Source organism: Patella vulgata, chromosome 3, assembly GCF_932274485.2.
Source record: "Patella vulgata chromosome 3, xgPatVulg1.2, whole genome shotgun sequence".
NCBI lineage: Eukaryota > Metazoa > Mollusca > Gastropoda > Patellidae > Patella > Patella vulgata.
In genome coordinates, this window is record NC_065881.2 from 83,226,299 (window position 1) to 83,287,246 (window position 60,948).

A 60,948-nucleotide genomic window follows, 5' to 3' on the forward strand; every position below is an offset into this window, starting at 1 on the left:
CAGCAATTCGCTTTAATATCAGCGAAAGTTCCCGTTTTTCTCCTTTTTACCTATTATACAATCGCGATGTTGTTTTGGTGATGATTTCCATAAAATTGCTCTAGAAAACCAACATAAGTCATTCATGCTAGTGCACAAACACAAGAAGCAAACCAAACGTCGTCAAGCGCATTATGCGAACAGAAATTCGAAAGTAGTTAATTTTCAAGTAGGTGATCCGATCTATGTAAAAAATCATATTCGCTCTAGTAAACTTCAAGGAAAATGGAAGCCTTATTTTAGAATTATTGAACAAACCTCCCCACTAACTTTTGTTTTGAAAAATCAACTCGACGGCTCCACGTTGAAATCTCATGCGGAGCACATGCGTCTAGCCAAAATCGATTCCTGGAAAATACCCAGACCCGATGAGCAACACCCGCTTAGAGCTGCTAACTATGTCATACCACCAGACTCCGACGACTCGTCCGGAGACGAGAGTGGCGTGAAATCCAATTTTGATATTGTCGAAAATACTCGCCAAGCACGTGCCGATTCATCTTCAGAAGAGGATATCCCGTTAATGGAATTGGCTACTAGATTACGCGCCAAACAAAACCAGCTCCCCGACATGGAACGCCCCATGGATGTTGACGCTGTAAAGCGAGAACCTGTCCACACGACAGACGAGTATGCACAAACAGAGCCCGAACCCGACACAATTGCGCATTGTCAACAAATTGATTCCATGTCCACCTCTAATCCCGATGACCCACTCCTTAAAACACAAACTGACAAGAACTCGGATTTAAAGAATCTTTTATCGGGCATACTAGGAATGCTTGGAAATTAAGTCTCCCCTCCTCATAATAGTTGTACATAGGTTATTAATCGATGTTTAATGTTGTTTAATTATTTCTTTTGTTTATCTTCATAATAGATGCGTAGTCTTCATTTTCTCCTTGTATTACTGTTTGGCCTTACGGTTGGATATCACGTGTATGAAAATGTCATTTTTAGACCCGTTAGTGATTTTTCAATTTCCCGCTCTCGTTGGTTAGTTACGTTTATGGTAGATTTAAAACCGTCCCAAATTTTCATTACTTCTCTTAAAAAGGATGCAAAAAGAGTGTTTACTACTTTATATGATACTATAAATAATTATTCCCGCGCTTCCGCCGATATATTTTTCACTAAACTGTTGTCAAATGATTTACAAAAGGTGCGCATTGTGGAACAGCAATACTATAAATTGATCTCGGAATCTTCTCAATTTCCCTTATTAAAAAGTACACGTCCAAAACGCGCATTACTTCCGATAATTGGCAAAGCCTTAAGTTTCCTTTTTGGTACCGTCTCCCAATCAGATTTCAATGCAATCAAATCTAATATAAATAAACTTGCCTCAAATCAGAATAATGTCATCCATATTGTTTCTAAAACTAAAAGTTTGTCTATTTTAAATACTTCCCGTATCGCGATTGCTAAAATCAGAGCGACAATCAATACTTTGATCTACAGTTTCCAATCGTTCGAGACACAGGTTAAACAAATGCTCCAAAATGTCACGAATGAGGTTATTAGAATCAAAAATTTTCTCAAAGTTTCATATAAGATACAATATCTATTAGCAGAACTACAACATGTTATCACTCAAGGCTCTAACTATTTTGACCATCTTAGCTTACAGCTCAATATGCTATCGCTGGGACATATTTCTCCCAGTACCATATCCCCATCGGACCTTAAATCATTAATATTAACCATTCGATCCCATCTACCGCGTAGTGTAATCTTCCCGCTGTCATTTCGAACCTTTGGCAATATTATAAACTCTTAACTTGTTCCGCTTTAATTTCGAATTCCAAAATTCTTATTATATTAAATATCCCACTTCTTGATTCCAACAGAAAAATTCAAATTTTCGAGGCTCATAATTTGCCCGTTCCATTCATCTCTAATCAGTCAATTACGGATGATCATAATCTCAATCAAATGGTGGCAAACTACAAATTAGAAAGCCAATATTTAGCAATTAATGCCGAGCGAACTCAATTCGCTCTTCTTTCACAAAGTGAAGTCCATCGATGTTCCAATAAGGTGATCCACATTTGTTCCATTAGGAGCTCCCTCTATCCAATTAATCTTAGCAAACTTTGTATCACATCCCTCTTTATGAAAAATCATAAATTAATAAAACGTGTTTGTGTAGTAAATGTTCAGCCAAAAACCATTCTTCCAATAGCAAACTATTTGATGGACGGTGTCTGGGCCATTACATCTCGCGAAACGCTCCATTTTTCTTTGGTCTGTTACAACAAAAAGCATTCTACCTCTGATTTTCACGTCACTGCAAACCCTCCTATTGATCTTCTCAAGCTAAACATGACCTGTTCAGCATCAAACACTTTCATCACTTTATTGCCTTATTTTCAAAAAGAAAGTCGATTTCATTCGACCCAATCCTTTAGGAATTTGAAATACCGTTTCAATATAACTAATCTTCATTTATGGCGTCCTCCTCTAACGGTGGCTTTTCCAAATCATTCATTCCCCTCACGGCCGCATCACCTTCATGATCTTAAGTCTGTCCCACTTGTTAGTTTGATAAACCAACTGAGTTCACTCCATAATGTAGAAGTGGGTGATAAAACCTGGGGACATTGGTCTATATTATCAACGGGGATAGGGATCACTATCGGGATAGGGGTTATTATATTTTTCATAGCACGACATGTCATAAAACACCGTTTGGCCAGACGGTATGGAAAACGAAAAGACTACCGATCAACAGCAATGGTGGCAAATAATGCCAATAGTGGAGCTACACTACGCAGAGAAATACTGACCCCTCGCCATTACTGGAACCTCGAACGGAGGAAGTGGACACAAAAGAAGAAGACGGGAATCATATGTACCCTTCCCTACAGTTGGCCACGAAAATTCCATAGTGGTTAAAAGGAGGAAATACTCTGTGTACCTCCCTACAGTGAGCCACACGAATGAAATAGAGGATAAAGAAGAGGGCAACAATTAGTACCTCTCCCTTCAGTTGTCTTCAAGGATTCTATTTCGCGCTTCTCGGGTGTGTGCGAACATTATAATAGTTTTACAGTGTTTGTTTTTTATAATTATTAGTGATTCAAATCACTCGCGTGTGTGGACGTTAAAATAGTCGTCTGTGACATATATGTATATATGTAATTTCATCGACTCACGTGTGTGACCGATTGTGTTCATATTGTTGTTGTTGTTGTTGTGTGGACGTTAAAATAGTCGTCTGTGACATATATGTATATATGTAATTTCATTGACTCGCGTGTGTGACCGATTGTGTTCATATTGTGTTGAGGAAAACAACAACAACAAAAACTGTGTATATATAACTTTTAAATTCGTGTTTTCGAATTCAAATTCTCTTTGGGGGTTTTTGTACAGAGATTTGTACATATTATGACATTTTAGAAGTGTTTAATTTTTCATTTATATTGTATAATTATAGTAATTTATATGCTAACTTTTTTTGTTGAGAACAGGAATGTTACACAATTGAGGAAATATCAATTTACACCTTCCTTACATTAGCAATCTTATCAGATTAACAGATTAATGACCAGCTGTAATCTCCGGCCATAATTGAATCTGAAATATAATACCTGGCCATAGCGGATTGGTCAACACTATCTGTCCGTTCGAGGCACCCACCCACCCCAGACTGATACTGACCAATCAGGTCACGGTACATGGGTGTGGTTTCTAAATTCAAGACTGGACCTCGATCCGGCCCCGTAATATATAAATTCAAACTAAATGTTTTATCAAAAAATCCAGCCCAGAGAGCTGGGCTGGGAACAAGACTGCTACTAGATGAAACACCTGTAACTTAAGTATTGTAGTACGAGTATTGTAAATATGTTTATAGTAGAATAAAAAGTATTGTATGAACCTGAAACTAGTCTTGTCATCCGAACCTGATTTAAGAACCAATACTGTCACATATATATGTACATATCAACAGTTATATATATATGTATACATATATAAGTGACCCATTTTAATTCTTAGCCGACTATGATATGATCTCTAACTGAGCTTGCAGTGTGTAAAATGTACATCCGGGTCTGGTATTAAACAGAAAGTGGGGCTTTTTGATTATAGGGAAGTATTTCATTTACGTCACTATTACCTAGAGCTCCGCCATTTGTAGACGTTTCTTCTCTATTTTATTTGTGTTTTTATTCATGGTAAGTAAAATATATCTTACTTCTTCGACATATTGATGACGTAAAGACTGTAAGACAATGGGGTATATCTCTAACCTGTATTTATAGTGTAGTATACAGCATACAGCATGAAGGACATTAACGGATTGGCGTATTGCATACTGTGACAACCTTTTTGTATCATAAAACTACCTGTGAATTGTGTGTCTTAATCAGGGTAATTACGTGTTTATTACGTCTCAGGAACCAGCTCCCGGACCCCATTTTATCTCGCTACGTTGACAATCGGCCCTCCATCATCCCCATATCAATTTCGTTCCGACGGGAGTGGTGTTATTGTCCCCCGCCTTTCGAAGAAAGCAGGGGACTATTAAAATGGGTTCGTCCGTCTGTCTGTCTGTCTGTCTGTCTGTCCGTCTGTCTGTCCTTCTGTCTGTCCGTCTGTCTGTCCGTCACACTTTTTGGGACACAATAACTCTCTTCCTAATTGAGCTAGAATGTTCAAACTTGGTGTATGTGTTTATTAGGTCAATGCCTTGATGGAGTTCGAAGATGAGCATTTTCCGCTTAGGGTAAGCAGAGATAAGCAATTTGATTGGTTGATGCTTTGGGACACGATAACTCTCTTCCTAATTGGGCTAGAATGTTTAAACTTGGTGTATGTGTTGATTAGGTCAATGCCTTGATGGAGTTCGAAGATGAGCATTTTCCGCTTAGGGTAAGCAGAGATAAGCAATTTGATTGGTTGATGCTTTGGGACACGATAACTTTTGATTGAGCTAGAATGTTCAAACTTGGTGTATGTGTTTATTAGGTCAATGCCTTGATGGAGTTCGAAGATGAGCATTTTCCGCTTAGGGTAAGCAGAGATAAGCAATTTGATTGGTTGATACTTCGGGGCACGATAACTCTCTTCCTAATTGAGCTAGAATGTTCAAACTTGGTGTATGTGTTGATTAGGTCAATGCCTTGATGGAGTTCGAAGATGAGCATTTTCCGCTTAGGGTAAGCAGAGATAAGCAATTTGATTGGTTGATGCTTTGGGACACGATAACTTTAGTTCTAATTAAGTGAGATTGATGAAACTTGGTGTATAGTTTCATTACAGTAATACCTTGACTAAGTTTGATAATGAGCATTTTCTGCTCAGGGTAAGCAGAGCGATACGCAATTTGATTGGTCGAGACTTTGGAAAACAATAACTCTCCTACTTTGATTGTCCCCCGCCTTTCGAAGAAAGCAGGGAACTATTAAAATGGGTTCGTCCGTCTGTCTGTTTGTCTGTCTGTCCGTTCCGCTTATGGTAAGCAGAAAAAACAAATTGAAAAAGAAACTATTATAAATTAATTAAATATGTAGTATGCAATAATGAATTGACATTTAATGACAGAAAGAAAACAGTGAACTTTGCACAACTTGCAGCAAGATGGAAAATAGACCCGTTGATACAACCAAACTCGAGATCTGTAGGCATAGAGCATGTTTTCCCCTTAATATGCTATAATTATTCCATCAAAAACATTGTATGCTTAGACTATAAGTAAAGATATACTGTTTGATTGTTCAATACTTTGTAAAAGATAATTTGTGATAAATTTATATGTGTCCTCTAATTATTTTCCTATTTCGGCGGGGGACATCAGCCTCACTGTTGGCTTGTTTCAAATTGTTTCTACTATTCCTATTAATACAAACTTTCGATATAAAAATAGCAGACACGTCATATTGGGAATACCCCTTTTTTGTTCGCTATTTTGACAACCCCAATATCAATTGTGTGACTAGACTGAAAGAGTATAAGCTAGTTAGTTGTTCGTTTTTCACCCGATGTGGAATCAATAATTTAATAAAGGCACTTTTATGGGAAATACGCTAGGACTGGAGTTTTTTATGAGCCTAATTGTTTTATAACACTTCAATGTCATGGGAAATAGATTCTAACGAACTGTCTTTCTACCCGAATAACGAGCTGTTTAATATGGCAGAGGGTATTCGCCATTCGAATGGCAAAGGGTTATTCACCATTCATTTACGTTATTTGCCATTCGTTTTCGTTATTTGCCATTCTTTTTTTTAAATCGATATTCTCTGTCCTATCACGATGTCTGGTCGAGGGGTAATGCTACCAACCACTTAAACTAGTTTAACTTCGTCCTACAAAATGCACAAACATAATTTTCGTTGCAGTAAAAATGCGAAAATAACTACTACAACAAACGTTGTTTGACACAGTGCCATTGGAGGTCTATTCATAGCCTAGCGGTGAATACCCGAAAAAGTACCACACTTTATGACCTGTCTTTGAAAGGTTTAGATAAGACAAAATAGTTTTATTCAAATATATGGATTGGAAATAAACAGTGGTTGAAAATGAAAGGTTCGGGTAGATAAAAAAAATGAAATAAATATGAAAAATAAAAACGAATGGCACAAAAAAGACGAGAGATATATACAATAAGATAATAATAAAATACTTCATATTTTAACCTGTTTCGGCGTGGTTTCGATCCACCTGTTGTACGTGACAAGGAGTAAGGTCGCCTGTCCGACTCCATGGGTTTTCTCCGGGTTCTACCACTGCTAAAGTCTAAAGACCCCTACGCGCAAGGGAACCATATGTGTTAGTTCCGAAATGCCCCCCCCCCTCTCTCATTCCAGTTTCATATGAGGGAAATTCTGCCCGGATACACCAATGTATACACGGGTCCTCGTTTCGTTCGTCCCATCGGAGCGGCTACACAGTTGTCCTTATCGGGCCCTCCGTCCTGCACCACTGACAAGGGAAAATAGCCGAAACAAATTATGATCATGCCTAAAAAATATATCGTTTAGAGTACACAGAGACGCGCTTAAGCCGGTCGCTTAAACAAACATTCATGATTCCCGAAAAAATGTCACTGTGTATTAAACTGACTTTAAATCTTCTAAATTTTATGCAGAATTTTAATCCCGTAGTCAAAACTTAAGAAATTACGATCTCATCCCTGGCTTGACGTACGCCTATGTGAGTAGATGTAAATGAATTATATGTTTGACAATAAAACATACGGTTGAGAAAGAAATGTAGGCTATGAGTAGCAAATGAATACGGGATGCCAATAAAGAAATGGCGTGGGGGGGGGGGGGCGATGGTTAGCACGTGTGCGCTGTATCATAAGGTCTGCCATTGAGGTCTCTCTCTAGTTTGAAATGGAAGGTATTATTATTATTATTATTATTATTATTACAGCATATTTATAGTGCACCCTTTCATATAACATGTTCAGGGGCACTTTACAAAGTGACAATGTAAATCACACATAAACAACAAGATTATGGGCATGTTAACGATTTTATACAGAGTCAGTTAAAAGCCTGATTAAATAAATGTGTTTTAAGTTGTTTTTTAAAAGAATATAGAGATGTACAACATCTTAAACTAAATGGTAGATTATTCCATAAAACAGGTGCTTGATAACTAAAAGAGCGCTGACCATAAGAGACTAGTTGAACAGTTTTGGGCTTTAAAAGTAGTTTATCTGATGTACGTAATGTTCGGCCAGGTGTATAAAGTTCTGAAAGATCTGAGAGGTAAACAGGAGCTAAATTATTTAAACATTTAAAAGTAAGTAATAAAATCTTAAAATCAATTCGATATTTAACAGGTAACCAGTGTAAATTATATAAAACAGGAGTTATGTGGTCACATTTCTTAGTTAAAGTAACAAGTCTAGCCGCAGTATTCTGTACTTTTTGTAATTTATCTATAAGCTTTAAAGGTAAACCAACTAAACGTGAATTAAAGTTATCTAATCGAGAAGTGACCAGAGAATTAACAAGTGACTTAGTGGCCTCTACAGTTACACATTTACGTATTTTACCTATATTTCTAATATTAAAATAGCACAATTTACAAATATTTTTTACTTGAGCTCCCATAAGCATAAAACTATCAAAGATAGCGCCAATATTACGAGCAGAATAAGATGAAAATATATCACAATTTCCAATTACAACAGGGGGGTTATCTTGTGCAGATTTACTTAATTGATGCCTTGAGCCTAATAACAAATATTCGGTTTTATCATCATTCAATTTTAGAAAGTTCTTTGACATCCATTTTCTAATTTCACTAATACAGTTCTCAAGTTGCAATTTTGATAAATTGAAAGAAGATGGACAATTAGGTGTAAATGAAATATATAATTGAGTATCATCGGCATAGAAACATACGGGTAGCAAATATAACACGCAGTTGGAAATGAAATGAAACGGGGTTTAACGTCACACAGTTCTTTTCCTAACCTGGGCTAATGAAGACGGGCACACGCCATACAGTGTGCTATGAGGGAAATTTTGCCCAGGCAGCGGCGCTACGGCCTACTCTTATATCGAATTCCAACTGCTAGAACAATTTCAATAAGCCTCTGCTGCTTTCGCAGGAATGAAATTAGATTAAGTTTGTAATATATCTTCTTTGTGATAACAAAGGTACAAAGAAATGCCTTTTCGATGTTTCTGGATTAGTGAAGATACAAAATTTCGCAGAATACGGAACTTTTCACATGTGTGCTACTTCCATCTACACACGATGTCGGTTTCGGTGTCTACGCTTCGCTGTGAACGAAAGTGTTCATAAGCACTATGAAGCTTCAAATAACAAATGACAATTAAAAAGGGATTCTGGGTCTGCATTTTGAATATAACACTATAAACCTCAGAATGCCTCGTTCGGCATTTCTGTCCAAACGAGGCAAAAACGTGTCAAAATTTTTGCCCCGATTTTGCCTCGTTGTAACGAGGTAAAAAAAATACCTCGTTTCTCTGGAGTTCCAAAACGTGGTTTTTTAAATTGCCCTGTTTTTGGAACGAGGTATTTTGTTCAGAACGAGGCTGGGTAAAATTGCCTCATTTACTAAACGAGGTATTTTATCCAAGATAATTATTAGCGGTATTTGCTGTCAACAAATAGAGCCATACAAATAATGTTCGGACCATCATGTGACCAATTGCAGATCTACAAATTAGATTATTTATTTGGGACATGATATTGTTCATAGTTATGGCTTACTACACTGGAGTTCTATTGTGTATAATAAACGCTTCCCAAGCGAAACAAAACATAACAATGTCACGTGACAATATTACATACGGCGGATACAAGCGCTCTTTGATTACATGCTGTTTGGTTTGATTATTAAATAATACGGTAATCTGTATTTATGGGAAAAGGAGAATGAATTTCCCCAAATCCAAAACTAGATGACTGGAATATTTATTGAATGGAAAGTGAATATTTTATTTTATAAACAAAAATATTCGGATTTGCAGTTTTCTAGCTTAGGTGGATTTGTGATTTGAATCTAGAACTCAGTGTTTTATACATTTTATTATAAAATTGTAATAAATGTTTTACATGAATGAATTAAATCTACAATTTAAAAAAATACAATAACATTGTGATTTGACGCTCTACAAATCACTAAAAGTATAACAATTGCTTGTTGAAAAGGCGTTACTAATATGTTTTTTTTTCCAATGAAGCAAAACCTACTTTGAAATATATTCAAAAAGAATGCGTCCTTTACAGATTTCAATATAACCACAAATGGTTGATTGTTTTAATGCTTAGATAAGTATTAATGGTTTGTATTTGAACATCAAATTATATAAGCGAAAAATAGTAAGATACATTATGTACATCTTAAAACACGCCCTTCTCAGTTACTACTTCGGCGAATATCATTTGATAATTTAGATGATCAGAATTAAACACCGTTTTGCTATGTTATTATTTTTTTATGATTGGGTGGGGGTATACTAAATTAGGGGATTGGATTGAAAGATTATAGCTACCATCTTATGGAGATATAATGTGTGGTGCATTTACGGTCTTATAAAGCTCTATTCTTACATAAAGAATGCTTGATTCGCAACGAATTGTTTTAGCCGTGATCATTTTAAATCATGCTTATGCCAAGATCTGGGTAAGTGTTAATTTAACTAGATATCAGAAAAGTACCATGTTTTCATGAATTTTCTGACGACTAACGTACTGTTTAGATAAATTGTACAATATTTATCAGTTCACTAGTTACAATAAAATCATGCATTATAGCTATTTTTATTTATTTATCCCCGGTGCTTCAAATTCAATTTAGGGTGCCTCAACATATTTAAAAATATGTTTTAAAGCTTTAGGTCATTTTATTATATCTTTCTACCATAAATAATAGCCCGATTTAAGTATACCAAAAGTTAAAGAAGAAATATAACCAGTTTTTTAGTCATTCAGATATGACTGCCAAAATTGTCATAAGCACGCATGTTTTTAGGCTAAAGTCTAACCAGAAAACTTAGTGTCAATACATTATTAAATTTTATATTCCATTAATCAATTCCATTCCGCCATTGGTTTGTCTTAAACTCGCCATTTGTGTTCATGGGCATCAGGGTCGAGATGGCAACGTTATATGTTTCATTCCTCTAATTTACTATAAAACACCATTCGGTTCGCGTCACGGGTTAACGGCATATTAATAGCTTTATTCACTGAGATGGTTCCTTTACTTGTGGTGTATTTTTCGAATTGCTTTTTGTATTTATTTACAGAGGTTAAAAGTTTAAATGGAAATATTTAAGCACCTTCTTGTTAAACCGTTGAAAGATTTAATGTTTGGATTAAGGTTAAGTGAATGTAGGTCAAACATGCCGTTTGACAGAGTGTGTATTAGGGTGTTAAAGATTAAAAGTTATTCCCTACAAGGTGGTTCTACGGTTCTTATCATACAATTCAGCTGTGAAATAACACAATTTCTTTCATTGTGTGTACAACAATAAAACTATTTCAATTTCAAGTTGTCTAAACCAGGGTGTTGTGAGGTATGCATCTAAGTGTTTTGACGACCTGACAAATATACTTAATTTTATTTAAACTTATTAGAATCTTAGGATGATTTAAACAAAGGCACAAGACCGGTTCCAGATTCAATAATACATATAGCAAGTATAACAAACCTTTAAACCTTGATACGTTCACTATTTCGGGCATTAAACTAATGGCTGATATTGTTTGTAGATAATACTAAGCCTAAGTTAACATTTTCAAAACATATTATCAATTTAATTCAAGCCTACTGTCCTAAACGCAGATATAGCACAATTATTAGATAATATGAATTAATTAAGTTAAGCATTCCCCAATCATGGGTGAGAGAAAATCAAACCAACATGAATATAACAACAATGTCTTCCACCAACACGAGCCACATGTTAGATGATGAATGAATTTGTGACACCGAATCAATTAAAATCTAAGTGTTGTTATGAAAAATGTCTCGGCTCTAAATTTGTAAAACTTATTTGTTTAAATTATAGGGAAAAGAATGGTTTCTTGTGTAATTTTCCTATCATATGGAAAACCATTTTTTGTATTTTTAAAAACCCTAAATGTATTGACTTAGATTATAAAATTTTACATAATATATTATGGTCAACGGAAAAGCTATTTAAGATAGGTAAAGTAAGTGACGAATATTGCCCGGTTTGTATACCAATGCACGAAGATATTCAATATTTACCAGATGTCATTATTAAACAGGTTTTTAAACTTCTAATTAAGAATATAATGAAAATAAATATAAGTAGTAATGAATTAGGCACTGTAATTTTATTTGGTCTCCAGCGGTCAAGTAAAACTCCACCAATAGAGTTATGTAATATTATTATGTGTACAATACGATTAGCTATATATAATAGATAATATATCCTGCGTACACATCTACGAAAAGAATGAGAGTGCTAAAGATTTTATTTTAAAATTTATTTAGCCTCCCGGGTTAAATGATGAGCTAAGCATCGATTTTAACTTTAAATAAAAGAAACAAAAAGTCTAATTTACTATAAAACACCATTCGGTTCGCGTCACGGGTAAACGGCATATTAATAACTTTATTCACTGGGATGGTTTCTTTACTTGTGGTATATTTTTCGAATTGCTTTTTGTATTAATTTACAACGGTTATTGGGAATAAATGCGACGGTGGATTGAGCTCTCCTGATCTTAACCTCAAGAGTAAAGCCTTAAGTCTAAAATGGTTAATTAAATTTAGTGACGAACAGTATGCTCATATATGGAAAAACACAATGATGTATTTTATTAACACGCACGGTAATTTTAATCTTGGTAAAGATATCGTAAAAGTTTTATATACCAAAAGATTATTGAAGAATTTACCAGATTTTTATAAAAAACTTACTAGAATCCTGGGATGATTTAAACCAAGGCACAAGACCCTTCCCAGATACAATTGTGGATATAGCTATACAACCATTGTTTAACAATAAATATATTAAGAACTAGAACTGCGAAGCAGTAATGACGGGTTTCACCGGTGCCACGTTACCCTAAACATATGTCACTTCCGGTACCAATGAAACCATTAAACAGGTTTCCACATAAGCATTGCACACATCAAATAAAATGGACGGCAAATCAACCAAATCCAGCAATATCAATTCATTTTATACATTTCTTACATGTAAGTGTACAGTACTTCCGGTGATAATGAAAATGTTCAATTAGTTTTATGAAATCAGAAATCGAATAATAATTGCCACTTTTACAGACCAAAAACCTTGAAAAGTGACTTGTAGAAAACCATCTATTTCTCTGCAACCGTACAAGTTAGAAACCATTTTCTGGTATCTGTATGATCGTATGGGTTCAATCTATTTGTTGATGGAATCAAATATCATAATTTTAAGAACATTACAAATCAGACTCATTTGAATGAAATATCTGTTTTGAAGGCTAAAAATACAGTTTTTGCCAAAATGACATTACTTCCGGTGATAATGAAAATCTTAAATTACTTGTATGAAATCGTAAATGGCATTAGGTAACACACAGTGAAAATTTTATGAAAATCGAATAATAATTGACACTTTTATGGACCAAAATTCTTGAAAAGTGACCTTTTGAAAATCGCCTATTTCTCCGCAACTGAACAAGTTAGAAACAATTTTATGATATCTGTATGATCCCATGGGTTCATTCTATTAGTTGATTGGAATCAAATATCCAAATTTTAAATAAATAACAAATACGACTCACCTGAATAAATTATTTGTTTCGAAAGCTATAGATATAGTTTTTGGCCAAATTACGTCATTTCCGATGATGTTGAAAATGTTAAATTGGTTTGACCTAGTCACAATTGACATTACGCATCACATGGTATCACTTTTATGATAATCCAATAATAATTGACTCCTTTACAGGCAAAATAGCGTTAAAAGTGACACTTGCAAAATTGACCATTTCTCTGCAACTGCTCATATTACAAACTAATTTTGAGATAGATTCTCTTCGTATGAATTAATGCTAAAGTTTATGAAAGTCACAAAGAAATATCTTAAAATATGAAACGCCTGAATGGGTTGTAAATAGCTCAATTTTACACTGTTTTTCACCTTTAAATCGAAATGGCGCAAAAATGAAATTGAAATTAAAAAAATGCTTCCGTCTTTTTTGGCGCAACTTCTTACTTTTTACTTATTTTAAAAAAATAATATTTGCTTTCGAAAAGACGTTCCTAACCGCCAAAATTGTAGTTTTGGTCAAAATGTTCAGGTCCTTATGCGCACGCATCTCGCTATCCATCCAGCGCAGGTGTGATCTGCAAGGGAAGACAACTCTGCTTGGGAGAACAATACGCACGACCAAAGCGCACTGTATCAATAATATTATGGAATTGGCATCAACAAATTACATGTACGCTCCCCGTGTGAATAAAGACAAACGCGTTAATCTGCCCTTTAAAAATTCCGCATTGATTAATACATAAAACCAATATAATACCACTTTCTTTCATTCTTTCCCCTATTTTGGCCAAATGTGAAAAACGTACTAAACTAAGGCATACATGTACATAATGACTGACGGGTATCAACACCATCAGATAATAACTTTAAGATACCAGACCATAGCCTACAAATGGTTCTGAAGGTTTTTATAAATCTTTCCAACAAATATGGTAAATATCAGCCATTTAAATTGGAGGAAAGAAAAACAAACACAATTTGCAAGAGATGGATAGAGAAGAAAGTTAAACAAGAAAGTTTTTTCATACAATAATATAATTCAGGAAGTAACAATCTGATATGAGCTAATTACCACAGGAACCAACATCTTTTGGTAATCAATTCATTTTATACATTTAGTGATCCTGACAAAATTACATTATATGCAGTGATAATGATAAAGATAAATTAGTTTTTTAAAATCAGAAATGGCAAAGACCCAAAACCTTGAAAAGTGACTTGTAGAAAATCGTCTATTTCTCTACAACCGTACAAGTTAGAAACCATTTTGCGGTATCTGTATGATCATATGTGTTCAATATATTTGTTGAGCGGAATCAAATATCATAATTGTAAAAACATTACAAATCAGACTCATTTGACCAAAATATCTGTTTTGAAGGCTACAAATACAGTTTTTGCCAAATTGACGTTACTTCCGGTGATAATGAAAATCTGAAATTACTTGTATGAAATCATAATTGGTAAAAGGTATCAAACAGTGAAAATTTTATAAAATAGAATAATAATTGACAGTTGTATGGTCCAAAAACCTTGAAAAGTGACCTGTTCAAAATCGTCTATTTCTCCGCAACTGACCAAGTTAGAAAGGAATTTGTGATATCTATATGATCGTATGGGTTCATTCTATTAGTTGATTGGAATCAAATATCAAAATTTTAAACGAATAACAAATACAACTCATTTGAATAAATTATTTGTTTCGAAGGCTATAAATACGGTTTTTGCCCAAATTACGTAATTTCCGGTGATATTGGTAATGTTGAATTGGTTTGACCTAGTTAAAATTGACATTACGCACCAAATGGTGTAACTTTTATGAAAATCCAGTAATGATTGACTCTTTTACAGGCAAACTAGCGTAAAAAGTGACTCATGCAAAATTGCCCATTTCTCGGCAACTGCTCATATTACAAACTATTTTTCACATACATTCTCTTCGTATGGGTTATTTCTACAAGTTTATGAACGTATCAAAGAAATATTTTAATATATGAAGGCGCTGGATGGGTTGTAAATAGCTTATTTTTACCCCTTTTTTTACCTTTTAATCGAAATGGCCCGAAAACGAAATCGAAATTAAAAAAACTGAGTCCGAGATTTTGTGCACCTTAACAGTGCGCATCTTTTGGATAATATCACATTTGTAAAAAATAATATTTGCTTTCAAAAAGTGGTACCGAACTGTCAATATTGTAGTTTTTGCTAAATTTACGCGTCTTCCGGTTCCGACAGGAAACTTTACCGGTAACAAAAAAAATGACGTTTTGAACCACGGAACAAATGAACTAGGTTTTATACAAATCGAACAATAAATAATTAATGTAGGACTGAAAAACTGAATTAGCCAATGGCGGCCAAGGAAAATTACGGAAACAAAAAATGTTGACATTTTTGTTCAAATCAGATGACTCTTTAACCTTAAAAATATTAATAAATACAAAAGTTTTTTGTAAAAATTTAAATTTTCAAAATTTGGCGCCTAATATCTTCCAAGATTTGTCGAAAATCAAAAATCAAAAGTAACATAGCTATGTCCCCTGTTTCTGGCTATGTCAAAATGCATCATATGCTAAAATCCAATGATTATTGTTAATATTACGGCAATATTTCAAAAAACGACATTTTCGGTGATTTCGGACATTTCGCAATGTCGCAGAATGCCGGGAATAGCTTTAATCTCTAAGTCACACCCACTTTCCCAGTAAAACTGAAGACATTGTATCGATCCGACAAGAAGTTGCTGAGATATAAGCAAATTGGAAAAAAAAAATAATAATAAGAAGAAGAATAATAATAAGAATAATTTTAACAAAAACAATAATGTTTCACACAAGCTACGCAGTGTGAAACCCTAATAAGAATAATTTTAACAAAAACAATAGTGTTTCACACAAGCTACGCAGTGTGAAACCCTAATAATAATAAACCCCTAAATAATGATACTTTCACTATTTCGGGCATTAGACAAATAGCTGATATTTTAGATAATACTAAACCTGGGTTTATATCTACAAAACATATTATTAGTTTAATTCACGCTTATAACCCTAAAGGGGGGTTGGATGGCTGAATGGTTAGCGTGCGCGCGCTGTATCATAAAGTCTGTCATTGAGTCGACTGGCGTGGTTTCGAATCCCCGGTTGTACGTGGCAAGGAGTAGGGTCGCCTGTCCAACCTCGTGGGTTTTCTCCGGGACCTCCGGTTTCCTCCCACTGCTAAAGACCCCTACGCGCAAGCGAATTATGTAAATAAAATTAAACCATATGTTAGTCCCGAAATGACCTTGTTTGTGTCGAGTGGACGTTAAACCCCATTTCTCTCTCTCTCTCTCTCTCTTATAACCCTAAACGTAGATATAACACAATTGTTGGAAATTACGAATTAATTAAGACAAGTATCCCCCAATCATGGTTGAGAGTAATTCACACTAACACGTATGTAACAACAATGTCGTCTTCCAACAGAGTCATATGATAGACGATGAATTGATAACACCAAATAAATTAACTTCTAAATTTTGCTATCAGAAGCTACTCAACTATAAATTTGTTTAACCAACTTGTTTAAATTATTGGGAGAAAAAGGGTTTCGTGTGTAATTTTCCTATCATATGGAAAAACGTGTTTTGTACTTACAAAAATCCTAAATGTGTTGACTTAGATTTTAAAGTTGTACATAATATACTATTCAAAAAAAGTAGGGGATATTTGATTTTTAAGTGTTATTAAAGTCACCTAATGAAACTGACGAAGAAACAAATAGGGGATATTTGATTTTTAAGTGTTATTAAAGTCACCTAATGAAACTGACGAAGAAACAAATGACAAAATGAAATGAAGTTCACATTCATCGATTTATTCCAAATGATCGTTAGACTAAGTAAGGCACAGACTGACCATTATAAGGGTAAAATGATACCCGGGGTCAAACAGCAAAGTTACCACAGCATTACAACCACGTCAGTAACGGGTAAATCCTCCTCTGTTTGCCAAACAAGCATTGATCCGACGTGGCATACTCCTAATGAGACGTCTAAGGTCATTTTGGTCCAGATTGTCCCATTCCTGTTGCAACGCAGCAGCACGTTCTTGGACATTGGCAGGACGTTGTTGACGTTGACGTAACCTCTGTCCAAGCATGTCCCAGACATGCTCGATGGGGGAGAGGTCGGGACTCAGTGCTGGCCAAGGTAATGTGGTGATGTTCTGTTGTTGGAGGTAACCTGTAACGATCCCGGCCCTGTGACATCTTGCGTTGTCATCCTGGAAGATGAAACGGCGGCCATGACGTCGTGCGAACGGCACAACATGGACTGCCAAGATGTTGTCCCGGTAGTACTGGCCTGTAACACGCCCTGCAACAACATGTAAAGCCGTTCTTCCAGCAACAGTGATGCCTCCCCACACCATAACAGAACCACCCCCAAATCGATCATGTCTGATGACGTTAACGTCTTTGAAGCGCTCGTTTCGACGACGCCACACCCTCCTACGTCTGTCCAAAAAATCAACAGTGAACCTTGACTCATCTGAAAACATCACATTGCTCCAGCGTCGATTATCCCAGTGTTGACGATCCCTACACCAACGACGTCTTGCCTGAATGTGATGATCTCTCAAACAAGGGATCACGCGAGGACGTCGGGCGCGAAGGTGACCCCTATGCAGTCGATTCCGAATCGTCTGGCCACTCACTCTCACACCAGTGTCTGTTTGAAGACGAGCGCTGATCTGATTTGCTGTGATGACACGATTTCTCAAGGCCAAGGTACGGATAAATCGATCCTGGGCTGGAGTTGTCGCCCTTGGTCTGTCCTGTACAGATTGTGTATCACGGTATCTGGACCATAGCCTGCTTATGACAGACTGAGAAACATTCATCGTCCGCGCCACAACCGCCTGTGTTGTGCCGATCTGTAGCATGCCAAGGGCACGTAACCTTTCATTTTGGGTAATCCGACGCATATCAAAATTTGTTTTCTGGTCACTAAAACAATTAAACTGATGTTTCCACCCGGGAATTCAATGCCACAATGACTGTAACATTCAAAGTCAGAGTCGTGCAAATCTTGGGTTGGACCCCCATGATGATCCCAAGCATCACCAGCATTCCATGCGGTAGCTATTGGTGCGTTTGGGCGTCACATGTAACTGGAAATGTTTCTTCTGTTAGGTTCTATAGTGACTTTTTTCGTAGTCATTTGCATATTTTAGTATTATGCCCCCAAAATCAAATATCCCCTACTTTTTTTGAATAGTATATATTATGGTCAAAAGAAAAGCTATTTAAGATAGGTAAAGTAAGCGACGAATATTGTCCTGTTTGTAAATTAATGCTCGAAGATATTGAACATTTATTCATTAGATGCCAAAATTTGACAGATTTTAAACTTTTGATTAAAGATATACTAGTGGATATATTGAAAATAAATATAAGTATTAATGAACTAGGCACTGTTATTTTATAGCTATATAGTAAGAATAGCTATATACAAAAGAAGAATGTTAGCCTTTATTTCAATCCTTTTTAACAATTTCATAATGTTGTATATTAATGTATATATGAATACATTCTAAAGCATATATGTATTGTATATGATATTGTATTTAAAATTTGTGAATAAACATTTTTCAAGAAAAAAAAAAAAAAACGGTTAAAAGTTTAATTGAAAATATTCTAAATATTTTTCTTTATAACTGATTTGCTCAGTCATAACATGTCTTAGAGGCCTACACAACAATGCAATTTGTGGTTGTAATCATTTATTTAGCACCTTCTTGTTAAACCGTTGAAAGATTTAAAGTGTGGATTAAGGTTAATTGAGTGTAGGTCAAATATGCCCCTGGCGAAGTGTGTATTAGGGTGTTAAAGGAGCTAAGTCTCTCACTCGATATTTTCCATAATAATCGAATTAAAAACACAAATTAAAATTCAATATTGGTTCATTTCAATCCAACATGATGTTGTTATATACATGTAGTCGTGAAAATGTGGGATCCTAATATCCAATATTTAAGACACAATGAACGTGTACCATATCGTTCCGGGCGAAAAATCAAGGAAAATTTACAATCCAACATGATGATAATGTCTCGCACACAAAAATATGACAGAGACTACTCAAACATGGCGTAACAGGGAAACTTCTCATATTGTTAAAATCTATGTAGTCCCAAATACAATCTTGTGTCAAATTTAAAGGCGAATTTTCAGATTACTTTACATGTACCTCTGGCTTATTACAAGGCGAGTCTCTCTCACCATTTTTGTTTTCATTCTATGTCACTGATTTGGAAACTAAACTGCTTAGCTGTAATAGTGAACCTATAAGTATTGGTGACATCAATTTGTGTCTACTAATGTATGCAGACGATACCGTATTACTTAGCTACTCACCTGATAATTTACAGAATATGTTGAATGGTATAGATGAATATTGTTCGGTCAATTGCCTCGATTTAAATGCAAATAAAACGAAAATCGTTGTTTTTAGAAACGGTGGTAAGATCATGTGTAATGCAATGTGGTATTATAGAAATATTTTAGTTGAAGTAGTCAGTAGCTTTAATTACCTTGGTATAGTTTTCAACTATAACGGTAAATTATCTGTTACCCGGAAAACTATAGCTTTACAGGGACAGAAATCTTGCTTTAGTTTAATGCAAACCATCAAAGAAAACCATTTAATATACAAACCGGTTTAGCATTATTTGACACATACGTGGTCCCCGTTCTAAATTATGCATCAGAAGTCTTGGGATGTCATGCAGGAAGCCGATAATATAGAAAAGGTCAATAGGTCATTTTGTAAGAAAATGTTGGGTGTTAGAACATCAACAAGTAACGTATTAGTAGCCTTTGAACTTGGTAGACTTAGCTCCTTTAACACCCTAATACACACTCTGACCTACACTCAAACTTTAAATCTTTCAACGGTTTGACAAGAAGGTGCTAAATAAATGATTACAACCACAAATTGCGTTGTTGTGTAGGCCTCTAAGACATGTTTTGACTGAGCAAATCAGTTATAAAGAAAAATATTTAGAATATTTTCAATTAAACTTTTAACCGTTGTAAATTAATACAAAAAGCAATTCGAAAAATATACCATAAGTAAAGAAACCATCGCAGTGAATAAAGTTATTAATATGCCGTTAACCCGTGACGCAAACCGAATGGTGTTTTATAGTAAATTAGACTTTTTGTTTCTTTTATTTAAAGTTAAAAATCGATGCTTATCTCATCACTTAACCCGGGAGGCTTAATAAATTTTAAAATAAAATCTTTAGCACTCTCATTCTTTTCGTAGATGTGTACGCAGTATATATTATCTATTATGTATAGCTAATCGTATTGTACACATAATAATATTACACAATTCTATTAGTGGAGTTTTAATTGACCGCTGGAGACCAAATAAAATTACAGTGCCTAATTCATTACTACTTATTTTTTTTCATTATATTCTTAATTAGAAGTTTAAAAACTGTTTAATAATGACATCTAGTAAATGTTGAATATCTTCGTGCCTTGATTTACAAACCGGGCAATATTCGTCACTTACTTTACCTATCTTAAATAGCTTTTCCGTTGACCATAATATATTATGTAAAATTTTATAATCTAAGTCAATACATTTAGGGTTTTTAAAAATACAAAAAATGGTTTTCCATATGATAGGAAAATTACACAAGAAACCATTCTTTTCCCAATAATTTAAACAAATAAGTTTTACAAATTTGGAGCTGAGACATTTTTCATAACAACACTTAGATGTTAATTGATTCGGTGTCACAAATTCATTCATCCTCTATCACGTGGTTCGTGTTGGTGGAAGACATTGTTGTTATATTCAAGTTGGTTTGATTTTCTCTCACCCATGATTGGAGATTGATTAACTTAATTAATTCGTATTATCTAATAATTGTGCTATATCTGCGTTTAGGCCAGTAGTCTTGAATTAAATTGATACTATGTTTTGAAGATGTTAACCTAGGCTTAGTGTTATCTACAATATCAGCCATTAGTTTAATGCCCGAAATAGTGAACGTATCAATGTTTAAAGGTTTGTTATACTTGCTATATGTATTATTGAATCTGGAACCGGTCTTGTGCCTTTGTTTAAATCATCCTAAGATTCTAATAAGTTTTTATAAAATTAAGTATATTTTTCAAGTCGTCAAAACACTTAGATGCATACCTCACAACACCCTGGATTAGACAACTTGAAATTGAAATAGTTTTATTGTTGTACACATAATGAAAGAAATTGTGTTATTTCACAGCTGAATTGATTGGTAAGAACCGTAGAACCACCTTGTAGGGAATAACTTTTAATCTTTAACGCCCTAATACACACTCTGTCAAACGGCATGTTTGACCTACATTCACTTAACCTTAATCCAAACTTTAAATCTTTCAACGGTTTACAAGAAGGTGCTAAATATGTCCATTTAAACTTTTAACCTCTGTAAATAAATACACAATACAAAAAGCAATTCGAAAAATAAACCACAAGTAAAGGAACCATCTCAGTGAATAAAGCTATTAATATGCCGTTAACCCGTGTCGCTAACCGAATATTGTGTTTTATAGTAAATTAGACGAATAAAACATTTAACGTTGCCATCTCGACCCTGATGCTCATGAACACAAATGACGAGTTTAAGACAAACCAATGCAGTCTTAAGACCAACTAGAAATCAGCCGGATTTCTTCAAGTTTGGGAATGTGACCTCAAAGATTTGTTGAAGAGAATCCTGTCATCAACCTCTCAAAGACAATAAATAGTAGCCCAATTATTATCTATTCAGATGGTGTATTGTATAAGTGTCATATTACACTGCTCTATATTTAGAATGTAACACTAAAGCTAGATGGGTTTGGAATCAGATTCTATGAAATTTGAATAAGAGAATAAGAAAAACTAATCAAATTAAACACAGAATTAAACAAATTTAATAACAATTTAATAAAATTTAAAAAAATTGATTCAAATATTACATAATGTAATAATAAGCTTATTAATTTGATGTAATATCTACAGCAGCTTGTCTAAGCCAGGGTATAAAATATCTTACATTATTTTACTCATATACTTTGATATTGACCAATTTGATGTTAACCAATTAAATGATTTTGGAACTTTTTCTTGGGGAGATAAATATTCACAAGTAAAACAAGGGTTGTTGAGCACATTACGATTGTATAACTCTTGCCAATTATATATTGATTTCTATAGAAAGGGGCCAATATCGAAATATTAATGGCCTATTGATCCATCGTACAATACTATTTACGAACTTATCAATTATCAGTAAAAGAAAATTTGATCCAAAATTATCTATTTTGGTGCAAAAATATGAACATTTACTGATTATTTACATACAGGGAAAAGGTCACCCCAAAACAATCTACATGTATTTGTTATTTAAAAGAGCTAACTCGCTAATATTTAGGACCTAGAAATTGACACAAATGGTTCGCAACACAAATAATAATGTAATATGAATGTACATAAACTGATTTAGTATTTATTGCGCATGCTCTCCAGATAGGAATATGACGTAACCGTTTGAGTTACTTGTGGAATATATCTAGCCCCGTCCTTCTAGTCCCTTGTTATAAATGGCACTTAAAGGCATTCGTGAACCGATGGTAAAATGTTTATTTTGTCTTACAATCTTATGGAAGCCTATAACTACCATTTATAATTTCTACTTTTCGCCCCTTCAAAACACGAAAGTCGAAAAGTGACCTTGAAAGTAGAGACTACATCAACTTCTGAGGCGAAAAGACAACAGTATGACAGCAAGCCAAAATCAAAGGTCGCTAATATCGCCATCAATACTAGACTTTATAAACTATTTTGTTAACGCGAATTTATTGTCAATGTCAACAAAACAGTACACCTTTAATAATGTATTATAACAATATTACTTATATTCTCTGTCACCACAGGGGGATCACGTGGCTAAGTGGGTAAGACGTAAGCTCGCTAGCCTGGAGGTCGGGTGTTCGATCCCTGCATTGGCCGAGAAAGTGCATCCAGATTTTCCGGCGTGGTTCTCCCTTGTCAGTGATGCAGGACGGAGGGGCTGACAAGGAAAGCTGTCTAGTCGTTCGGATGGGACGAAAAACCGAGGTCCCGTGTACACATTGGCGTGCACGTAAAAGATCCCTTGGCAGTTGGAATTCGATATAAGAGTAGGCCGTAGTGCCGCTGTCCGGGCAAAATTTCCATTATAGCACACTGTATGGCGTATGCCCGTCTTCATTAGCCCAGGTTAGGAGCAGAACAGTAGGACGTTAAAACTCCATTTCATTTCATTTCATTTCTGTCACCACAGAGTTCTTGATGTGGAAATTTACACGGAAATATTTATTTATGGCTAGGGATATGATATCATATCAGTCTTATCTAAATTAGATCCTGCTTCTTATCTAAATTATACTATTCAAAAAAAGTAGGGGATATTTGATTTTTAAGTGTTATTAAAGTCACCTAATGAAACTGACGAAGAAACAAATGACAAAATGAAATGAAGTTCACATTCATCGATTTATTCCAAATGATCGTTAGACTAAGTAAGGCACAGACTGACCATTATAAGGGTAAAATGATACCCGGGGTCAAACAGCAAAGTTACCACAGCATCACAACCAAGCCAGTAACGGGTAAATCCTCCTCTGTTTGCCAAACAAGCATTGATCCGACGTGGCATACTCCTAATGAGACGTCTAAGGTCATTTTGGTCCAGATTGTCCCATTCTTGTTGCAACGCAGCAGCAAGTTCTTGGACATTGGCAGGACGTTGTTGACGTTGACGTAACCTCTGTCCAAGCATGTCCCAGACATGCTCGATGGGGGAGAGGTCGGGACTCAGTGCTGGCCAAGGTAATGTGGTGATGTTCTGTTGTTGGAGGTAACCTGTAACGATCCTGACCCTGTGACATCTTGCGTTGTCATCCTGGAAGATGAAACGGCGGCCATGACGTCGTGCGAACGGCACAACATGGACTGCCAAGATGTTGTCCCGGTAGTACTGGCCTGTAACACGCCCTGCAACAACATGTAAAGCCGTTCTTCCAGCAACAGTGATGCCTCCCCACACCATAACAGAACCACCCCCAAATCGATCATGTCTGATGACGTTAACGTCTTGGAAGCGCTCGTTTCGACGACGCCACACCCTCCTACGTCTGTCCAAAAAATCAACAGTGAACCTTGACTCATCTGAAAACATCACATTGCTTCAGCGTCGATTATCCCAGTGTTGACGATCCCTACACCAACGACGTCTTGCCTGAATGTGATGATCTCTCAAACAAGGGATCACGCGAGGACGTCGGGCGCGAAGGTGACCCCTATGCAGTCGATTCCGAATCGTCTGGCCACTCAGTCTCACACCAGTGTCTGTTTGAAGACGAGCGCTGATCTGATTTGCTGTGATGACACGATTTCTCAAGGCCAAGGTACGGATAAATCGATCCTGGGCTTGAGTTGTCGCCCTTGGTCGACCTGAGCGTGGTCTGTCCTGTACAGATTGTGTATCACGGTATCTGGACCATAGCCTGCTTATGACAGACTGAGAAACATTCATCGTCCGCGCCACAACCGCCTGTGTTGTGCCGATCTGTAGCATGCCAAGGGCACGTAACCTTTCATTTTGGGTAAGCCGACGCATATCAAAATTTGTTTTCTGGTCACTAAAACAATTAAACTGATGTTTCCACACTGGAATTCAATGCCACAATGACTGTAACATTCAAAGTCAGAGTCGTGCAAATCTTGGGTTGGACCCCCATGATGATCCCAAGCATCACCTGCATTCCATGCGGTAGCTATTGGTGCGTTTGGGCGTCACATGTAACTGGAAATGTTTCTTCTGTTAGGTTCTATAGTGACTTTTTTCGTAGTCATTTGCATATTTTAGTATTATGCCCCCAAAATCAAATATCCCCTACTTTTTTTGAATAGTATATATCCTGGTTATATATATTATATCCAGGATATATATAATATATATAACCAGGATATAATTTAGATAAGAAAGATATGATATCATATCCCTAGCCATAAATAAATATTTCCGTGTAAATTTCAACATCAAGAACTCGTAGTATTATTCTTACAATTTCTCGTACAATAGGGGCCACAAGGCCAGAAGTTAGGCCCGATATACGCGAACATCAAACCGAGATCTTTGATACATAAACATATAATATTAAGTTTTTTTCAAAACCGGATACAAATTGTTAGAGGGACCACAGCCTTCGATCCGATTATCACAAAATTCAAACCCAGGGTGTAACGGTGTATATTTAAACGGTTTTTAAAATCGGGTATAAACTGTAATTTTTGGTACACCCGGGGTCCATAATCTAGGAGGTTACAGACCGATATGTGCGAATATGGAAAGAAACAAAAATCCGTGGAATATAGACATATATTTTAAGTTTGATCAAAATAGGATAAAAAAAATTGTGACTTCTACAGTGTCCACAACCTTGGTATTATATACTTTTATACTATTTGCGAACGAGGAGCGGGCAGTTTCAATCCGATTTTCATGAAATTCGAACTCAACCATCATAAGGGTGGAATGGTGATATGTTAGAACAGCTTTTAATATTGGATAAAATGCCAATATCAAAAGGAACCGCGTGTCCACAAATAAATTGTGGACTGACAGGGGCGACTCAATACACGTCCACTTGAAAATATGGGCGTACAAAAATAGCTCAGCATGATAAAACTTGGTTTTTGGAAGACTAAACAACTGATTTCAAAGACTTTATATGAAATGAGATTTTTATTTTAGAAATTAAAATGTTAAGTTATTTGATACTCCCACTGGCAGGTTAATAGTTGTCAACGCTTATGTAATTTATATTAGGGCAATACTACTCAAGACGGACATGTTGTTTAGATCAGCATACCAAGCAATTAAAATCAGTGAACCGGACCAAACCCAAACATCCAAAATTTAGCACTTTTTTCTAGATAGTCCTAGCACTGAATGGCGGAATGGAATTGATTAATGGAATATAAATTTTATTATGTATTGACAATACTTTTCTGGTTAGATTTCAGCCTAAACACGACATGTGTTTTGGTGACAATTTTGGCAGTCATATCTCAATGACTCAAAAACACTTTATATTTCTTTAACTTTTGGTATACCTAAATTCGGGCTATTATTTATGGTAGAAAGATATAATAAAATGACCTAAAGCTTTAAAACATATTTTTAAATATGTTGAGGCACCCTAAATTGAATTTGAAGCACCAGGGATAAATAAATAAAAATAGCTATAATGCATGATTTTATTGTAACTAGTGAACTGATAAATATTGTACAATTTATCTAAAGAGTACATTTATGAAAACGTGGTACTTCTCTGGTATCTAGTTAAATTAACACTTACCCAGATCTTGGCATAAGCATGACTTAAAATGATCACGGCTAAAACAATTCCGTGCGAATCAAGCATTCTTTATGTAAGAATAGAGCTTTATAAGACCGTAAATGCACCACACATTATGTCTCCATAAGATGGTAGCTATAATCTTTCAATCCAATCCCCTTATTGCTCCTGCAATGACGGTTCGTTAAAAATAAAAAAAAGAAGTAGAAAAATCAATCCTTATTCGTTTACTCCTGTACCCATGTTTGATAAACTCGTTCATTATGATGACAATGAAAGTAGGTATATACACGTTACTGAATACATGAACGTTGGATGATTGTGTGATGAAAGAGAGAACGAAGAACGGTTTCACTGAAAAGATAAAAATACACATGCATGTATTTACAATAAACTCTATAACATATACGTTCTACATAACTAATAAATAATAAGTATTGATGAGTGATGCTGGCACTAAAACGACTCATAATATGGAATGCATCACCTATCAAGGAATACAAACTTACATGTAGCAGACGAGGAAATTGCACTCACGTGACACAAGCAATATCGGTTTTGCGTGGGGAAAAAACACCCGAAAGTAAATCGTTAAATTTGACAGAATTATGACTTGACAGTGAATAAAAATAATATGAAAATGATCTGCGATATCTGTTTACACTTTTACATAATTCTCAAGTAAACTTACAACTTGTGAGAGGGTAACAGGCGTTAGAAATGCATGGTCTCTAAAACACATGCCGTTTTTCTGCACATCAATGGCGTTCGCTAATACCGGTTGAGTATGAAATTCGGATTTGGATTACGTTACGTTCAAATTACAGACTTGGACTAAATAAGAAAGGAAACGGCATTCTGCCGTAACATACCGGCCCCTTAAACAATCATATTGTTTAACAAAAAAGATACGGAAGAATGAAAAACAAATAAATTACACAGAAACATGCACAATAAAACTGTGTACGCATATTAAAACACTTAAGGTATCAATAATACTAATTTCGTTATAGGTCTACGCATTACTGAATTTTGAGTCTTAACTGTGGCACTTCGAACAAAACCGTTAGCATCATTAACAGTCTCAGTGATACGTCCCATGGACCACTGGTTTCTAGGGGCATTTTCATCTACAACTAACACAATATCATTTACTGATAAATTACATTGAGGTTTTGACCACTTAACACGTTCCTGAAGCGTCAACAAATATTCTTTTTGCCACCTTGTCCAAAAACAGTCTGCAAGATATTGAACTTGTTTCCAATACTTGCGAGCAAAAGCCATTTAGAACGCATTGTCAATAACTGATTAGGGGTTAATGGGGTCAAGTCACTAGGATCGTCTGAGGTGAAAGTTAAAGGGCGACTGTTCACTATCGCTTCCACCTCGCACATAAAGGTACGAAAAGATTCATCGGTTAACGTTGGATTACTGTTCGTTAATAACAGAGAGTTCAATACTTTACGAATTGTCCGTATCTGGCGTTCCCAGACACCTCCTTGGTGACTCGCAGCTGGCGGATTAAAGGTCCACTTGATGTTTCGTTGTAGAAGTTCATCGTTTATTTGGCGTTGATTCCATTTATTGATTTCTAGCCGTTATCACTCCTTATTTCTTCACATTGGCCTCTCCTTGCAATAAATCTACGTAGAGCTTGAATGAAAGAACTAGTATCGAGGGACGAGGCTATTTCAATGTGTATTGCACGAATACTCAAACACGTAAAAACTACGCCGTAACGTTTAAGCTCTTTGCGACCTTCTTTCACAGTAAATGGTCCAAAGTAATCCACGCCCACTCGTGTAAAAGGAGGAGACTCTGTGACACGGTCTTTTGGAAGATCTGACATCTTTTGATTCATTGTGGGTGCACGAAGCTTACGACATGTAATACACTTGGACAAGATATTACGAACAGCTGAGTTTGCATTTATGATCCAATACCTGTCACGTAATATAGCTATAGTGTAACCTCTACCAGCATGAGCTACAGACCGATGAATATCATTCACAATTAAGTTGGTTAAATGTCCATTCCGAGGTAAAATAATTGGATGTTTAACATTATCCGACAGGTCTGCGTTGCGTAAACGACCACCTACCCGAAGTAGGCCTTCGCTAATAATTGGATCAAGTCGGTATAATGAACTGGTTCTTGGCACAATTTTGTGGCGATTATTATTTTGAACGTTTTGTTTGAGTATTTGTATCTCGTTAGGAAACGAATTAAACTGAACAAATTTCACAATAGCGTTTTCTGATGCGTTAAGTTCCTCCACGTTAAGTTCCTTGAAGGGTGTGTGAGAATTCCTAATCGCTAATGTTTTATCCCTTACATAGCGTTCGCGTTGTGCACCAGCTAATTCAGCGGGAATATCTTGATCTACAGCATTAATATCCTTTACACGTTTACGTAATAAATCCTTTAAACGAAGCATATAGGCAACTGAACGTTTAAGGCGGAACCAATCAGAATAGTCCTCGATTAACTTATTGACCGGATTAATATCAGTGTTGATAGTAGCTAGTGTTGCGATTTCACGTTTGACCTCTGGGTTATCAGAACTGAGTTCAGAAAGTTTTGGTTGTTCTGGCCAAGTATCTTCAGTTGTCCACAAAAACCCCGGCCCCATGAGCCAACGTGGGTCTTTTACGAAATTATCTGCGGTGGTTGTCCTGGATGCTAAATCAGCAGGATTAGTATTTGTGTTTACATATTTCCACTGTTCTAATTGAGTTGAACTGCTGATGAAACTAATGCGATTTGCCACAAAAACATGAAAACGTTTTGATTCATTACGTATATACTGTAAGACTGTGGTACTATCAGTCCAAAATGTTACTGTGTGTGGCGCTAAATCTAATTCGTTTAACAACATGATGCTGAGTTTCACCGAAATCGTTGCTGCTGACAGCTCCAATCTAGGAATTGTTTTTTGTTTTAAAGGAGCTAGTCTAGATTTACCAATAAGGATAAGGAAGCCGCAGTGAATCTGGCCCTGATCATTAACAATCCGTTGATAACAAACGGATCCATATCCAGTGGAAGATGCATCAGAGAAAATATGGATGTCGCGCTTTACTACTAATCCAAAATCCGGAGGGCGTAAGCATCTTTCAATTTTCAGCTGATCTAATTTGAAAATTTGGTTTCTCCATTTAATCCACGTTTGTTGAGAGTTTTCCGGAATTGCATCATCCCAACCAATCTTCAATGAACAGAGTTCCTGTAAAATTCGTTTGGCCTCCAAGGTCACAGGAGATAAAAATCCCAATGGATCATATATCGATCCAACCACAGAGAGAATTCCTCTCCTAGTAAATGGTTTGTCCTCGAGTAGAATATTAAAGGTAAACATGTCACTTTCAACACACCATCGAACACCAAGACAATGTTCGACTGGCAAATCATCGTAATTAATATCTAAATGTTTAATATTCTTAGCACGTTTTTCTTCTGTAATACTGTTTATAAACGTTCTATTACTACTGGTAAACTTGGTCAAATTGAAACCACCAAGAGCACAAACATGCACTAAGTCATTAGCAAGATAAATGGCTTCTTGCTGGGTTTCACACGATTTTAGCAAATCGTCAACATAAAAATCACGTTTAATTGATTCGATCACTTTTGAACCAAAAAGAAAATTATCATCTGCTGTTTTCTGGAGCGCATAATTGGCCACACTTGGAGACGAGACCGCTCCAAAAATATGAACTGTCATTTGATATTCTTCTGGACTTTGAGTTGTATTACCGTTAGGCCACCAGAGAAAACGTAAATAATTCCAATCCTTAGGCAGTACACTGACTTGATAAAAAAATATTTTTTCGACATCTGCCATGAAAGCGACAGGATGTTCACGTAGTCTAATTAAAACACCAATCAAAGAATTAGCAAAGTCTGGTCCTTGAAGAAGACAGTCATTTAATGAAAGGCCATTCCATTTGGCGCTACAGTCATACACTACCCTAAGTTTGTCCGGTTTCCTTGGGTGGTACACCCCATGATGTGGAACATACCAAATCTGTCCGTCAGGCACATATAATTGTTCGCTTGGGACCTTCACAGCATATCGTTGGTTTAGCAAATCAGAAATAAAGTCACAATAATCATGCTTATATTCTGGGTAGCGTTTATAAGCTAATTCCTTATTATTTGGAATATTCAAGTTTGTGTCCTTAAAGGGCAATGGTATTTCATAGTGTCCATTTACAAGTTTAGTTTCGGTGTTCACGATATGAAGAAATTGTTTATCTTCCTGAGAATAAGCTGGATCCTTACAATTATAATCTGTAAAGTCATTTTCAACAATATGTTCAAACATTTTGCAAGTGTCAATATCATGTATCTGGTTATCAATGCTCACTTGACGACCATTGATATTACTGTTTAGATCTTTAATGAAGACACGATTACATTCTAACATTTTTGTTGACGTTTCTGCATTAATAGGTCCCACAATGGTCCATCCAAGTCGAGTAAGTACGGCATAAGGTCCATTGTTCTGGCTCGGTATCACCTTTAATGGCTCTTGGGCTTTAGGGCAATTTGTCCCAATTAACAATCCAACCTTGATGTCAGGGAAATATTCTGGAATTAAGATATTTTGAAGATAATCCCAGCGCTTTACAATTTCCGGTCTTGGTATTTTAGAGGAACTTACAGGAATTTCAGACGTGGTATAAACTGGCGGTAAATCTATAATATTCGTTCCAGTTAAATCAGTGACCTGTAGATTTTTAACAAGACTACTGTCAATTTCACTATGTCCATGCATTGTTCCTAAATTAACTCTCGTTGGGATACTTTCAACGTTGAGGTCTGATTTTACGTCATCATCCAATATACAACCACTGGAACCGTTGTCAATAAAAATATAAGTCATTTTACTTGCGTTACTGTCTTTACTAATTACTTTACCCGGTACAATAGACATCATTACGTCAAAATCATTATCAGTGCAATGACTGATTATTCGATCAGTATTCGGTGCAATTCTAGTGTCAATACAACCATTACTCAAATTAGGCACATTACTACTCAGCTGATTTGGGCGAGAAATATTCTGTTGTGATGCGTTGTGTTGTGTTGATAGATTTCTATTTCCATAATTGACGTTAGGTTGATACATGGTATTAGGTGGACGTTGATAAGGATAATGTGATGGTTGTCGAAGTGGCTGCATTTGCTGATGTGCGTTTGATGTTTGAGCGTCAAAAGGTGTTGATGGCAGTTGATAACTAACACCACTGGCTTGCAATGATGCTGGTGGAGCGTTAAGCCATGGATTAGTAAAATAATCTGCATGAAGAACAGTAGGATGATTTTTACCACATTTACGACAGGTTCGTTTAAATCTACAGTTTTTACTTTCGTGAAATCTTCCTAAACAACCGAAAGCCATGTTGTTTACTATAGCGAACTTACGACGATCACTATATGAGAGTTTCATAAAATCTTGACAAGGGTCAAGGTTATGTCCCTTTAAACAGTAATCGCATTTCTCTGTATTGTATGGATTAACCGATTTGACAGGCACAGAAGTTTGCTGTGGCCTGTTAGTGCCTGTACCAAAGTACTGTTTTAGTTTATAGTCTGTTGGTCTGGACACCCTTTCAGGAGTTTTGTCTAGAGTTCTGCCAAACACTGGATCAGTCATGACGTCCACTTCGTAGTTAACAAATTCAACAAAGTCTTTATATCTTGCTTCTCGATTTTCATTAATTTGGCAATTATGTGCTTTTCTACGCCATCTGTCTCTCATAGAAAAGGGTAACTTTTCCATAAGACACCTCAGATTTTGGGGATTGTTCAAATCATTTAGATAGCTTATATCGGTACTAGCATTCAAGCATGTAAGGACTTGTTGTGAAAACTTCCACAATAATCGTAGATTTTCTGGTTTCATTTGTGGCCACTTCAACAGCTCGTTAATATAGGCTTGTGTAATTTTAAAATCATTACCAAAGGTTTTCTTGATCAGATTTTTAGCAGTTTGAAAGCCTTCAGTAGGTTCCATGTGAAGACAACTATTTACAAAATCATTAGGATCATTAGATGTGAATTGAGCTAAGTAGTACAGTTTATCGGTGTCATCCATAGCATATTTTTCTATTCGATTTTCAAAGGCCTTTTCAAATGTTCGATATTTTAAAGGATCACCATCAAATTTTGTAATTTCAGGTTTGGGTAATAAGCTACAACGTTGCTGATTCAAAATTAATTCAATTTGCGTTTTCACAATATCTTTCACATCACTGTATCTGATTGTGACTTAGGAAGATTAGGCAGACTAGGCGGCGGAGGATTTGGAAGTGGAATATGATATGGCGTTGACGAAATATGAACATCGGGTGGCAAAACAGGAGTTGGCCGCAAGGGCTCATCCATATCGATCTCTTCTAAAAGCACACGTTCCCTAGCTTTAGATATGTTAAGTTCGGTTTGGAGCTATAAACGATCTCGTTGAGCTTTTAATTCAAGTTCTTGCTGTTGTAATTGCTGTTCTGCTACTAACATTGCAGCTCGCGCCTCAAGTCCCGCTTGTCGAGCCCTTTCTTTAGCAACATCCCCTTTAATACTTCTTGAGGAAGGCTTTCAAGACGTCACCGATACTTGATCATCCTGAATTATCAATCCTTTATTTATCTTTGAATTACTGTCTATCGTTCTTCCTGATTCTAACCAACTAGGGCTATCATCAAGCCAGTCAAACACTGCTTTAGACATTGTTTATATAACGACGGTAAACCACAAATTATCAAACATTTGTTCAAGAAAGTTTGAAACTAAATATTGCTCCTGCAATGACGGTTCGTTAAAAATAAAAAAAAGAAGTAGAAAAATCAATCCTTATTCGTTTATTCCTGTACCCATGTTTGATAAACTCGTTCATTATGATGACAATGAAGGTAGGTATATATACGTTACTGAATACATGAACGTTGGATGATTGTGTGATGAAAGAGAGAACGAAGAACGGTTTCACTGAAAAGATAAAAATACACATGCATGTATTTACAATAAACTCTATAACATATACGTTCTACATAACTAATAAATAATAAGTATTGATGAGTGATGCTGGCACTAAAACGACTCATAATATGGAATGCATCACCTATCAAGGAATACAAACTAACATGTAGCAGACGAGGAAATTGCACTCACGTGACACAAGCAATATCGGTTTTGCGTGGGGAAAAAACACCCGAAAGTAAATCGTTAAATTTGACAGAATTATGACTTGACAGTGAATAAAAATAATATGAAAATGATCTGCGATATCTGTTTACACTTTTACATAATTCTCAAGTAAACTTACAACTTGTGAGAGGGTAACAGGCGTTAGAATTGCATGGTCTCTAAAACACATGCCGTTTTTCTGCACATCAATGGCGTTCGCTAATACTGGTTGAGTATGAAACTCGGATTTGGATTACGTTACGTTCAAATTACAGACTTGGACTAAATAAGAAAGGAAACGGCATTCTGCCGTAACACCCCTAATTTAGTATACCCCCACCAAATCATAAAAAAATAATAACATAGCAAAACGGTGTTTAATTCTGATCATCTAAATTATCAAATGATATTCGCCGAAGTAGTAAATGAGAAGGGCGTGTTTTAAGATATACATAATGTATCTTACTATTTTTCGCTTATATAATTTGATTTTCAAATACAAACCATTAATACTTATCTTAGCATTAAAACAATCAACCATTTGTGATTATATTGAAATCTGTAAAAGACGCATTCTTTTTGAATATATTTTTAAAAAATAATAAGTTAAGTACAACAGTCCAGTAGGTTTTGCTGCATTGGAAAAAAACATATTAGTAACGCTTTTTCAACAAGCAATTGTTATACTCTTAGTGATTTGTAGAGCGTCAAATCACAATGTTATTGTACTGTTTTAAATTGTAGCTTTTATTCATTCATGTAAAACATTTATTACAATTTTATAATAAAATGTATAAAACACTGATTTCGAGATTCAAATCACAAATCCATCCAAGCTAGAAAACTGCAAATCCGAATATTTTTGTTTATATAATATTTACTTTCCATTCAATAAATATATCAGTCATCTAGTTTTGGATTTGGGGAAATTCATTCTCCTTTTCCCATAAATACAGATTGCCGTATTATTTAATAATCAAACCAAACAGCATGTAATCAAAGAACGCTTGTATCCGCCATATTTAATATTGTCACGTGACATTGTTATGTTTTGTTTCGCTCGGGAAGCGTTTATTATACATAATAGAACTCCAGTGTAGTAAGCCATAACTATGAACAATATCATGTCCCAAATAAATAATCTAATATGTAGATCTGCAATTGGTCACATGATGGTCCGAACATTATTTGTATGGCTCTATTTGTTGACAGCAAATACCGCTAATAATTATCTTGGATAAAATACCTCGTTTAGTAAACGAGGCAATTTTACCCAGCCTCGTTCTGAACAAAATACCTCGTTCCAAAAACAGGGCAGTTTAAAAAACCACGTTTTGGAACTCCAGAGAAACGAGGTATTTTTTTTACCTCGTTACAACGAGGCAAAATCGGGCAAAACTTTTGACACGTTTTTGCCTCGTTTGGACAGAAATGCCGAACGGGGCATTTTGAGGTTTATAGTGTAAGCACAAACAATCTGCAAGAATGTTAGGTTTATTATATAAAACGAATGGCGAATAACCATCCTTATGGCTCGAGGCAATGGCGAATATCCACTCCGGTTTAATATTGGCGAATAACGAGTTATAGGGCTGCAGCCAAAAGTTCCGCTACAAGGTCCTCCCTACTGAACAAACTATACCAGGAGCACAAATCCACAGAAATACATCTAGCTGACTATGATGACAAGTCGAGCGTGCAGTATATGTAAAATGTATATCCAGGGGTGTGGTATTAAACCGAAACTAGGGCTTTTTGTTTATAGGGAAACATTTCATTACGTCACTATTACCTAGATCTCCGCCATTTGTTGACGCATCTTCTCTATTTTATTTCTAGTTTACTTGTGTTAATTATTCATATCTTACTTCTGCGACGTCATATTGATGACATAAAGACTGTAAGACAGTGACCTATGTCTCTAGTAGTGTATTGGGCATATTCGTTTTTATACAACCACATTGAAATGTGGTCGTATATTGTCGTCGCCCCCGTCCCTCGGTCCGTCCGTCGGTCCGGTGTCCACAATTGCTTGTGGACGCCCTAGAGGCTAAAGTTAATATCCGATTAATTTGAAATTTATACGCAGTGTTTGGGGTTTTGAGACGAAGAACCCTAATGATTGTGACCCAGTAGAGGCTAAACTTATCATCCGATTGACTTTAGATTGAATTTAGAGTTTAAGGTCTTAAGATTTTCAATGAATTTTGATAACTTGGGCAGCTAAATCCATAATATTAAATGTTTCGTATACTAAACGTTAGCATGGGGCAGAACTTTATAAAAGCCAAACAAATTCTAATGATTTTCTGATAATTACTTGATGGGTTGTTACTATTAATCAGATTTTAGTGTATTATAAATGTTTTGTTAACGAAAAATGTAAAAATATGCGACAACTCTTGTTGACTGCCCGAACGATTTAGCTGCTGTGAGCGTATGTTTCGTTGCCTAGCAACCTATCTTTCGTTATTCCTTGATAACGAAAAATAATCTACTCGTTTTTAGATATTGACGTAAAATAATTATTTCAATTTTCGATATTGGCGAAAAACGAAAACAAGCTACTCGTTTTTCATATGCTAGATCTTATAGTAAGGATGATTTTAGAGCTGGATCTAATAGTAAGGTGTGATTTTAGGGCTCTAAATTATAGAGAAATTAGATCTAATAGAAAAAAAAATATAGTAGTTGGGCCATATTAGAGCTAGATGCGATAGAGAAATAATATAATCTATTGTAGTTAGATGGGGAGGGGTGGGTTTGGCGTATTAGGTCTGGTGATATTTTGTGCAGATCTAATAGTAAGGGGTGATATTTGGGCTAGATAGAATTAATAGTAAGGGGTGATATTAGGGCTAGATAGAACTAATAGTAAGGGGTGATATTAGGATGATATTAGGACTAGATAGAACTAATAGTAAGGTGTGATATTAGGGCTAGATAGAATTAATTTGAATGTGTGATATTAGGGCTAGATAGAATTAATAGTAAGGGGTGATATTATTAGTGCTAGATAGAATTAATAGTAAGGGGTGATATTAGGGCTAGATAGAATTAATAGTAGGGGGTGATATTAGGGTTAGATAGAATAATAGTAAGGGGTGATATTAGTGCTAGATAGAATTAATAGTAAGGGGTGATATTTGGGCTAGATAGAATTGACAGTAAGGGATGATATTTGGGCTAGATAGATCTAATAGTAAGGAGTGGTATTAGGGTTAGATAGATCTAATAGTAAAGGGTGATATTAGGGCTAGATAGATCTAATAGTAAGGGGTGATATAGGTCTAGTAGTAAGGGGTGATATTAGGGCTAGAACTAAGGGGTGATATTAGTTGTTCTAAAGATCGTTCTATTCAAATTGTGTTTTGTTTGAACCATGTCAGTTGTCTAAACACCCTATTCTTGTTTATTCAATAATCATCTTTTGTTTTATTCCAGGTCGACTATATTATCTAAATGATCTCTGTAAAACATCCCCAAAATATGTCAATAACAGATAAATGTAGGAAACGGAAATCAACTGAGATAAGCAAAACTAAAGACGATGAACTAAACAGGACACCCGAGAGGACGTTGGGATTCAAAAGTCTAAAGAGAACGGGGTGTGTAACACAAGAAACAGATGCTGGCCAAGCCCCGGAATCGTCACAAATGGCGATCGAACAACAAACTGGCGAGCTTGTCCCAGAAGAACATGCAGCGGCATTGGAAACAATAAAACGCCAAAAAGAACTAATTGAAAAACTCTATAAAGAAATACAGGAGTCCCGTGTGAACAATCAACAGTCTGTAGAGGCGGTTTCAGAGTCTAGTCAGACATCTCTGAAAAAAGTTTCCGTAAAAGGTGAGATTTGTCATGGTCTGCTTTCCCGTACCGAAATGAAGTGTACACTTCCTCTAAAGTGTTCATTTCTAACACTTTCCTTGAAGTGTTTAAAAAAACTTCGCCGAAATGTTCATTTCTAGCACAATTCAAGTGTTATAAAAAAAACTCCACCGAAATGCTAATTTCATCGACATTTCGAAAAAATTGGCCTGTTTTCACAACATTTCATCGTCACCTCTAAAGGATGGTCTGTTTTCACAGCATGTCATTAACACTTCTGAAAGATAGTCTATATACAACTACATGCCATACACTTCTGGGAGATAGATCATATAGATGACCATTTCATCGTCACACCAAATGAAGAAATATGATTTAAGGACTGTGAATTAAGTACTAAGAAATAAGATTGGTTAGTGATTTTTAGAAAATCTTTTAAAATGGTGATACAAAGCTTATCGATAATTTTAAGAAAAGCCCCGGCCACTAGAACAACCAAACATGTTAATTTCTTAAACGGTTTTACATTCCACCAGATCAATTAATTGTATGATATATTCCTTTAATCGTATTCCATTTCCCATTAATCAGGCGACATTTTCCTTTAATCATGTAACATTTACCTTTAATCATCATCTGACATTTTCCTTTAATCATGTGACATTTTCCTTTAATAATATGACACTTTCATTTAATCTTGTGACATTTTCCTTTAATAAAGTGACATTTTCCTTTAATCATGGGACATTTTCCTTTAATTATATAACATGTCTTTGAATAGTGAGCAATTATCCCTTAATCATGTAACATTTTCCTTTAATCATGTGGAATTCCCTTTAATCGTCATGAGCCATTTCCCTTTAATAATGTGACATTTACCATTAGCGATGTGGCATTGGGAAGTTGGTTCCAAACTTTATACTCACACTGGTGGTCGTATTTGACATTCTTCTCATCAAAATGTGCTTGGGTGGCCGTTTAAATTCTTTGCTAGGGGAATTTGGTTATGACTTAGGTTCAAGTGTCACTTCCATTTCAATGATTGCGCTACACAACGACACTATACACCCTCATATCCATCCTAATGTAACCGATAACTGTAACAGGGCCGGAAGAAGCTCAGAGCAAGGAGGGGGCGGGAAGTGTTCTCAGGGGTGCTGTAAAATTGACGGACAATGTATATCTATTGTTTTTATGGTAGACAATTTCTTCACGGGGGGGGGGGCGAAACTTTTTGCTAAGCCCCCTCCCCCTCCGGGCCTGAACTGTAATGATCTTTCATATATGGAAAGAAGCATTGAAATTTGCTAAGGTATTCGTTTAGGGTCATTTATTACGAAACTCACGTTAACCACTTACATTTTAAAAATGGTCGACATTTTCTAATATGTTTGACTTTTCAGCTTTTCTTTCATAAAATTGACCAACTGGAACGAATGGGGGGATTTTAATATGCCCATATTTTCATGTAGATGTATTATGTTGTTGCCTATGTCGGTCCGTTCGTTTGTTTGTGGACGGTCAACAGGTCGCAACTTTATCCGATTCTGATGAAATTTTCAGTTCATGTATAGGTGTATTTCTGACAGATCACAACTGGGTTTGATTTAACTCTTTTTGCTGTTAAAAAATTAAATAAAGCTAGTAATTGCTTCCCCTGTTCTTATGGCTGGTTGCTTAAGGCTTCCAACTTGATACAGTGTCTCTATTTAAAGCAAATCTCCCCTCTCCCCTTCCATACCCATTTGAAGAAGAGTGTTTGAAATAATGCGACTATCATGGCGGTGGTCTTATCCTTCTTGCTGTAAAAAATATTTGTTAAAACTTCTTATAAAGAAATCGATGACTTGGAAAAGGGTTATTGAACCTGTAAAATAAATTCGTAACCATGAGGTTTCAAATAAATGAGTTTCAAATAGAAAGTCGCATCCGTGCATGCTCATGAAATGACGAAATACAAAAAACATGAAGGCAAATAATATACAAACTTCATTATATGTGGTTTAACGTTCACTCGACACAAACTAGGTCATTACATCACTAACATATTGTTCAATTGTATTGCAATAATTCGCTTACGCGTGTGGTTAAGTGGGTAAGACGCTGGCTCGCTAGCCTGGAGGTCGGGTGTTCGATCACCGCATTGGCCGAGAAAGTTCATCCAGATTTTCCGGCGTGGTACAGGACGGAGGGCCTGACAAGGACAGCTGTCTAGTCCTTCGGATGAGACGAAAGAAACCAAGGTCCCGAGAATACATTGGAATGCACGTAAAAGATCCCTTGGCAGTTGGAATTCGATATAAGAGTAGGCGATAGTGCCGCAGCCCGGGCAAAATTTCCCTCATAGCACACTGTATGGCGTATGCCCGTCTTCATTAGCCCAGCATAGGAGCAGAACAGTAGGACGTTAAACCCCATTTCATTTCATAGGTTGGATAGGCCACATCCCTCATTTTTACGAATAAAGGTAGAATCGAAACCGCGCCCTCGAGTCAATGACAGACATTATAACCTACAGTGCACACGTTAGCCTGCCATCCCCGTCCAATAGAGAAATAAAACAAATCTTACCTACATGAGATGCATTATGTAAGAGCTAAATCTGCCTATTGCATGTCTTTATTGTGGCTTCAAATGTTATATAAACTATTATATAGACATTTATAATATACTATAAGGTTATAATCAACTCGCTAGACCATATACATGGATTAGAACATCCCCAAGGGTGAAATTGTCACGTACCGTTGTTCTGGTAATAAACAATCTACGCTACACCTTATCGAAATTTCAGACACTAATAACTTGACTCCGATTAAAGTAATTTGATGACATTTTCTATATATTCATTTATCATAATATATTTTTAAATTATTATAGCAAGAAAGGTCAGTTCTTTATCTAAATCTTACATAATGCATTTTTAATAACGTCTGATAATATATTTCTTTATAATTTTATTTGTAGATGATAACGATGATGATGTCAAAGACGAAGATGATGCCAGTAAGGAGGAATCGATTGTAGATATCATACCTGCGATTTATAGCAACGAACGAATGAATGAAAATGACCGGTGGAAAATTCAAACACATATGAACTCCCTTTGGTTAAACATAGATCCCAAAGAACTTATTATTGAACTTCATTCTTTATTTGTTTTCGACGAAGACGAATTTAACTATTTGTTAGACCATGTACAAGCAAAGGGCAGAAGTAACGGTGCGTTAGAGATGTTGAGGAAATTGTACAGAAAAGGGCCGAATTCATATATTCTCTTTTTAGTGGCCCTAGCAAAATGTAAACATACATGGGTTATAAAAACATTGGAACCAGATTGTGGTAAGTTAAACAGGTTTTATAATTGTGATGTGAAAGAGGTTATTCGTAACCACAGTATTTAGGGCTAGGGTAACGTTTTACTGGGGCACCCTGTATAATATAAACAAGCACAAGGACAGCTTGGTAGCTTCGAAGAGAATTTGCGTGGTAATCTTAATCATAATTCATAAATGCAGTATCAACGCGTTAATTATTATTCAAGAATACAGTATTGATGAGGAAACTGTAATTCATAAATGCAGGGTTTAACGTCCACTCGACACAAACCAGGTCATTTCGGGACTTACACACGGTTCAATTTTATTACAATACATCGCTTGCGCGTAGAGATCTTTAGCAGTGGGAGAAAACCGGAGGACCCGGTGAAAACCCACAAGGTTGGACAGGCGACCCTAATCCTTGTCAAAATTCGAACCACGCCAGCAGACCCAATGACAGACCTTATGATACAACGCGCACGTGCTAACCATTTGGCCATCCACGCCCCCCCCCCCCCCGAGTTAATCGTTATTAGTAAACACTGTGGTTATCATTATTCATTACCCCACCCTTTTGATATAGCTAGATACGTATAAAACAAGTTATCTGACTGTGTATTTTGAATGCATTGACCTTGTTAGGGTTAAATGTATTGGGGTTTAATGTCCTTCATTTCTGCACCTAAGGGTATACATCACACAGTGTGCTGCGAGGCAAATTGTGCCCGGAAGAGTTACGGCCTACTTGTAATTCGAATTCCAACGGTCATGGGTTCTTTTACGTACACGCAAATGTACACACGGGGTATCGGCTTATCTGTCCATCCGAACGACTATTTAGTGTCCTTGCGAGCACCCAGTCCTGCATTAAGTATTTTGATGTGTGATGTGGACTAGACACTGTTCATGGCGGGGGGGTGGATGGCTGAATGGTTAGCGTGCGCGCGCTGTATCATAAAGTCTGTCATTGAGTCAACTGGCGTGGTTTCGAATCCCCAGTTGTACGTGGCAAGGAGTAGGGTCGCCTGTCCAACCTCGTGGGTTTTCTCCGGGTCCTCTGGTTTACTCCCACTGCTAAAGACCCCTACGCGCAGTGGACGTTAAACCCCATTTCTCTCTCTCTCTCTCTCTCGGTTCATGGCAAGCTCTCCGTGCTAAGAACAACGCTGAAACCATCACCATACTCACTGAGCAACCGTTGCCCTCTATATGGTAGTACACTTGGGTGAAATGTTAAGCCGTACATATTAGTGTTAACGTTTACAAAATCTGTGCCGCCACTCTTTACTATAGCCATGAAGCTTAATTTTGTAATGTGAAGCAATTTTAAAATAATGTGAAGCTGTTTTATTCTAGTAATATGTGAGGGTAGAATCAAATACAGTGGACAGAAGTTCTATGAATTGATAGACAACACCAGTCCTAAATATAGAGAATTTGTAAAAAGATGTGAAAAGAATATTGGAGGTGTATATCATGACCACCCAGGACACAAATTTGTGGTTGTAAAGAAATTAGCGTAAGTTAAAACTACTTTACCAAATTAACTGTTAACAGGCATGATTCCGACACACAATAAAACAAAGCATAATATTTTGAAGTTAATAACTCTAAAAACCCAGGTAACATATTTTACAGGAAATGGATACTTATACTGCCATACATAATATACTGTCCTCTATAACCTAAAAATACTGCCCTACACAATCTAAAGATACCTATAGTGCCCTATACCACCTAAAGATACCTATACTTTAAGATGCGCCGATATAGAACGTCTACTTTTCTTTGTTCTTCGTCACCTTTAGAAAAAAGAAATCATTTTCTCTTCCACAGAATCCGTAACAATATTATCTATTTTGTTGAATTATCTTTTAGCAAGCACATTTCAATCCAGTACGTCAAATAATTAAAACATCAAAATTAATTGTCATACTAAAACTGAAATATTGTGACACCATGCCTCGTCATTTGGTCAAAATCTATGGACGGTCGACTACGTTTGGGCTTGTGTTTCAAATAATAACTAGTTTTAAATCTATCTCACCAAATGAATCAGCTTTGCTATGTTCCCGGTATACTACTCACGTTTCTATATATAATTCTAATACGTCACCAATACATAATCTTTATACAGAACAACACGGTGATACCAATATTATAAGACAACGGTTGTGTTGGGTGTTATTATAAATATGGAATTGATTCTTTTACCCAGGAAAGGCTGTGTTGAAGTAACATTTCATCTCATATCTCTGGGTTCCAATAATGAGGAAGATTTAAGACGACCACTACAAGACTTGGTAAAAACTGGTTTTATTGATACTGATCCAGTGAAACCGGACGAATTTTATTTCCGTCAAATAACAGGTAATTCTTTCATTCCGGAGATAAACACTTTCTGTTTCGAATTAAGAGGGGTTTATTGTACATTTAACCAGGCTTGAATAATTATAAATAAATTATGAATGAAAATGTTATTCAGATATCGCCAGTTAAATAGTTTTTTAACGTTTGAAGATTTTTTAAAGTCTTATAGTGATGTTTTTGGCTGTGATTGAAATAATTGCTGCCTGCTAACCGAGACTAAAGATAATGGTCATTTGTCAAGAACGTCTTGAAACTATTTGTTATAAAGATTTGAATTGAGGAAGATCGTTGAGCACAAACATGAAAAAACGTACACTGTAATATTTATCTCCTTGCGATAAAAAAAAAGGGGGTTTTATTGTGTATTTGACCATACTTTTCGACAATCAGAATCGGGGAAATGTCTGATTTATGCTACAATAATAAATAAATGTGTTTATTGAAAAAATTCTAAAAACATTGTTTGAAATGAGAAACAGATGCCACTCGTATATTCCCCGCCCGTCCACCAACACATATAATAGGGAGGGGAAATAACCATCACGCTCAATCACGCTTGTTACGGCCGTCGGTCTGTCCATCTGTCCCTACTTGTGTCCGAGCAGAATCCAAAGACATTCACGGTTATTTGTCAGTAAATGCACCAGTACCATGGTTTTGCATTTATACATTTTGACGATATGTGTTGTTGCTTTGCGTTTCCATTCATAACATTAGACATAGTTTAATCCGAGGACGGACGTGGTTTCCAGGGCCGATTTCAAGACCAAGGAATAATTGTTTAGGTTAGTATGATAAAAAAAAAAAGGTGCAACACTTATAGTCATATACACAACGACGGCACTCTCCCCAATCTGTTTTCAGGCAGTGAATTCTAGAAACACATTGGTCCTAGATCAGGGGTGGACAAGGCCTTGAACCATCGGACGTGGTTCGATGGGCCGGGGGGGGGGGGGGCATCGGCACATCGGCACCAATTGGAAAAGTTTCGCTTTCACGTCATATCAAGAATTATTGACAATTAGCTGGATTTCTATTGCCATATAATGACAATTCATTACGAAATATTTTCGGGGTCATTTAAACTTAAAAGAGGTTACGACATTTGTCAATTAAATGTATCCCTTGATTCAATACAATAATTTTCTAAGACAGCAGAAAATAGAAATCTTTGTAGCCAGCGGTAGTGACAGCAGTAATCCCTTGGCGCAAACACTTACAGGCAAATATGAAATTGACAGTTAATCGACTGGTTTATCCTTTATATTAAGATAACAAGTATGGTGTAAAATATAGCAAAATACCATTTTATGACCAATTCGAATCACAACAAAACGGTTGCCCACCACCATCCTATACAGAGATGAATGTTGCAGTGCATTTTGGTTAATTGTCTTATCTATTTGGTAGTATTATCTCTAAAGTTTTTCATGTGTATACTAGTTATGTCATCACCGCTACCCGGACTTTCCTTTGGGGTGTCAAAATTGGGTAAAATTGGAAATGCATGTTTATATCCCGTAGATCTCGGATGGGTTCGATTTTTGGCACGGTTTGAATCCTGACTTCATAGAGTATTGCCCTTGGTTGTACCATATCTTCGTGAGACAAAAGGTTAATACATATAACAGGTGACACTTAAGACATACTAAGGATATTGGAGGAGTTCGATTCTGGTGGCGTGCATCTGGCCTTCCCTTCGTGGCTAATGTGTCCCCCACCCTTGCATTCATACAAAAGATGACATATTTATAAAGTTTGTGACCCCACCAGATGAAACTTAATATGTCTTTTAAAGATCAAAAGATCTTTAACATGTTAATTTATGGTGTTTATCAGACTGCCACTTCTTGGGTAATGACCGACGCAATTTACGCAAAATGTGAAATATGTACAAATTGTTGGACCTTTAAAGACCACAATATCTGTCCGATTTAGATAAACTTTGAAAGGTATGTTCAGGTACAAAAGATCTCGGATGAGTTTGATTTTGGTGCTCATCAGTTATGCCCTATTTTCCGGAAACCTTGTGAAGGCGACATAACGTAGATTTTGAAGGATTAATATACGTAAAAGAACCCTTGACAGTTAGAGTTCAAATGTTGTTTGAGAAAACTTGCCTTCCTAGCATACTATATGACCTATGCCCGTATATATTATCCCGGTTGGTGCAGAAAAACGGGACGTTAAACCCGATTCCAATCATTGATTCATCGTAGCAGACAATTTAGATTTAAACTAGCTTTACTAATCTTAGATCTAAATTATGTTATTGTTGTGTCTTTCAGGAAACTATAGTTTGCAAGCAATTAAAATGTCTTTCAGTACTGATATTGATATAACTAAATCCATACTTTTAAACATATATGTTTTGTAGATGAGGAGTTCGCTTCCGAAAGGGAATCGATTACCCAGAGAAGAATTATTGACCTTGAGAAGGAAATCGAAACTTTGAAGTTACAGATAAATGAGCTGCTGTTGGAAAATGCCGCTCTAAAAGCCACATCGGCCAACTCTCAGGAAATGGAAAAATACAAAGAAGATTTAGCTAAAAAATATACAGATACACTTCAAGATAAAGAACTAATTATTAGCAGCTTACAGGAACAACTTTATCAGCAGGCAACAGAGAGCAATGTGGACAAAGACTGGTCAGATGATGAAAGACTAGATCAAGATAAAGGCCCTGAAGATTTACCTACAGATGACGAAAGACGTGAAAAAGATACAGACATGACAATAGTGCCTATAGTTGACAGTCAGGAGAAAGACAAGAATGAAAAGGGAGCAGGTATGTTACAATTAAGGTATTAAATAAAAAAATCTGTCCATAGAACATTTGTCAGTGATTAATCATCACGATAAAGACCTGACGTCATTACCTATAGATGACAATCAAGATAAAGACAACAATAAAAGGGGAGCAGGTATGTTACATACTAAACAACAAAAAACACGTCAGTACGATTTCAAAAACATTCTTGAAAACGACTTACTAAATCGATCAAAGCAGTTTTTTGTGAACAGTATGTTGACACATTAGTAATTTGTCACAAATAAAAGACTTTAAGATAAGGTTTAGGGTCTGTACACAGTCTATACATCAGTATCTGGTGTGTCAACCGCAAGTGGCAATAACAGCAGCGTAGCGTCTGTACATGGAGTGGACCAGACGATTGATTAACGCCATTGGCACCTGGAACCACACTCTCAGAAAAGCCTGGCGCAATCCATTGGCTGTGTTTGGTCTCGGTACGACGCTATTACGTCGCCTCTGACGGTATGGGCACGGGCGTTGTCTTGCTGGAAAACGTTGTTTCGATGATGTGGTATGACGTGGGGTCTGAGAGCATGATCGATGTAGCTCACTGCTATGATGCCGCCTCCTCTCCCTGGACCAAGATTTAAGAACACCCATCCTCTGGTTCAGGCCGATTCCGCCACAAACTCCCCAGAGTCTCGTTCCATGACACAGTTGTCAGAATAACGCCCGTCACGTCGACGCCATATTCTGGTCCTGCCATCTTAGTTGATACGCAATATCGACTCTCATCTGTGAACAGAATAGTTCTCCATTGCCAGTGTCGCCAGTTCTGGTGTTGTTTGGAACAATGTAGACGTTCGCCTCTACTTCGATGGATGTTCTCTCTGGTGAGACGTCGGCGCACTGTATCGGTACTGATGGGTCTTCCGTGTGTTCCCACTGCCTGACGTGCTGTCTCAGATGCCTGTGTAAAAGGATTCTACACGTGCTGTGGCACAACATGGCGGTCTTGTCGTAACCCTTTGTCTGCCAGATCGGGGGCGATCATCCGCGGTGTTAGTGGCCCGAAAGCGATGCTGAAGCCTGTAGATTGTCCGAACATTGACCTGGATGTGATTGACAACGGTTTGGGCAGTGTGGCCAGCGTCGAGTCTTCCAAGCGCCTGTTTCCTCTGAGTTGTTGTAGTGTGAATGATTAAACTATGTATGGGGGTGCATTTTATAGGGCTGGTTCCGGTGAACAGCACGTGCAGCATGAGTTACATGAAAGCCAAGGAGAACACATTACCATCTCAGAAGTCAGGTTGCGTTTTTGCGAGCATTTCCTGGGTTCAATTCTGTGTTTGGGAAGGAGCCTGGAGAAGGTCAAGTTGGAGATGTGGTCACAAATATACAATAAAAACATTTTGCAAGTTTTATGCAATGCGTCTATTCAGAGTAACATACCAACCTGACGTTTCTTTTGCTGTTTAGTATATTTTAAATATAAACCTGTCATAGGAATATTTGTCGGTGATTGATCATGGCTGTTTATTATTTAAATAATATAGTTTCCAATTGATAGTTATTTGTTTGCTGTGTGTATCTCTACATGTATTATTAACATTATATGTGCCATGAAATTATTATTTGTTATACACCCACATATATCATCACCCATGTTCGTCAATCCATCTGGCCGTCAACAATTCACTTGTTTGTGCGATAAAGGTACATTGTGAATCATTAGGGTCATCATGGGAAAAAACGAACTCTATCAGCGACCTTTTACGATGTGTTCGATATCCCGAATTTGGGCTAGTTCCCTAAAACTATACAATAGACTTGTTTAATTCCAGATGAGCCCTACTGATTTTCCTTGTTGTTGCGTACAAGCGGGGAATCGAATCCGCGCTACTTGATTTAATGGGAGTCTTTAAGCCGATACACACGACAGTCTATAGTCTATAATCAAGTGTTGACTATGCTATATAAATTACACATTAAAAATTATATTTGGAACTGTTTTTTATTTACAGATAAAGACATGACAATATTACCTACAGATGACGAAGGGCTTGATCATGATCAAGACCGGACAATATTACCTACAGATGACGATCAAGATAAAGACAAGGTGGAAAAAGGAGCAGGTATGTTACTAATACAGATGACGATAAACATAGCCATGTAGTTGCATTATGTAGGGCAAGAATTGGGAGATCTATCTAGTACTGCTACTATCACGGTTACAGTAGAAATGTTGCTAATTTTTCGAATTAACTCAATTACATGCTAATTTTTCGAATTAACTCAATTACATGTAATTCAAACAATCGCTTGGTTTTTCACAAGAATCATGGAGTTTCTGTACACCGCAGGCAGCAAACATTCTCCCAATGAAATGAAATGAAATGGAGTTTAACGTCCTACTGTTCTGCTCCTAACCTGGGCTAATGAAGACGGGCATACGCCATACAGTGTGCTATGAGGGAAATTTTGCCCGGACAGCGGCACTACGGCCTACTCTTATATCGAATTCCAATTGCAAAGGGATCTTTTACGTGCACGCCAATGTGTACACGGGGCCTCGAATTCTCCCAATAAAATAGACATTCACATAATAATATTATTTCACGTATTTATCAATGAAGTCATGAAAAATCTTTCTTTTCATTCTTTCGATTTTAAAAAATACTTGGTTCGAATTTGATCAAAACTTTGGCTAAAACTCGGCGATTTCAGTTCTAATTTAGTTGATTGTAACGAGTCACCTCATGTAGTTTCGTCCTTTTTTATTTTGTAATCTCAAGATTGCGGTAAAATCTTGTGATTAGTTGCCGTCTGCGTGAGTTCAAAAGTTACGTGTTTGCCAGCTCTAAATACCTGACATAATTTTGGGACAGGAAATTAACTGAATGACATGTATGTTTTGTAGTCTTGATTAACCAGTGTTGTATGATTAAAATTAAATTACTAGCCAAGAATTATTCGGAAAATGGCCACCGCTTGACTTGCAGAGTGTTATGGAATCCTGCAGAGGGTCCTAGGGCAGGTACCTCCCAGTGAACTTAATACTGATCACCGCAAAAGTACGACTGCTGTGAGCATGGGCCCGAGGTGGTCCAAATTTAGATGAGCGAAGGGAAATGGGCTGTGGTATTGCCCTGAAAATGTGGTGTAAATCGCCTCTCTGGAAGGGGTCGAGCGTTGTGATAATCCACCTAAAATAGGGCGAAAAGGTAAAAAGTCGATTTTGGCATTTTGGTATCCCCTTGAAAAAGCCCATAACTCAGCCCCTATGGGTAGTAGGTCAATAATATTTGGAGTGTTATTGCTACCCATTCCGAAATAAAATTACACCATTTAGCAACTCTGCTCTGTTATCGGTGACGACGAGCGGTTCGGGGTGGTGTGCGTTTTTTTCCTAATCTGGGGTGAATCATATCCATTCAGACGACAGTGGACTATGTGTTTTAGGGACGGCAGTAATCGACCGGAAACCGCGGGAGAAAAGGTGGTACTTGATGAAACGATAGCCAAGTAAACTTCCGTGTGAAATTATTGGTATTCGGACAATGATATTGAATAGCTGATATGATCAGAAGTTGCATCGTGGATAAGCTTGGACGTAATGGGTAGAACAGGACTTATTAGGTAAATCGTTCGCAGTTTAGGGTGGCATTTCAACAGATGCGTACCGATTATTTTTTAAAAAATCATTCGAGTGGCTGTCATAGCATTCTCAGAATATCGAACTAGATGGACCACCATCTTTAAGTGCGTTTCTCTAAACCCCGAGAGCACAACTCTATCTTTCTGATTTTTTTTGTTTAGCGCTGATTAGACAGATATTAATCTATAATAATGATTGAATGACTTAAGGTATTCAGCTATATGTACAACCCACACTAATGTCTAATTGACACACAGTATGTCAATATCAACATGTTTATTATATTAATTGATGAACTAGGATCAATACCCACCTTTATCAAGCATGTCTACTACATCTGATAAACACAACTCTTTCAGACTTTGTATAAACTCTGGTTCGAAAACCTGACCATAAGTATAAGTTAATCGATTCGATAATGTCCGTGCCGCCAGCCTGATATCATTTCTATCTATTGGAAAGGTAATCAGTTCACTGGTAGCATCATCTATAACACGTTTATATTTCAGTAATTGTACCAGTGGTATTAGTTGGTCTGGATGAAGCGTTACAAGATAATCTAAGATCTGTCCAATCTTGTGATCAATGGATTTCTTTCAAATTTTATATGAAGCATTGTGGTCATGGGGGATGAACCCAGCTGATAATCAACAATATGCGACCATCAGTTCCAGGGTTACCCCCTCCACCATAAACCTTTTTTACGCAAAGAGGCTTCGGCTTTTAACTCAAAAATTAAAACCGAAGGGTTGGGGCCATCAGACGTTTAACCCTCTGAATATTAGGTTTTACGTGATCATCCTTCCGTGGCCCACACCTCCCGTCCTGAAGACATTATTAGAAACTACAGTGTTAACATATTTTATTCAAGTTTCATGTTTGTGCCTTAGCACTCCTAGAAGATTAATCGAATACTACCTAATACTAAATACATTGTTACCAAATACCACCGCGTACATCATTATTGAGAGAGAGAGAGAGAGAGAGAGAGAGGGAGAGAGAGTATTGTTGTTCGGTATGATGTGATGTTCATATAAGAACAATTAAAGAACGCTGACGTGGAAGTTAGTATATTTCAAAATAACGACCTCCCGTCGGTGAGGTTGGAGAAACGATAGTGATTTGAGGTTGCGAATAGAATGTGTAGCTGCGGTTGTGCAGTAAGACGTAGGCTACAGTTTTAAATGGATCTCGTTCAAGATTTGTATGAAGCATTGTGGTAATGGGGGGTGAACCCAGTTGATATTCAGCAATATGCGACTTTCAGTTTCGGGGTTACTCCCCCTCCCCCATAAACCTTATCTACTTTGTGTTGCTTATAAAGAATATTCAATGAAGATAATCTTATTATTCATTTAAAAGAATGTACCAAGAAACTTGTATTATTTGTCGTTGGCTCGCGATAGAGGCTACAGTTTTATGTTTGTGCAATAAGACTCTTAGAAGATTAACAATAATGATGCGACAGAACGATTTACCCAATACCGTCCTATTCTATCCAATACGTTCAGGCTTATCCACAATGCAATTCAAATTCATTGTCCGAATACCAATAATTTCACACGGAAGTTTACTTGGCTATCGTTTCATCAAGCACCACCTCTGTATTATACCACACTATTATATTTACATAAGTACAGGATCTTTTTTCATATGTAACAGGAAATATCCGAACAACCATATCCAATTATTATACACAAAACAAATAATGGCCTTGTGCTTGGAATACGACCATTAAATTTTTATTCAAAAATATATCACAATAGTCATGGTTTGTACCCTTAATTACCCCCCGCCCCCAACCCCGCTAATCAAGGCTAAACGGATATTAATTGAATGGCTTGAAATATATAACAACATGGCTGGTCCTCTTTCTAGAATACTATTATTAGTGAGTAGTAATGAGATCAAATAACTTGAATATTGAAAGAAGATATAGCTGTACTTTATATTTGAATATTAAAAGAGGATATAGTTGTACTTTATATTTGAATATTGAAAGAAGATATAGTTATACTTTGTATTACGTGTTAATTATCCCAGACAAGTAGGACGTTAAACCCTATTTGCTTTCATTTCATTTATCATACATATGAACATACTGATATTATAGTAACTTTATCAAAATGTAACATCATCATTAATATAGATAAACCCTGCTTTCTTTCATTCCATCCATCATAGTAAATGTATCAAGATGTAACATAATAATATAGAAATACACTGATTGTTATACAACTATTTGTTACATTTCAGATTTATCTGTTGACGATCAGATAAAGATTATACAGATCTTCGATATTCTTTTAACTCGTCATCCAGACAAACTAAGACCACTGGTGCACTTACTGAAAGATAAAAGTGTGATAGATGATGATACCAGTAAGGAGATTACCGGGTATATAGATAGATATAGTCTCTTTTACGTTGTGTGGAGATTATCTGGTATATTAACTGATACGTCTGGTCCCAATTCATGTCAGTATCTTCTACAAAGTGTAAAAGAGTTGGGTTTGTCAGATGTAGAAGATATGATTGCTAAAGGTGAGTATTGATCATATTTCATCTAATCATGATTGATGAAGGTGAGTATTGATCATATTTCATCTAATAATATCATAAACATGTTGATATTGACATACTTTGTGTCAATCAGACATTAGTGTGGGTAGTACATACAGCTGAATACTTTATGTCATTCAATCATTATTATAGATTACTTGCTGTCAGATCAGGATTAAATATAATTGATCTGAATAATTTCTATATGTCTTTCCCCGCTATTATCAAACATTGGGTGGGACATCTGGAAATGCTAACTGGGTTGTATACATCCAAATAGTAGAATTTATAAAGAATACTATATAGAGATAACATTTACGTTCACCTAAAAGAATGTATAAAAAAAAACTTTTATTATTTATGAAAATATTTAACTCGAATGATTTTTTTAAAAATCATCAGTACGCATCTGTTAATTTGTGTTATTGTAAATTTAACAGGTTAGTCTATTTATTTGATAATTCAATTCTTAACCTATAATGAAACAAATCCGATACTCAGGTGTTTGTACGTTTGTGTGATCGATATTTTATGTATATATAATTTTTGAAAATATTTCGATATAGAATAAGAGGTGAAAGTAGAAAATATTTCGGGAGGGGTTGTAATAACCCTCCAAATATTATTTCCGTTCGCTCATCTATATATATATATATATAGCTGAATACAGGTATACAAGCATAGCACAAATTACAATACTAGCTAAAACCATTTCTCCACCCTAGCCAGCCTCGCGGCTGTCTAGAAACTCAGGTGAAACCTCTCTGGAATCTAATGGTAGTCTGACGAATTCTCACAAGTATGATAGTTTTGTAGCTGTGGGTTTTGGACGTTCAATTATCTGATTGGTCAAATACCATGTAAATAAGTATAGAGATTGGTCAAACAAACCAAATGGTGCAATCCTAATTTTCCGTCACATGTTCTTCGACACAATCTATCCTTGAACTCAGACCCTCTTTCCTGTTATTCTCACGCTATTACATAAACAATTAATTTGCGTTTTAAATAAACTCATACCTTAATATACTGACAATAGAGAATAATTTGAAAGATAAAAAATGTTGTTTAACCCATCTTATTTCTCTATTCCTTGTCTATAAATTGAAAAACAATGTCGCAACGACGATAGTGCTACAGATTGTCATACAACTATTTGTTACATTTCAGGTTCATCAGGAATGTCAGTTAAGAATCAGCAAAAGATTGACTCTATCATACATTATCTAGTAACTCATCATCCAAACAAACTAAAACCATTGGTACAATTACTGGAAGATAAAAGTGTTATAGATGATGGTAACAGTAACAGGATTACGTATTATATAGACGCGGATAATATCAAGGTGGCGTCACGGATATTATTAGATATATTAACTTTCACTTCTAGTCCCATTTCATATTCGTATCTTATATTAAGTCTGATAGAGTTGGGTTTATCAGATGTAATAGATATTGTTGATAAAGGTGAGTATTGATCATATTTCATCTAATAATATCATCAACATGTTGATATTGAAATACTGTGTGTCAATCAGACATTAGTGTAGGTAGTATATATACCTGAATACTTTATGTCATTCAATCATTATTATAGATTAATATCTGTCTAACCAGCGCTAAACAGAAAGAGTCAGGAAGATAGAGTTGTGCTCTCATGGATTAGAGAAACGCTCTTAAGATGGTTGTCCATCTAATTCTTTATTCCGAGAAAACTATGACAGCCACTCGAATGATTTTTTTTAAAATAATCGTTACGCATTTGTTGCAGTGCCACCCTAAACTGCGAAAGATTAACCTAATACCGGCCTATTCTACCCAATACGTCCAAGCTTATCCACGATGCAACTTCTGATCATATCAGCTATTCAAATTCATTGTCCAAATACCAATAATTTCACACAGAAGTTTAATTGGCTATCCTTTCATCAAGCACCACCTTTTCCCTACGCGGTTTCCGGTCCTTTACCACCACCCCTAAAAAAATAATTAACAGACCTCTGAATGGCTATGATTCACCCCAGATTAGGACAAAAACGCATTTGCCCCACCCCCAACCGTTCGTCATCACCGATAATGTAGCACAGTTGGTGAATGGGCTGAATGATATACGCGTGACCGTATGCTCACAACATTCGCACTTTTGCGGGTATCAGTATGAAGTTCACAGGGAGGTACCTGCCCTAGAACCCTCTGCAGGATTTCATAACACTCACTTCCGGTTCCGGTGCTGACAAGTAGGTTCAGTGTTTATTAGCAAACATATTTGAGATTGTTACCCCCCCTAACGATTTACCCAATACTACCCAATACAACCTAATACTAGAAACGGCTACCAAATACCACCAGAAACTACTTCATTATTGTGAAAAACCAAGCGATTGTTTGAATTAATTAAAAGAATTAGCAACATTTCTACGGTAATCTGGATAGTAGCAGTAGTCGATAGCTCTCCCAATTCTTACACTATACTACAACCTACCATATACTCTGTATTATACCAGACTGTTATATTTATATATAGGTACAGGATATGTGAGTCGTAATATCTTGTTTAATATGTAACAGAAAATATCCGAACGAGAATATCCGATTATAATACACAAAACAAATGGTGGCCTTCTGCTTGGAGTACGACCATCAAATTTTTATTAAAAAATATATCACAATAGTAGTCATGGTTTGTACCCTTAATTACCCCCCCCCCCCCACTTCCACCCCGCTAATCAAGGCTAAACGGATATTAATTGAATGACTTGAAATATATAACAACATGACTGGTCCTCTTTCTAGAATACTATTATTAGTGAGTAGTAATGAGATCAAATAACTTGAATATTGAAAGAAGATATAGCTGTACTTTATATTTGAATATTAAAAGAGGATATAGTTGTACTTTATATTTGAATATTGAAAGAAGATATAGTTATACTTTGTATTACGTGTTAATTATCCCAGACAAGTTGAAAAGGTGGACGTATTAGGTTGATAAGCACGAGCGGTATATGTTTCCCACCCGAAAATGTCCATTTTGGATAAGAATTTTCTCTTTTGCTTTTTATTTTCCACTTTCTACTGCAGATCGCATTTTGAACCTGATACCCCGCCATACATTGTTACCAAATACCATCGCGTGTACCATTGTTGAGAGAGGGAGACAGAGAGACAGAGGGACAGACTGCACACATTCCAGTTTGTCCGTGTGCAAAATCTGATAATATTGTACAAGTGTAATTCTTGTGTATTGAATGCTCGTGGTTGAATAAATGAAAACAGGAATCTTGTTGATAGTTAATATTTCTATATTCTTTGTGTCACGGGGTCGTTAGTTAAAAACACGCCAAAACATGTAGGATTCTTTATTTAGGTTAATCACATAAATATATGATCGTAAATGACCTGTAAAACAATTTACACCCAATACAAATAAACAATATTAAGGAAAATATTATACATAACACAGATGCACCACTTTAAATTATAGCCGTTTACGAAAATGGATCGAACACGTCATACTTAAACTCATCAGCAACTATAAAGCTATTGATGATAAATATAAGATATTGAATAAAATCTTACCATTCAACGTGTGGTTTAATACTATAAATACATATGGAATATGTTATTTAAATACACACACATGTAAACGTGTCTATTCCATACGTCTAGCCTGTGCGATGTTCTATAGTGGAGTGCAGTTGAATCTCCGTGCATTTCGCGGCTGGGGTTAAAAACCAATCAGATCATTCAAACAATCACACGTGACAGACACACCCAAGCTTACCGACAAAGAAACTATTATGGACAACCTCAACACACAAAATTAAAACACGCTAGCGCAATATTAATATACATATTAACCCTGCGACATTCTCCCCTGCTAAGAGAAAATGCCTCCTGGCATTTCACCAGAGAACAAAACCATACATTTACAGGATACAACTATATATACCTGAAAAATAAATATTAGTTACACCAAATTGAATGTGAATTACAAATCGATGAATATACTAGTATCGTTAACGTTGATTAAGCAATGTAAATTAACTTAGTAATCAGCTGAAAATAAATATTCATATGAATATAATACATCAATACTCTATTGATAGACTAACCTTCCGACATTCTCCCCTGCACTAATCTATCCTGAAAAAGATTACACAAAAACGGGATCACGCGGGTCAACTTGTTGAATCATAAGCCATTCCCCAAACCAATCTGGTGGTTTTCGATTTCTTACAGGGCGTGGCAACGGAGGTGTAATTACATAGGTTTCATCAGGTGCCGATAAAGTTTCACCCGTACGATCTCGATTACTAACATCCATGGTTGTACCTAAATGTGTTCGCGAAGGCGAAACTGAATTGAAATCTACCGGAAAACTAGAACCGTCAAACATTTCTATGGATGATATATCCCTGTCACGCTGACGTTGTTTTATTCTTCTTGCGGGTATTACGTATCTAGGAACATTATTATCACCTGAACTACTATCCTCTGAAGGAGATTCCACAGATGTGTTTGGCTTAGCCTTTGTTCGTTTTGGCACTGATTCTTCATCTTCAGACTCCGATTGAACGGACTCAAATCGAGGAATTGACATGAACGGAAGGAGAAGATTTCTGTGAAGTGTTCTTTTTGGTCCTTTCCCGGAATCCTTCTGCACTTCATAAACGGGAACATCTTGATTGGGAATTTTTAATACAATATATGGATCTTTCTCCCATTTATCTGAAAGTTTATGCTTACCTTTTATACCCAAGTTTCTGACTAAAACTCTATCGCCTACCTGTAAAATTGAATCCCTTACCTTTGAATCGTACCGTTCTTTAGTACGCATACTACGTCGTTTTGATTCAGCAGTGGCTACCTTATAAGCATAATTTAGTCTTCGTTTCAGCTTCTTCGCATAATTCTCTCTAGTTGATATCACATCTGGTGGATCATCCAATCCTAAATATGCATCTACAGCTAATTTTGGGTGCCATCCGAACATTAAATAGTGAGGCGAAAAAGTGGTCGTCTCGTGTCTTGTAGCATTATAAGCATGCACGAGCGGAGCGATATATGATTTCCAATCCGCTTTCTGATAATCCTTAAGCGTACCAATTAGCGTCTGGTTGAAACGTTCTACAATACCGTTACCCATAGGATGGTACGGCGTCGTATGACTCTTTTCTACACCAGCCAACTTGCATAATTCCTTAATTACACGACTTTCAAAGTTTCTACCTTGGTCACTATGCAGTCTTGCTGGAAAACTGTAATAATTGATAAAGTTTTCATACAGAACTTTTGCTGTTGTTTTCGCCAATTGATTACGGGTAGGAAATGCCTGGGCGTATTTTGTAAAGTGATCGGTAATAACTACAACATCTTCATATCCGCCTTTAGATCTTTCAAGAGATAAAAAGTCAATACATACCAGTTCCATAGGACGTGATGTCTGAATTGAGACCAATTCAGCTTTCCGCTTCAAGGGCGTCTTGCGTCGTATGCATCTTCCACAGTTCTGAACTTTAGCTTCTACATCAGCTTCCAGACCTGGCCAATAAAATCTACGACGTACAAGCCACAATGTCCGGTCTCGTCCCTGATGACCAACATCATCATGAAGATATTTAAGCACGATGTTTTTGAACGATGATGGTAAAACTAATTGTCTAACTTCTTCATTCTCTAAAACAGTTGTTCGATACAAGATATCATTCTGAATGATCAATTTGCTCCTTTCGCGTAGATACTTACGAACTTCTTCTGATTCACATTTAACATCTATTGTCGAAGGTCGTACACCAGATCTTAACAAAAAGAGTACTCTGTCAACAACAAGATCGTTCGATTGTTCTCTTGCCCAATCAGTGGTATTGAAATCTTGACCAGATACTCGATCAGTATCATGAATTTCTGGGTTAAGCTCTTCACCGTCTGTTAATACTAAACATTCTGCTAATGGAAGCGCTTCCCTACCTACTAAAGCAACTTCACAGACGGCTTTTATGACGTCATGAAACATTTCAGCATGAGGCCTTCTGGACAATCCACCAGCGTCTGAATTAGATTTGCCACTTCTATATACCAATGTATAGTTGTAATTAGACAAAGAGGCCAACTACCTATGGCTGGTAGCATCAAGCTTCGCTGATTTTGTTACATACGTCAAAGGATTGTTATCCGTTCGTACCTCAAATGTGTTTCCATACAAATAGTCGTGAAACTTATCGGATAAAGCCCACTTCAGAGCCAAAAATTCAAGCTTATGAGCCGGATAATTACGCTCACTGGGTCTTAATCCACGACTTGCATAAGCGATAACACGCTCATCTCCATCCTGCTCCTGATAAAGAACTGAGCCTAGCCCATCTTGGCTGGCATCTGTTGTGACGATAAAGGGCTTGCTAAAATCAGCATACGCCAATATAGGAGGTGACGTAAGTTTATTGGTTATGATATCAAAAGCATTCTGCTCCTTAGCTCCCCACACCCATGGGGTTTTAGGCTTAAGTGGTTTCTTGGACTGCTTATTAGTAGGATGTCCAATCAATAAATCATTTAATGGTTTGACTAATTTAGCGTAATCTTTAACAAAACGGCGATAATATCCAGTGAAGCCTAAAAAAGATCGCAATGTTTTTATGGTTTTCGGGACAGCCCAGGTTGTTAACGCCGATGTCTTATCAGGATCCGTTTGCACACCGGTAGCTGAAACTATATGACCAAGATACTTTACCTGTGTCTTGTAAAACTCACACTTTGACGGCTTCAATTTGAGACCATAACGATGTAAACGCTCAAATACACGTTCTAGACGCTCTAGTTGCTCATCAAACGTGGAACCACAATGTCGCGGGTGCGTTGGTTAAGCCGAAAGCCATGCGATTACACTCATAGAAACCCAGTGGACCCACAGAGAATGCGGTTTTCTCTTTATCCTCTTCTTTCATCTCGACCTGCCAATACCCTGAACGTAAGTCTAATTTACTAAAGAATTTGGCTCCCATTAACGAATCAATAGTTTCGTCAACTCGGGGTAGTGTATACGCATCCTTAATCGTAATGTTGTTTAGTTTCCGAAAATCTATGCAAAACCTTAAAGAGCCATCCTTTTTTCGAACTAAGACAACGTTCGAGCAATAAGGACTATTAGATTTCCTGATAGCACCAGCTTCTAACATCTCTTTCAAATGCTGTCTCACTTCTTCAAACATACCAGGGGGAATACGACCGTATGCATCCTTAAAAGGAGTGTTATCACTCAACTTTATAGAGTGTTTTACCAAATTAGTATTGCCTATATCAGTAAAAGAACGTGAAAATATACTCTCCCATTTCTGCAGTAGTTCATTACCTTTCAGCAATTGTTCTTTTGTCAAACTATCAGATTCGAATTTGATACCAAGCTCATCGAGGGAAGACGTGTCGCCAACTTTCTTTGAAGTTGTGTCAGGTGACCACGATTAAATAACTTGCGCCGAGCTAAGTCCGCATATAGTACTCTTGGGAAGAATCACAATCGGTTGGCAAGATATGTTACACACTCTTACAGGAACACGCACAGTGGTCCCGACTGACCTTAAGCTCACTAACCTAGGACAAACAATAAAATGTCCAGACTGTGTCGTATCAGTAAGCTCTGTAACAGCAGTTGTAATAATATTAGGTCGCCTTGCAATTGCTTGTATAGTCATTACTGTATTAGGGGGCAATGTAAATGGAATTTTATTTGTCGATTTGACTGGTATTGTTTTATCAATACATATACTGTCAACAGCAAGTCTCCAAGCTTCTGGAATGGAATCATCTTGACCAGACAACTTACAAAGTTTTATAACATTAGTACCTACATCAACAGGGACATTAAGGTTGTAATCTGTGTTGGAAGTCACTAGAACCGGAACATAAAAGTTTTCTTCCGATAAAAACGATATATTTATAGACGCTTCGATATATCCTATAAACGGAAGTTCATTTCCACCAGCGGTATATTCATTTAATTCGAAATCCGAAATATTTCTTAGTAATGGCTGAGGATTTAAAGATCTATAAAATTTCTCAGATATGCACGTTATCATCGAACCACTATCAATCAATGCATCTATTTCAATTCCACAAATGGTAATAACACCAACATTGGATTTACCGATTAATCTGTTTCTAAACAAATTTGTAGGGCTAGGCAATATACCTCGCTCCGTCTGCCCTTCCACAGAGGAGGTTAAGCTTTTGGGTGAGTGTTAAACTGTTGATATCCAGGTCTACTATAGGAAGAGGAACCTCGATAACCACGGTAAGTGCCGCGTCCGACACCACCGCGATACTCTTGATTACTGTTACCATGGTAACTCCCAGGCCTGGAAGTACCACGATAATTCCTTATAATACCTCCACGAAAATTTGGATTAATCGCAGCAGAATAATCGTTACGCGCATCAGACTTTTGAAAAGAATCTACTTTATTCTCAAGTTGTCGGAATTTCCTCATTAAAACTTCCATCTGTTCGGCAAGCCTATCAATTTTGTCATGTTGGGGTACT

General features: G+C 36.4%; 1 protein-coding gene across 1 annotated transcript; it reads left to right on the plus strand.

Moving 5' to 3' along the window:
* Window positions 1-4,111: 4,111 nt before the first annotated feature.
* LOC126816991 (uncharacterized) lies at window positions 4,112-48,370 on the plus strand. The gene is made up of 7 exons (XM_056099341.1): window positions 4,112-4,223; window positions 37,356-37,761; window positions 40,711-41,085; window positions 42,420-42,582; window positions 43,282-43,433; window positions 45,811-46,224; window positions 48,216-48,370. The coding sequence occupies exons 2-7, from the start codon at window positions 37,374-37,376 to the stop codon at window positions 48,368-48,370; spliced, it is 1,647 nt and encodes a 548-aa protein (XP_055955316.1). The 5' UTR covers window positions 4,112-4,223; window positions 37,356-37,373.
* The last annotated feature ends 12,578 nt before the right edge of the window (window positions 48,371-60,948 follow it).

Bases quoted from the DNA above. Each gene is read 5' to 3' on its own strand.
- LOC126816991 (XM_056099341.1), top strand. From the start codon at position 37,374: ATGATCTCTGTAAAACATCCCCAAAATATGTCAATAACAGATAAATGT. The intron at 37,762-40,710 runs GTGAGATTTGTC...TTTTATTTGTAG, and splicing joins GAAAAAAGTTTCCGTAAAAG to ATGATAACGATGATGATGTC. The intron at 46,225-48,215 runs GTATGTTACAAT...TTTTATTTACAG, and splicing joins CAAGAATGAAAAGGGAGCAG to ATAAAGACATGACAATATTA.